The 72089-nt window shown below is 44.7% G+C and overlaps 4 protein-coding genes across 5 annotated transcripts; 3 read left to right on the top strand and 1 right to left on the bottom strand.

Moving 5' to 3' along the window:
* Positions 1 to 26161: 26161 nt before the first annotated feature.
* On the top strand, positions 26162 to 32166 carry LOC136508483 (CSC1-like protein RXW8). 2 transcript variants are annotated; one of them, XM_066503164.1, is made up of 12 exons: positions 26162 to 26320; positions 26477 to 26552; positions 28127 to 28491; positions 28624 to 28770; positions 29018 to 29081; positions 29170 to 29379; positions 29646 to 29837; positions 29923 to 30218; positions 30367 to 30646; positions 30805 to 31080; positions 31159 to 31392; positions 31532 to 32166. In XM_066503164.1, exons 3-12 carry the CDS (start codon positions 28211 to 28213, stop codon positions 31850 to 31852), a joined length of 2301 nt encoding a protein of 766 aa, XP_066359261.1. In that variant the 5' UTR covers positions 26162 to 26320; positions 26477 to 26552; positions 28127 to 28210; the 3' UTR covers positions 31853 to 32166. The 2 variants fall into 2 exon arrangements, with proteins under 2 accessions (XP_066359261.1, XP_066359262.1); XM_066503165.1 differs by lacking the exons at positions 26162 to 26320; positions 26477 to 26552 and adding an exon at positions 26628 to 27401.
* A 15937-nt stretch (positions 32167 to 48103) lies between these two features.
* LOC136507826 (transcription factor MYB16-like) lies at positions 48104 to 48890 on the bottom strand. The gene has a single exon (XM_066502428.1). The coding sequence runs from the start codon at positions 48881 to 48883 to the stop codon at positions 48104 to 48106; it is 780 nt and encodes a 259-aa protein (XP_066358525.1). The 5' UTR covers positions 48884 to 48890.
* Positions 48891 to 60008: 11118 nt separating this feature from the next.
* Positions 60009 to 61092, top strand: LOC136509364 (protein PRY1-like). Its single transcript, XM_066504183.1, has one exon. The coding sequence runs from the start codon at positions 60014 to 60016 to the stop codon at positions 60917 to 60919; it is 906 nt and encodes a 301-aa protein (XP_066360280.1). The 5' UTR covers positions 60009 to 60013; the 3' UTR covers positions 60920 to 61092.
* A 7187-nt stretch (positions 61093 to 68279) lies between these two features.
* On the top strand, positions 68280 to 68903 carry LOC136507887 (EPIDERMAL PATTERNING FACTOR-like protein 2). The gene is made up of 2 exons (XM_066502481.1): positions 68280 to 68405; positions 68484 to 68903. The coding sequence occupies exons 1-2, from the start codon at positions 68301 to 68303 to the stop codon at positions 68808 to 68810; spliced, it is 432 nt and encodes a 143-aa protein (XP_066358578.1). The 5' UTR covers positions 68280 to 68300; the 3' UTR covers positions 68811 to 68903.
* The last annotated feature ends 3186 nt before the right edge of the window (positions 68904 to 72089 follow it).

The following is a 72089-nucleotide window of genomic DNA, read 5'->3' as shown; positions in this document are numbered from 1 at the left end:
TATCAAGAATAGACTAACCAATTTGGAATCATATTTTCTGATACATATAGAATTTACTACACATTTCACAAGATATCAGCAATATCAAGAATTAAATAAAGCTCTACATTAAAGTATCTCAAAAATGGCATGCAATATTTTTATCATGTAGATCTGGTGACAAGGAACACAACAAAATTTGTTTCAACAAATTTGGAGCCAATTTGAGCAAGTTATAAATTTCCAAAGCATTTAACAGAAATCTGAAAAATCATTTCCTAAATCCTTTTTAAAACCAGCCGATAAAAACGCTGGGTGCACCCAGATCTGAACACGCGCGGACACACACAGGGACTGACAACGGGCCCGGGGGTCAGCGGGACCCCACCCGTCAGCCGAACAAAAACAGAGAAGATCACCGGCGGCGAGAGTTCGCCGACGGTGAGGTCTTCGACCCGGTGAAGGTGACCAGCATGCTCCCCACCCTCGCGCGAACCCAAGGGTGCCCGCGACGTGGGCCAAGGAGCTCGGGAAGCCGGCCGCGGCCGTGCATGGCGGAGCGGCGGCGCGGGTCGTCGCCGGTGTAACGTCTCCGGCCATGGTATGGCGAGAGGAGGTGCTCGGGAGACTCAACGACGTAGTGCGGTGCTCGTGCGCGAGAAAGAAAGGCGGGAAAGGAAGCGGAGCGGAGGAGTCCAAGGGAGCGGAGCTCACCGGTGAGCTCAGCCGTGCTCTGGCGAGCAATAGCGGCCGGATCGAGCCTTACCACATCGAATCAACGCGAGGACAAGCTGCGCGAGGCCAGGGCGAAGGCGTGGCGAAGATGGAGTAAGCTCCGGTGGCCAGGCGTGGCCGAAACGGCTATGCCGACGATGGCGCGCTGTAGAGCGAGCGCTGCTGCTTGCGTTGGCGGAGGAGGGAGTGAAGTGGAAGGGCGAGTGCGGAATGGCAGAGTGGGAAGGAGCGCGGCTCGGCTGCGGCTAAGGCAGGCAGGGCCGGTCGAGACGCGGCAGGCCGGTGGCGCCGCGCGGCGTGCTCGCCGGCGCATGGCCACCACGCGGCGTGCGCGCTCTGGCGCTGGTCAGGACGCGGCGCGCGCTGGCGAACGGGCGAGGCACGGGGCAGGCCGGGCCGGCTCGGTGAGCTGGGCCGAAAGCGAGGCGGCGGCCCAACAAGGTAAAAATGAGATTTTTTTTCAAATTATTTTCAATTCCTTTTGCATTCAAACGAATTTTTGAACTAATTCAAAGCAGTTTCAAACTTTGGCCCAAAAATAAAAGTTGCTCAAAAATTTATTCTCTACAACTTTGCTTTTATGACCAAAGTCAAACTCCAAATATATTTTGAATTACAAAATAAAATCAATACTAATTCAAAACCCTAATTTTGAAGAATAATTTTTAAAAGCAAATTTGGCAAAAATTGAAATATAAACTTTGCTCCAAATTGTATCCTAAATATTTATAAGCTATCTTAGTGATCAAAACAAGAAATCATGGCATCCAAACATGAGCATGGCATTTCACATTGTTTGAAACATAAATGAATTTCAATCAATTTAAGCACCACATGAAATGATACTTCATTTCTTTCGAAATGAAATGCATGAATGATGCTTATGCATGAGGTGATGATGATTATGCTCATGGGATGAAATGGTAATGCATACTTAACACCGAGGTGTTACAGCCCTCCCCACTTATAAGAATCTCGTCCCGAGATTTTGAGTTATGAACCATTTGTTATAAAAATCCTTATAAGCATTTTGAAGATACTCTCCTGTTTCCCACGTCGCATCACCATCATCGTGGTGACTCCACTATATCTTATATGTTCTCACCACTTTGTTCCGAGTGACTCGGTCCTTAGTGTCCAAAACTCGAACCGGTTGCTCATGGTATTCCAAGTCTAATTTGAGCTGAATGCTCTGAGGTTCTATTCTCTCTTCCGGAACATGCAAGCACTTCTTCAACTGTGATACATGGAAGACTGGGAAGATCGAACCCATCGCTTCTGGTAACTGTAACTTATAAGCCATGGGACCCTTCTTCTCTATGATCTTGTATGGTCCTACAAATCTAGGAGCAAGTTTTCTCTTTACTCCAAACCGTTGTACTTTCTTCATTAGAGTAACCTTCAGATAAACGTAGTCACCTACCTCAAACTCAAGCGGTCTCCTTCTCTTATCGGCATAACTCTTTTGGCGTGACTGTGCCGCTTTCATGTTTTGTTGGATAATATGGACCTTTTTCTCAGCCTCGTCAACAAAATTGATTTTGTAAAACCTTCTTTCTCCAGGCTCAACCCAATTCAATGGTGTCCTACATTTCTTGCCATACAATGCTTCAAATGGAGCCATCTTGATACTCTCTTAGTAACTGTTGTTGTAAGCGAACTCTGCCAAAGGTAACCATGATTCCCATGAACCTTTAGATGATAACACACAGGCTCTAAGCATATCTTCTAGGACAGCATTAACTCGCTCTATCTACCCATCAGTCTATGGGTGGTAAGCTATACTCCGAATCAAGCTAGTACCCAAACCCTTATGAAGATGCTCCCAAAAATGAGCGGTAAACTGTGGCCCACGGTCGGACACGATAGTCTTTGGTATACCATGTAATCGGACAATCTCTGCAATGTACTTCTCAGCATACTGAGGTGGTCGAAATGTTGTTTTGACTGGTAAAAAGTGAGCCGATTTGGTAAGGCGTTCTACAATTACCCAAATCGAATCATTCCCCTTTGGTGTGGTGGGGAAACCGGTGATAAAATCCATACTTATATCATCCCATTTTCAATTTGGTACTGATAAAGGTTGCAACATTCCTGCGGGTCTCATGTGAAGAGCTTTCACTCTACAACACATGTCGCAACGAGCAACATACGCTGCAATCTCCTTCATCTTTGTCCACCAATAACGAGGTCTCAATTCTTGGTACATTTTGTTACTTCCAGGATGGATAGACAGCTTAGAGTGATGAGCTTCATCCATCAATTTGTTCTTGAGCTCTCGATCCTTAGGTACAACTAGACGGTCATTAAACCATAACACTCCTTGTTCATCCACTCTAAAGTGCTTGGACGGTTCTTTCTTTATTTTCTCCTTGATATGGAATATTCCCTTATCTATTTTCTAACCCTCAATGATCTTGCTTTCTAAGGTACAACTAATCTAGATACTATGCAACACAGCAGGATGCAACAAATTGAACCCATCTTCACACAATGGTCGCACAACAAGAGAATGCGACTTCCTACTTAAGGCATCTACCACTACATTTGTCTTTCCCGGATGATAGTGCACATTTAGATTATAATCCTTTATTAGCTCTAACCATCTTCTTTATCGCATATTTAACTCAGACTGAGTAAATATGTACTTGAGACTCTTATGATCTGTAAAGATATTGCACACATTCCTAAGCAAGTAGTGTCTCCAAATCTTTAGAGCATGCACAATAGCCGCAAGCTCTAAATCGTGCGTAGGATAGTTAACCTCATGCTTCCTCAACTGACGTGAGGCATAAGCAATGACCCTTCCATCTTGCATCAGAACACGTCCTAAGCCATTCTTTGATGCATCACAAAACACATCAAACGGCTTCTCTATATCCGGTTGTGCCAGAACAGGAGCAGTGGTTAGCAAATTCCGCAAGGTGCAGAAAGCTGCCTCACACTCCTCTGTCCAAACAAACTTATGATCCTTTTGTAGCAAACTTGTCATTAGCTTGGCAATCTTTGAGAAGTCCGGTATAAAACGACGATAGTAACCGGCTAATCCAAGAAAACTCCGAACCTCATGAACTGTGCTTGGTGCCTTCCAATCCATAACCTCTTGTACTTTACTAGGATCCACTGAGATTCCATTCTCAGATAGCACATGACCGAGAAAAGGAACTGTCTTCAGCCAGAACTCGTATTTACTAAACTTAGCATACAGCTGGTGATCTCTGAGTCTAGTCAAGACAATTCTTAGATGCTCTTCATGATCCTGTTCGTTCTCTGAGTACACTAGAATGTCATCAATGAACACAATCATAAACTTATCCAACTCCAACATAAAGACCGAATTCATCAGATACATAAAGTATGCAGGAGCATTTGTCAAACCAAAGGACATGACAAGATACTCATACAAACCATATCTGGTGGAGAACGCGGTTTTGGGTATATCTTGTGGTCTAATCTTGATCTGATGGTACCCTGATCTCAAATCTATTTTGGAGAACACCTTGGCTTTGGACAATTGATCAAACAAGATATCAATCCGAGGTAGAGGATACTTGTTTTTAATTGTCACCGCATTCAGTGGTCGGTAGTCCACGCACATCCATAAGGAGTTATCCTTCTTCTTCTTCACAAACAGTGCGGGACATCCCCATTCCGATGAACTTGGGCGAATCAAACCCTTAGTCAACAAATCTTGGAGTTGTTTCTTCAACTCGGCTAATTCATTTGAAGGCATCCGATAAGGCCTTCTTGAGATCGGTGGTGTTCCAGGGATTAACTCAATGGCAAACTCAACATCTCTGTCCGGTGGAAGACCGGGTAACTCATCTGGAAACACGTCTGGAAACTCGCACACTACTGGAATCTTGGCTAGAAGAGTAGTTTGGACTGCACAAGTTGTACTGATCAGATCTATTCTCCGAGGTAAAGTTACTTGAAATGTACCTTCTCCAATAGGTTCCTTGAGAGAAATGCTTCTTCCTCCCACATCAATTACTACTCCCATCTTAGTCATCCAGTTCATTCCTATAATCACATCCAGAACTAGTCCTGGCATAACTATCAAGTTAAGCATATACTGCCTGTCTGCTATACACAGGGTTATTCCCCGGATTATCTGATTAGTTAACAGATCAGCCCCAGCTGAACTGATTCGATAAGCACATTCCAATTCAACTATCTTTTGTTCATACTTTCTTGCAAATGCTTGACTTATGAATGAATGCGATGACCCAGAATCAAACAAAACGACTGCAGGATGATTGTTGATAGAAAACATACCGGCTGTTATGGGCTCTCCTTCCGGGATGTCATCGATGGTGGTGTGGTGCACACGAGCTTGGTACTGAGTCTACTGCCTCTTGGGATATGGGCAAAACTTCGCAAAGTGCCCAGTTTGATTGCAGTTGAAACACGGTCCTCTTACTTGAGTAGCAGCTCCAGATGAACTGCCTTGTCCGGTCTTGGCTTGTGGCACTGCCATCTTAAATGGCTTTTGGTTCCTCTGAGGTTGCTAGGCATTCTGATTCCTCCGTTGGGGTGGCCTAAACCTTGCACCAGGGGTAGGCGAATGATACGCAGAACGGTTTGCCATCGGGGCCCTTGGCTGGGACGGACCTAACTCAAAAGCCCTCTTGCGAGTCTTGGATGTAGCATAAACATTGTTGTTCTTTTCTTGCTTTAAGCAGTCACTAACAAAGTCATTGAAACCAGTTCTTGTGTTAGTACCCACGTGCTTCATCATCTTAGGATTCAGACCTCTCTTGAAACTAGCGATCTTTTTGGCATCGGTATTCACCATGTCAGAGGCATAGCGACTTAGATTATTGAATGCATGTAGATACTGGGTCACAGTCTTGGTGCCTTGGTTCAGTGCTAGAAATTCTCCAAACTTCATTTCGGTCAAACCAGGGGGAATGTAAACTCCACGAAAGGCCTCAGTTAATTCCCTCCAAGTAATGTGGGCATTGGGAGGAAAAGTGGTGCGGTGGTGCTTCCACCACATTCCTGCAGGGCCTTGCAGCTGATGAGCTGCATACTCCGTCTTCAATACTTCTGTCATCCTTAGAACGCGAAACTTATCTTCCATGGTGTTTATCCACTCTTCTGCATCCAAGGGCTCTGCCGCTTCCTTGAAAATGGGTGGTCTGGTATCCATAAAGTCCTTAAAACTGCTATGCTAATTTGCTTCATGTCCACCTGGGTTTAACCCACGGCGGGTGTTGTCGGCAATATGGTGCAATGCAGCTTCCATGTTCTGCTGCATGCCCTCCATGTTGCGTTGACTTCCAAGGAACTGTGCGAAGAACTGTTCTGCGGTGTACGGTGGAGGAGGAGGCGGGGGTGGATCACGGTTCTCATTCCCAGCGGCACTGCCACCTACCTCAGTCGCATCATACACGGTACGACGAGTGTTCGGCATCTGCATATTTCAGCAACAATAATTATTAGGCGATGTTGTAGAAATTGCAGGTGAATAAAAAATTATGCCGTACTGAATTCACTGGAGAGAATAAATTCATACAATAAAATAGGGGCACAATAAGTCATTCCAATTAACACAACATTTGTAATTAGATTACTGAAGCGCACACATCGCGTTCAATACAACTAAATTGCCAGCATACATACACTGGACTTTTGACGTTCAGATATCGCCACATACACATCCAAGTTTTCCAACATTACATCAAGGTCTTAGTCTTTCTACTCATGAGTACATGCCAGACATGTCAACCATGCAAAAGGTCGTCGCAAATGAAACCCTAGTAGCTAGCGCAACAACTACTAGCCTACTCATCGTGGTCGCTGTCTAGGTCGGAGATGTCGACATCGTCACTATCGACATCATCGTCGTCGTCATTAGCTGGTGCCTCAGGCTCCTCGGGATCCTCGTCCTCATCTAGATCCATCTCTGCAGCTCTAGGCGAAACGTAAGGGTGGAGCTGGTTATTCAGCTGATGAACATCCTCATGTAGGTTGTCATTGTACTCTTCTGCATTGGCCAGCTGCTGCTCCAGCTCAACCTATCGAGCTCTCAGAACATCTTCTACGGACCAGGCTTCATTCCTCTGGTGGAGCACATGGATCAACATCCGCTCAGTGTTCCTGTTGGCGGTGGTCAGATGCTCGACCTGCTCTCTCAGTGCACGCACATCTCCCTCATAGGCTCCAGTCCTTTGGGTCGCCTGATCCCTCTGACGAGTCAACTATGCCATCTCTACACTGAGCCTCTCAATCTCGGCGTCGTGATCCCTCTGAAGCTGACGTCGGTCATCTCGGGCATGACCAAGAGCACCAGACACACATCTCAGGCTACCTTCTACTCCATTGAAAGCCTTCATCACTGCGAACATGGCGCTCATGGCTGGGTTATCACTGTTCTATCCTTCTGCTACACCAATCTCCAGAGATCTTCCTCTTGCTTGCTGCCATGAGTCAGTGGAGGGGTTGCCCCTCAGAAAGACTCCAACTAAAGCGGCTGCCAACTCCTAAGGAAAATGATCCATGATATCCCTCAGTATCCCAAAAGCTGCCATGTCAGCTGCTTCTTCAGCGGTCCTGCCAGTTGACTCATAACGCCAACCAGTCCACTCAGAACCGTCACCTCGGGGATGAACAACAGCCTCCACAGTAACCAAGAGACCTTCTCCCAACTGCTTATTTGTCTAGAAGTAGCGGGGCTCCATTCCATCAGGATAGCCTACATAGTTGAGCACTCTCCATAAGAGTGTAGGCATCCCAAACTCTCCAAGAAACGTGTGGCGCTGGCGGGTACATGGAGCAAGCTGATGGCGAGGAGCTCTGCCTCCGTTGGACTTGCGAGCGGTCTGCTTTGTGCGTGCCATCTGTAGCAAATTTTTTTTTATTACTCACGTGAGAACAAGTTTAAATTGTCATTTTTATCAAAAAGAGATAATCAACTTATAAGGGGAGGAACAATGCCATGAATGATATGTAACAACATGATGCATGCACATTCTGTACGTTCTCACAAACTTAGGAAAAAATAACAATTGCTAGCGGCAAAGACGGTGGCATACAACGGTCTCTGATAACGTAGCTAATACGTACTATACGATAACGCTGTTATGTACCTGCAAAAGATCCACTTCAGCCCAAACCCTAATAGTATGAAAAATATGCACGAAAGCAGTAAAGTAATCTACTCATTCTACACGCATCCCCAGATACACGTACAATGGTAGCAACTACCCGAACCATCGTCCTATCGACGGCATCGTCACCACAGGACGGAATTTCCCCACACATTGGATACCTTCATACAAACACACGTATGGCATGTAAATAATTCGGCATCATATAAGCACTTCCCTAGATCGGCAGTGTATCCGATCATGCTCTCACAACTCTCACTTACCGAGGCGTAGAGGCAATAGATCCATACATTACCACTCAAGTGAATGGCACTCATACAATAGCACGCTGTATGAGCAATGAAATAGAAATATGATGCAAAGACCCCCAAGTCAGTACTTAAATAAGCCACCTAGAGTCCTTAACTGGGCATAAAGGATATGACTACTAGCACACTCTTAAGTTTTTAATCGGAGGTTGAAACACCTATATACTATAGTTTGCAATTAGTTTTGTAACACAAAAACCCTTTTGTTTTAAATACATGCATGAACAGTAACCTGCTAAACCATGCTCTGATGCCAGCTGTAATAGAACCGACCAATTATACGAGATTAAGTAAGGAAATCTTCCACCGAAGCATATAATTTAGCAAACTTAAGCCCGTATAACCCGGTAGTCCGTGAAACCATGAAGGATTTCAAACCAATCGACATACAAACCAAGATCGTACAAGTTTAGCAAGTACCGTCACATGTTACATAAGGTTCGCAATGACAGTAGGATACATCAGAGTTTAGAATATAAAGTTATTACAAACCAGGTTCAATCTGAAATAGCGGAAGCAAATATTTTTCAAGTCACACACACACTTTTAGTTCCAATACAGTGCCAGTAGGTAGTCATCTCCAACAAAAGCATCAGATGAGAAATACGGAGTGACCATTGCCCTTGGTCCTAGTTGTCACCCATCATCGGGTACAGGCATTTAATGCAATAGCCGTAGTACATTTGACCATCTGCAACAACAATGGGAACAACGCCCTGAGTACGAGAAGGTACTCAGCTAGACTTACCCGTCTTAAACCAAAATAAAGCGACACCAAGGATTATGCAAGGCTTTCTTTAGTGGGCTAGCTGACTGGTTTGCGAAAAGCATAAGCTAGCATGAAGAAACCATTTTAAGTACTTTGCATCATCTTTATTATAACCTATCCATCTAGGTAAGCACCTGTACTATAGCAATCACTTGATTAACCAATAACATCCAGTTACCAATTTAGATTTAGCATATCCCATACCATCCAGATAACCATCATTGTTCCATAATAATTACTACGATGCCGTAGCTCGAGTCAAGTGCTCACTATCCAGGAGCGATGGCGATTCGAATCGATTCCTAACTAGCTGGTGATTTATTCCTCACACAAACCACGCTTCCCCCGTCAGGGTCGCTTAGATCACCAATGACACTTTCCAAGTAGCCACGGGATAACTGTCGGGACCGCACTACCCAGGGACCGCCCGACTGCCAGGACGCACCTTGGGCTCACTCTTCGCGTCCCCGTCATACCCCCTTCAGCACCAGTCTGCCAATCCGGGTTTATCCCGGCTTGAATAGTGTCACTAGCTTCATGGTCGAAAGGTACTTTATTCGGCCAGCTAAATGTGAGGCATGCGTTCAACATGACAAGAGGGACGAGCAACGATCGGTCCTTAATCGACACAGACGGAAACTAACAGCACCCCAGAACCCTGTCTGGTTGTCTCCAACTTTTTTCGTCCGGTCTCCAATTATCCATCACACATGGTTAATTCCAGGATATCATTCTTTCCATAGCTAAATTCTTCCAGTAACCACCTATAATGTAGGTGATTGGATTATCACCGATCACTACTGGTCTAAGCAAGGCTAAGCCATTATTCGATCCTGACCTAACAGGGTAACAAGGTAGTAAGGTAGGCAAGGATAGTAATAAATGCATCAACGGTTTCAATCAACTCCTACCACTTAATGCAACAATATATAAACTCATATATATAGAAAGAATTGCTTTTATAAAGTAGGAGACTTAGAATGCTCTAGGGCTTGCCTCGTTCAAACGAACTAGGTTGATGATCCATGCACTCGAGCAAGTCCTCTCCTGACTCCTCTTCCTCTAGCACCTCCTGTGCCTAGACTTCTTGTGGATTTGTCCCGGTCTGCTCTTCCTGAACTACTGCTAGCAACTCCTCCTGCGATCCGGTATGATGCAGATGTATGAGTGCTAATGCATAGGTGCATCGAAGAGATGACATGTAATGATCATGATATATGAAATATAGATGAACATGTTCAACTTTATTGGGCATAGTAGAAGTAAAGCCCTTCTACAAGGTAGCCAACATCATCCAAGAACATGTACTACTATACTACTACTACAACCACGGTACTAACACACCAAGTCACCACAACAAATCTAAGATGCTTCAAAGATACACCAAAGCAAACATCATTGACTAATCATGCGTTAAAGAAGATTTGTTTATTTCATGTTAAACTAGGGCTACAACAGCAACATATATTTCTGGTGCTCATAAAAATCTAAGAAAATTACAGTAGCATAGTACTACTCTAAGTAGACTACCATAACATTTTCATTGCATTTAGATAAGTATAACAACCTACACAAAAATGACAAGCTATGGTGGATAATTGAGCATGAAAATACTTTGTACTACGAAAAGTGTCAAACAAAAGATTTGGTATTTTTCCCATGATCTACAGAGCATACAATTACTGTACAAAAAGTTTCATCTACATGTATTATTCATATTTTTAGCCCTAGCAATTTTACAAGAAATCAGCAATTAATACAAATAACCTACCTAGCCATATTTTTCCACATAACCTGCTTGACATATATTTTTCACAGAAAGTACATCTCAAGAATAGACTAACCAATATTGAATCATATTTTTCTGATACATATAGAATTTACTACACATTTCACAAGATATCAGCAATTTCACGGTGAGGTCTTCGGCCCGGTGAATGTGACCAGCGTGCTCCCCACCCTCGCGCGAACCCAAGGGTGCCCGCGACGTGGGCCAAGGAGCTCGGGAAGCCGGCCGCGGCCGTGCATGGCAGAGCGGTGGCACGGGTCGTCGCCGGTGGAGCGTCTCCGGCCATGGTATGGCGAGAGGAGGTGCTCGAGAGACTCAACGACGCAGTGCGGTGCTCGTGCGCGAGAAAGAAAGGCGGGAAAGGAAGCGGAGCGGGGGAGTCCACGGGAGAGGAGCTCACCGGTGAGCTCGGCTGTGCTCCGGCGAGCAATAGAGGCCGGCTCGAGCCTTACCACGTCGAATCAATGCGAGGATAAGCTGCGCGAGGCCGGGGCGAAGGCGTGGCAAAGATGGAGCAAGCTCCGGTGGCCAGACGTGGCCGGAACGGCTATGCCGGCGATGGCGCGCGGCAGAGCGAGCGCTGCTGCTTGCGCTGGTGGAGGAGGGAGCAAAGTGGAAGGGCGAGTGCAGAATGACAGAGTGGGGAGGAGCATGGCTCGGCTGTGGCTAAGGCAGGCAGGGCCGGTCGGGACGCGACAGGCCGGTGGCGCCGCGCGGCGTGCTCGCCGGCGCATGGCCGCCACGCGGCGTGCGCGCTCTGGCGCTGGTCAGGATGCGGTGCGCGCTGCTGCTTGCGCTGGCGAAGGAGGGAGCGAAGTGGAAGGGCGAGTGTGAAATGGCAGAGTAGGGAGGAGCGTGGCTCGGCTACGGCTAAGGCAGGCAGGGCCGGTCGAGACGCGGCAGGCCGGTGGCACCGCGCGGCGTGCTCGCCGGCGCATGGCCACCACGCGGCGTGCGTGCTCTGGCACTGGTCGGGACGCGGCGCACGCTGGCGAATGGGCGAGGCACAGGGCAGGCCGGGCCGGCTCGGTGAGCTGGGCCGAAAGCGAGGCGGCGGCCCAACAAGGTAAAAATGAGATTTTTTTTCAAATTATTTTCAATTCCTTTTGCATTCAAACGAATTTTTGAACTAATTCAAAGCAGTTTCAAACTTTGGCCCAAAAATAAAAGTTACTCAAAAATTTATTCTCTACAACTTTGCTTTTATGACCAAAGTCAAACTCCAAATATATTTTGAATTACAAAATAAAATCAATACTAATTCAAAACCCTAATTTTGAAGAATAATTTTTAAAAGCAAATTTGGCAAAAATTGAAATATAAACTTTGCTCCAAATTGTATCCTAAATATTTATAAGCTATCTTAGTGATCAAAACAAGAAATCATGGCATCCAAACATGAGCATGGCGTTTCACATTGTTTGAAACATAAATGAATTTTAATCAATTTAAGCACCACATGAAATGATACTTCATTTCTTTTGAAATGAAATGCATGAATGATGCTTATGCATGAGGTGATGATGATTATGCTCATGGGATGAAATGGTAATGCATGCTTAACACTGAGGTGTTACATCACCAATCTCATTGGAAGACACTTCATCATCTTCATCATCACTTGAGTCACTTGATGAATCAACCGTCTCAACCTTGCTTGATCTTCATCTTGGCGGCTTGCTTGAGGTAAAGGCCTTGTTTGATTTGTTTGCCTTGAGAGCCACCTCCTTGACCTTTAAGTTCTCCATCTTTGCTTCTAGCTCTCCAAACTTATTCCTTTGTTGTATCTCCATCTCCATGAGCTCATGAGTGAGTATTCTTCCAAGGACATCACTAGGGGTGAACTCTTCAAACCTCTTCTTCTCTCTAATCAATGTCACAAGAGTTGGGTTTCTTGGTGCAAATGCTTCTAACATTACTTTTACAACATGATGATCATCCAAGTCATCCCCACCCAAGCCTTTAATTTTGCCAACTATCACCATCAATCTATCAAACATCTCTTGAGGGCCTTCTCCATCCTTGATGACAAACCTATTGAGTTGAGCCATCAATAGATCAATCTTGGACTTCTTTACCTTACTAACCCCTTCATGTGCAAGGTGAAGAGTATCCCAAATCTCCTTAGCAATCTCCAAACCAATCACTTTGTTGTACTCTTCCGGGCTTAATGCACTTAGAAGAGCACTAGTAGCTTGAGCATTATGATGTATCATGCGAATCTCTCTTAGTATGGGAATTTTGGGATCAACGTGATCTTCAAAACCTACACACACAATATTCCACATCTCCGGATGGAGTCCAATAAGATAAGCCTTCATCATATGCTTTCACTTGGCAAAGTTAGTCCCATCAAATTGGAGTAACTTGCCCACAGGTATGTTGATGTGAGTGTTAGTAGGCAAATTTACAGAATCATAATTAAAGGATACACTCGAATATGATCTCTTGGTGTTAGATTTGAGTGTCCTCTTTGGTAGCCTTTGAGCATAGTACTCATCATCATCATCTCCATTCTCCGACTCGCTGCTTGGTTGTGGGCTCGATTGCACCTTTCTTCTTACTTTGTGTTTCTTCTTCTCCTTGTTTTTATTCTTGTCCCTTTGCTTGTCTCCCTTGGAGAATCCCTTAGCACCAAGCTTGAGCTTTGGAAGTCACTTAAGCGCTGCTGTGGGATCATCCTCAGGAGCTTCGGGTTCCTCTTCACTAGGAACATCCTCAAAGCGGTCCTCTCCATCTTCCTCCGATACCCTTTTTCTAGGACTTGCCATTTCCTCACACGATTAAGTGCTATTATGAGGAAACCTGCTTCGATTCCAATTGAAAGGATCTACCAAGTGGCCTAGAGGGGGTGAATATGCCTTTTTTTTAATTTAAACAACTTCACAAAATAATCAGAACGTGGAACCTCTGGGCTGGAGCGTGGAGGTTCTGGGGGCGCAAAGGTTTCGGGGCTAAGCGTGGAACCTCCGGGGATCAGAGTATGAAATCGATCTACTGCAGAATTTAACGAATGAAAAACAGATCAAATGTAATACCAGTCTTCCTAGAGAGTATGTTGAGCTATCCAAACAGTTGGTTGCACCTAGAGGATGAGAGATTCATAGATCGGATGCAAACTTCGTTGGGAGTGTGTAAGGTTGAGATGGCGGACTAGAGGGGGGATGAATAGTCTTTTCTAAAATTAATCGTGTCGGCTAACCAAAACAAGTGCGGAATTAAAACTATCGGTCTAGCCAAGACTACACCCCTTTATTTATGTTCTCTAGCACCTTCCAAAGATACTAATTAAGCAACAAAGGTGTCGGGCTAGCTAGAGCTCACCTAACCAATTCTAGAAGCAAGGTCACACAACCCTATGCCACTAATACTTCAAGCAACAAGGGAGCTCCTACACAAGCTAGTAAGCAAAAGCACAAAGCCACCTAAGCTCACTAGCAATGCTCAATAACAAGGCAACCAATGCCAAATTAGAGAGCGCAATTACTTAGCTACACAAACTAAGTAATATGACTAACAAGGTTACACAAACGAAATTAGCCAAGCAAGGGAGCTACTTCTATGCTATACAAGCAAGAGGTAACTAGTAAGCTACACAAGCTAACTAATTACAATAGCAACTACACAAGTACAATGTATATGAAATATAAATACAAGCTTGTGAAAGGGGATTGCAAACCAATGGGAAGAACAAGGTTGACACGGTGATTTTTCTCCCGAGGTTCACGTGTTTGCCAACACGCTAGTCCCCGTTGTGTCGACCACTCACTTGGTGGTTCAGCGACTAATTGGCATCACCCGCCAAGCCCGCACGTCGGGCACCGCAAGAACCTACCCCAAAAGTGAGGGTAGCTCAATGACACGCTCAACTACAGTTGCTCTTCGCGGCTCCTACGGGGCGAGCACAATGCCCCTCACAAAGCTCTTCTTCGGAGCACCACACAAGCTTCTTGCGGGCTTCAATGGAGACCACCACCAAGCCGTCTAGGAGGTAGCAACCTCCAAGAGTAACAAGCACCACCGGCTTGCAACTCAATCACATAGTGCCACTCAATGCAACCTCATGATGCAATCGCACTAGAATCATTCTCTCACATAATCGAATGATCACTATCAAGTATATATGAGCACTACTAGGGATGTGTACATCAATGATGCTCTTCTTTCGTCACTGAAGACTCCAAAATCGTCACATATATTATTTTATGATGAATTTGTGATGATATGGTATTCGTCATTGAATGCGCGTCATATTTTACCTACCGTGATGAAACGTCTATTTTCGTCATAGATGTGCATTTGTTCTATGACGAAATGGCCGTCGTCATAGAAGTGTATTCTTTCTATGACGATCTATTTTCGTCATTGATATAGCCCCTTTTTCGTCATGACTTGCCGTCTGTTAGGTGGCCAGACGACGTCTGCCACGCTGGCAGCTGACGTGTCTTGTCCACGTGGCGTGTCCACATTGCAAGTGATGTGTCCGACCACGTGGCAGCTGACGTGGCTAGTGATGTGGATGGTCCACATGTCCAATTTTTATTGGGCCACAAGGCTTGCTGTGATAGGTTCTCATTTTCGTCACTGAAGTAAATAGAAATTCGTCACTGAATCAATTTCCAAATTGTCACAGAAAGGTCAGATAATTCATCACAAGTGCACATGCTGATTTCATTACAGAATGAAAATAATACTGGAATAACCAAAAGCTTCCATAAATTAACAGGTCCAGTATTCCAATGACCAACAACTTAATCAACAATTCTAAACTCGGTTCACATAACTCACTAGATATCACATTTGAACTACTAGTTTCATCTCAGTTCACATTAACATCACAGGAAATAATAAAAAGTTGCCAACCACCAGCAACATAAGTTACTACATAAATAAAATCACTAGCAGACCCCTTGCTTAATGAACCAGCAGCTACGAGCAGCGCTCATGTCGAAGAAGCATTGTTGATGGCCAAGATACGCTTGAGCAGCGTATTGTTCTCCTCCATTGCCTTGTTGCTTATCTCTGTCAGCTTCTTGTACTCCTCCATCTCCTTTTGTGTCCTCGCCAGCTTTTCCTCAGCTTCTTCACTTCTCTTCCTGAGTTCATCGATTTCACCTTGTACAGCAGCCGTAGCTTCAGCTGCTAGTTGCTCCTGAAGCTCGCTTTCATTTTACAATGATGATTTGGAGGATGGCACTAGTTTGATGCCAACACTCTTCAGGAAAAGGTTTGAGCTATTCTAGGAGAGCACCTGGGACACAACCTGCACACTGGACACTATTGTCTCACCTTCAGCAACAGGTTCTGTCCTCAAAGCTTCCATATTTGACTGAAACAGCAATGACCCATCATTAGTTGATACTTATTGCATTAATTTGAGGAGGAAATATCACACAAGATGTATTTTAAAAAATAAAAACCTATGCTGCATTGATAGAAACTAATGCCAAATAGGTATGCAATCATGAGTTATTTATTTGTTGTCAAGTAACTGAATACAAGTAGAAGTCAACAACATAGGATTATTATTTAGCAAGTATGTCTAGCTATATTGGATTATGACCAGTTTTGAGCAAAAGACAGAATACAAAATGTTTGAAACAAGACATATTATCCAATTAATGAATAGTTGTTGGCACAGCGAAACAGATGTCGTGACTTACAACTGCTTCTCTTGCTAGTTCAGTTAGACCATGTTTGGAGCTGGTATGGCAGGTCTTGAAGGCCTCCACCGCATCAAGTTCTTCATTTTGTTCTGTGCTTGGTTCTGCATTGTTTTTCTTCTTCTTCTGTTTCATATATAACCAATTACAGCAAAGTTTTCTCAGATGAAATGCAAAATAAGTTGTTTAGTGCAAATATGTACATGGTACTCTTTACTTACATATGCATGTAAGTGTGCCACATAGCTGTGAGAACCCATAGCTTGATGATACTTGACTTTACGGCGATTCTGCTTGTTCTTTTCACTTGATTCCTACAAGATAATGAACATGTCAGATAAGATCATAGGTTTAAAATGAGAAGATCATTTGGAAACTGATTGAGAAAGAATATATGACAAGATACCTATTCATCGGTTCATGCGGCGGAGGAGCGCCTCACCCTCAAAGATACGGCGTGGGTTCTTCTCATCCAGGGTGAGCAGCTCCCTGGCTGCATTTCTGATACGGGGCAGAACAGAGGATTAAGTGTGCAGGTTCACATTGATCGAATAGAAAACAACAATCAAATAGAAAGGGAACGGACCCATTCTCAATTTTTCGACAGGGTCTCCATGTCCATGCTGCTGCTCAAGCCATGCTTGCTTCCTCCACTGCACATATGAGCATGAATAAGTAGAATTGTCAATTCTCTTGGCAATAGCAAGAAAACGGATTGTTATCCGACTAAACAAATTTCTTTAGATACTAGGTCCACGTTCTCTAAGTCTTATTATAATAGCACAAGAACACATAAGGACATGTGCATAAGGAACAAACTAGCTGATGTACTGAAAAACAAGTAAACATGCAGGATAGTGTGACATGCAGAATCACAGATATGTGTACAATGCTTCAGAACATCAAAACTGATCAAAACTACATAACTAGTGCTTGAGCTATGGCTTAGTTAAATATTTAATACATTAGTAAAATATATAGGTATTACTAGTAGCAGATTTACTTTTTATTTATAAACTATTATAGACACATGCGTACAATGATTCTGTATCACAAATATTTAAATTTCCACAAGATTGGTGAGATGCAACAAAAATGAAATTTATCCAATATGAGAAATATTGGCTGCGACCAAGAATTATTTCCATCATGTTTATCTAATGCAGTCAGAAATTATGCGCAATTGGCCGATGAGCAATCTAACGTTTTGCACCCACTTTTTCCAACACAATATAATTCAAGTATTCAATAAATCGGATAGCAAATAGCAACTAAATGTAGGGACTACACATGTTTTCTGTACCTTTTTACAACATATGTCCTGATGTGCCTGTGCTTGCCGTCACCCAGTGTAGCGCCACTCTGTCAGTCTGGCTCTGCATCAGAACAAAGCATGTTTTTAATATTATCGAATCTAAAGCAAAGTAACCTGAAGCAGGGCGTCACCACAAGTAACCTGGGTGCAGAGATAGGCAACGCATGTAAGAAATCCTCGAGCCCAAGCACAGCAGCGTATAGCCCTATAGAGGAACCAACAAAAAGGAGCAGCTAGCGTGAGATGGACCAGGGTAGGCGGGCAAAGGCAAGCAGCACACTTTGTGGTGGCTGGGCAAGGGGCATCAGCCAGCTTTGGAATGAGCAGCGGCCTACCTCACCGCCGAGAGACGCATCGACGTCAGGAGGAAGGTCGGCGGCGCCACAACTCGAGTCGCATCGCATGGACAAGCATTAGCAGGGTTGCGCCGCCGCCAGATCTGTCGTGCCCCCGACCGGAATAGATACTCCACTACCTGAATCTCTGTACTTGTCGGTGAGAATCGCAGTGCTCTGGCCGGATCTGGCCCTAGCTGACTGGAAGACAGAGGGGGCAACGGTGGGACGGCAAGAGCTTGGCTAGGGTGGGGTGCTACCGCCTGCCTCCTCCATGCGCCATGCCCCAGCCTCGACCTGCTCCAATGGGGTGGGAGTGGAGCGCACTGGCCGGGATTAGGTGTGGTGTGTTGCGCCAGGCAACCACGACCGTGATGGTCAGGTGGGGTGAGGGAGGCGGCGGCTGATGGTTTGGTGTAGTCGAGCAGCGACGTGTCGCCGGGGGCTGAAACCCTAGTCGCTCCTATTCGCCTCCGGGGCCGACGCAGTGGAAGGAGGGGAGGGGAGGGGAATGACCCTCAATCTTTTATTTTCACTGTAGGGGCGGCTGAGGTTATAAGCCGCCCTACAGTTGAATTTTTTTTCAAAATTCTAAATCAAAATGAATTATTCATATGTAAATAATAAATAATACAGTACAAAAATTTATAATATTTTTATAGATATATTTACAAATACAATAACTAAAACAACTACAGTTTAAAATTACAAAATTGAACCTTTAAAAATGAGAAAAAAAATTAAATTTTAAAAAATTAAAATCAAAATTACTAAAATAATTTTGAGACACCAAATAATCTTAAATGAAAATTTGATAAACATCAAAGTTGTAGAGGTCATTAAGATCTACAACTTTTATTTTGGTCATCTTGTCATTTGACAAAATTTGAACCTTTCAAATTTGAAATTTTAAAAAATGACAAGTTCGAACCAAAATTTGAGACCCAAAATAATTTCAACATAAAAAGTGATGAATACTAAAGTTGTTCAACTCATTATTATCTACAACTTTTATTTTAGTCATCTTGTCATTTGACAAAAATTGAACCTTTCAAATTTGAAATTTTGAAAAACGACAAGTTCGAACCAAAATTTGAGACCCAAATTGATTTCAACATAAAAAGTGATGAATACCAAAGTTGTTCAACTCATGAATATCTACAACTTTTATTTTGGTCATTTCTTCATTTGACAAAATTTGAACATTTCAAATTTGAACTTTTGAACAATGACAAGTTGGAACCAAAATTTGAGATCCAAATTGATTTCAACATAAAAAGTGATGAATACCAAAGTTGTTCAACTCATGAATATCTACAACTTTTATTTTGGTCATTTCTTCATTTGACAAATTCTTAGCACACATTGTTCACTAATCTTACACATGTCTCATATAGTTTATAAAACCTTATGAGAGATGTGTCACATTTGTGAACAATGTCATTACCACTTTATCATATGAAGAAATGACAAATACAAAAGTTGTAGATCTTGATGAGCTATTCAACTTTGGTATTTATCACTTTTTCAGCTGAAATCATTTGGGGAACCAAAATCTTGTCTGAAAGTTGCATTTTTTTTAAATTCAAAGAATTGCTCAAACTTTTCATATGTATATATTGACAAAACAAACAAAATAAATTGATAGAGAATGATTTTAGAAAATTTTAGAAAAAAAAATCATCAGATTTGGAGTTAGTATGAGGAAGAAAAACTAGTTACAAAGTTGACCCACACATTAAAAAAAGAAATCACACTATTCACTAAAATCATGTAAGGATCATCTAGAATAGTGTGATTTCTCTTTTTAATTTGTGGGTAAACTTTGTAACTAGTTGTTCTCCCTCATACTAACTCCAAATGTAATGGTTTTTTTTCTAAAAATTTATAAAATCATGCTTCAGCATTTAAGTTTGATCAAACTTGGATGTGACAATGTTTTACACATTTTAAAATTTGAAATTTAAATTTTGACAAGTTCAAAACAAATTTTCAAACCCTAAATGATTTCATATGCAAAAGTGATGAATACAAAAGTTGTTCAACTCATCAAGATCTACAACTTTTATTTTGATCATCTTGTCATTTGACAAAATTTGAACCTTTCAAATTTGAAATTTTAAAAAATGACAAGTTCGAACCAAAATTTGAGAACCAAAATGATTTCAACATAAAAAGTGATGAATACCAAAGTTGTTCAACTCATTAATATCTACAACTTTTATTTTAGTCATCTTGTCATTTGACAAAATTTGAACCTTTTAAGTTGGAATTTTTGAAAAACAACAAGTTCGAACTAAAATTTGAGACCCAAAATGATTTCAACATAAAAAGTGATGAATACCAAAGTTGTTCAACTAATTAATATCTACAATTTTTATTTTAGTCATCTTGTCATTTGACAAAATTTGAACATTTCAAATTTGAAATTTTGAAAAACGACAAGTTCGAACCAAAATTTGAGACCCAAATTGATTTCAACATAAAAAGCGATGAATACCAAAGTTGTTCAACTCATGAATATATACAACTTTTATTTTGTTCATTTCTTCATTTGACAAATTCTTAGCACACATTATTCACTAATCTTACACATGTCTCATATAGTTTATAAAACCTTGTGAGAGATGTGTCACATTTGTGAACAATGTCGTTACCACTTTATCATATGAAGAAATGACCAATACAAAAGTTGTAGATCTTGATGAGTTATTCAACTTTGGTATTTATCACTTTTTCAGCTGAAATTATTTGGGGAACCAAAATCTTGTCTGAAGTTGCATTTTTTTTAAATTCAAAATTTAAATTGCTCAAACTTTTCATATGTATATATTGACAAAACCAACAAAATAAATTGATAGAGAATGATTTTAGAAAATTTTAGGAAAAAATCATCAATTATCATGTTATATGTTTACAAATAGAAAAACATGCATGCCTTTATCACAAAACGGCGAGTGCTCCAGTGGTAACGCACCAACATGTCTAGCAGCATGTCACGGGTTTGAATCTCCCTGCGTGCGCTATTTTTTGGCAAAAAAAAGGGAGGCGGAAGGATGCAGGTCCACCTGGACCATGTGGGCCACGCTGCCCCACTTGTTCGCTGCCACGTCCTCAGGCTGAGACCCGCTAGTGGGACCGCATCGCCACGTCTTCGAGGTAGGGACCCAATGGTGGGACCACATCGCCACGTCCTCGAGGTGGGACCTGCTGGTGGGACCACGGCGCCATGTCCTCGAGGTGGTACACGAGCCAAACGATCTATGACGATTTAGTTTTGTTGTTTTATGACGATTCTTTTGTTTTCGTCATTATTCTTCGTGCCAAAGCTCCGTCACTTGTTACTTATGACGAAGCTAGAAATTTTGTCATAGAAAGCGCTTGTTCTGTGATGAAATTTGTAAGCGTCACGACTGAATCATCATTGATGAACACATTTCTAGTAGTGGAGATGGAGGGCTTCCAAGCACTCACAAGCATGGACACAAAGTCCCCTGAGGTGCTCAGCACCAGCCATGGCCGAGGCCACCTTCTATTTATAGCCCCACGGGCTAAACTAGCCATTACCCCTTCACTAGGCAAAACTCAGGACTACCGGACGCTCCGGTCGTATCGATCGGACGTAAGACCTCAGCGTCCGGTCAATGGATGCTCGCCACGTGTCGCCTCCATTCAACCTCAGTCACTTGATCTCGACGGTCAAGTGATGACCGGACGCAGCTGCACAAACTGATCGGACGCAGCAACCCCAGCGTCCGGTCGTTTCCAGTAAGGTACCAGTCACGACCGGATATGTCCGGTCGGTCATGATCGGATGCAGCATCAGGGTCTAGTCCTTCTCCAACTTTTCTGTGTCACCTACGTCACCGTACGTCCACCTGACCGGACGCACCTTGCCAGCGTCCGGTCACTTTCAGCGCCAGCGTCCGGTCGAAGACCGATGCCTGCGTGCGCTCTGCTGCCACTGACCGGACGTAGGACTCTAGCGTCCGGTCACCATGTGACTAGCGTCCGGTGCACTCTGTGAGACCCTATCTTTTCTGTATAGGGCGCCGGTGGCACCATTGGACTATCCGCACTCTACGGGCGGACACTCCGCCGGTAGAGTTCGAACCCATGCCTCCGTTCCTTCACCGAGTTGATCCACATCAACTCCAACTTCATCTCCTTTGTAAATGTGCCAACACCAAGTGTACACCACCATGTGTATGTGTGTTAGCATTTTCACAAACCTTTTTCAAAGGATTAGCCACTCAACTTGCCACGCCACTCAATCCTAGCAACGATGCAAAGTTAGATCACTCGAGTGACACTTAGATGACCGATATGCAAACAAGTTTGCCCCTCTTGATAGTACGACCATCTATCCTAAACTCGGTTATCAACTTCTCTACACACCTATGACCGGTGAAATGAAATGCCCTAGGTTATACCTTTGCCTTGTGCATTTCATTCCATCTCCTCCAATGTCGATGCAACACATGCACCAACATGATCAACAATGATATGATCCACTTCATATCATCACGTGATCATATTGGTTCATCGATCTTGACTTCACTTGCTTTTCACCGTTGCCTTTGTCCATCGACGCCAAGTCTTGCTCAAGCTTCACCACCACACGGTCCATCGCTCCAAAGCCTCTGACTTGCCCTTCATGTTTGCAACCGGTTCATCAAGTCAAGTCTTGTCTTGATCTTCTCTACCTTGATCACATGACTCAATGTCATGTCTCATGTGTAATGAGCTCCTTCATCATCACATGTGTGAGCTTTGCAACATCTCCAAGCCATTTTCACATTCATGGCATATGTTGCTCACACATATGTACCTGTGGACTAATCACTTGTGTATCTCATATAAACACAATTAGTCCACCTAGGTTGTCACTCAATTACCAAAACCACACAAGGACCTTTCAGAGTGGTTGCGCCGCGTCGAGCCAGACAAGGGGTGGGCTCGATTACCAGCGAAGCGGGAGTCGGTTGTCACGGCGATGTTTAAGGCTTCATGGACATTTTGGCTAGGCGTCGACATGACTGCAAGTTTCTAGATGGACCGGTGGCTAAGTGTTGGACCACTACACTCATTCGCGCTGGCCCTCTTCAATGCAACTTCAAGGACTGGCCACAGTCGCTTAGTCAAGGACGCGTTGCTCAATCGGAGGTGGGTTAGGGACATCACCGGGGTGACGACAACTCAGGTACTCTGAGCTTGGTTCAGAATACAGTCTTGGACCCCATGCAGTCCAATCGGTTCATCTGGAAGTGGTCGCCGGACGGGTAGTACTCGGTGTCCTCCACTTACCGTGCTTTCATCACGGGGTCGACTGAGTTGCTAGGAGCTAAGGAGTTGTGGAGTACCAGAGCGCCTCCGAAGGTGAAGCTCTTCTTTTGGCTGGCAATGCACAATAGGCTCTAGACCGCAGATCGGCGGAACGCCACGGCCTGCAGGACGATGACGGTTGTATACTCTGCAACCAGGCAACTGAAACGGCAGCCCACCTTCTGTCAGGCTATGTGGCGACTAAGGAGATTTGGTTCCGGGTTTCACAACCTGTTGGCCTTCATCAGCTCATGGTGGACTTGGTGGAGGGGGACCCAATCGAGTGGTGGCTGCGTCGAAGGCTCCTGCTTAGTTCGGAGCAGCGACGGGGCTTTTGACTTCTTGGTGCTTCTCGTCTCGTGGGAGGTCTGGAAAGGACAGAACGTGAGGATCTTCAGGAGTGAGGTCTCCACTCCAACAGTTGTCGCGCAGCGCATCCATGGCGATGGCAGACAGTGGATTGATGCGGGTTTCACCTCCTTAGCCTCTATCTGGGCGTTCCATGCCAGCGCAGGCATAGTCACACCAACGACCGCCGTATAGTCTCTTAGGGCACTTTTGTCGTGGGTTGTTAGCCTTGCTAATGACATCGCTTGCCACTCGCAAACGATTTGATGTAGCAGGCCTAACAACCAGTTATACCAAAACTCCTTTCGTCTTAATGAAACACGGGCTGTAAACCCCTTTCGCGGAAAAGATTTATAAATGTGGCCCACAGCAGCTGGGCCAGCCGGTTAGGTCGGCGTTGGTCGTTGCCGACCCGCCCACCCACACTGCGCAGCCTGGTGTGGGCTGTGGATGGATTCCATTCCATTTCAGCTTAGCTTGCGCACGAGGAACGCAGCCAGGGAGCAGAGACCAAAGCCCAGAGAGCCCATAGCGGCCTGCCTCGCCTGACCCAGCCTGCGAGATCTCACTGCATACTGTACACCACTTGCTGCTGCTGCTGCTGCTCCAGCATTCAGTTTACTGCACATCATCATCAACAACTCGGGAGTCTTCAGTGCGCGACCTGGATGTTGTTGTCCGGGCCTAAAGTTAGCTTATTGGGCTGGGTCGTGAGACCGTATAGTATCAGCTTGGTGCTGCAGCCCATCATCAGAAAACTAGAAACGAGCATCGCCAAACTATTTAATTTAATTAGCCTCGAGTGCTCAAAATCATCTAGAGCCATCGTCAGAACTAATGATCGATGCAGTTTCGTCAGACAAAAATAGAATGCTTCGTTTGCTGACGAGTAGTAGGTCTTGACGGTCAGACACACGCGTCAGTCACTAAGGGGCCTGTTCGGCTGATACACAAGGCCACTAAAGCTGTTTTGTTATGAAAAAAAATACTATAAATTATAGCTGATAAGCCGGCTGAGAAAGGCCTAGGTTAATTAGGTACGCTGCGCACTGATGATAGTATCACTGTTCAGCCTCGTTGCCAAATAATAAAGGCATGTGGTTTAGCCCGTGTTTAGTTCAAAAAAAAACTTCATAAAAAGTGCTACAGTAGTTATCACATCGAATTTTGCGATACGTGCATGGAGCATTAAATGTAGACGAAAAAAACTAATTGCACAGTTTGGTTGAAAATCACGAGACGAACGTTTTAAGCCTAATTAGTCCATGATTGAATACTAATTGTCAAATAAAAATGAAAAATACTACAGTAGCCAAATTCCAACTTTCCTCCGACTAAACACGCACTTAAGAAAAAACGAGTGGATGGATAGCAGTGGATGAAGAAGCAAGGAACGGAATGGTCGCTGTCTAGTTTTGTCATGGTCGGTGTGCCAATGCCATGCTTTTTCTTGCATCAATTGAATGGTGTCAAGTACGTACTCGCTAGTACGTAGGAAGCAGATAATCGCTGCCCGTAATTACGTTTCAACTAGTACTACTTTTTGTTTTGTTTTGTTTTTTACTCTCTCTATATGTCTTTGCTTGCTTTTTTCCCGGCTAGTAGGCTGATGAGGTGGTTGGCCCTGGTCGTGCCACGCTGCCGTCACCATTCTGCATATTCTTCGTGCTTGGCTTGACCAACACGACGCAGGAAGCCGTTGGACGGTTGGCAACCTACGTGTCGGCAGGGAGGACCACGGACGCTGCGTGTGGATCCTGGGAAGCCAAGCCGCGCCTGCTGTGCAGAGACAGCAGCCGGTAAAATAGTATACTTGCCACGTCGGATGTTATACTAGGTTTCATACGGGATGTTCAGATGCTAATAAAAAAAATAAATTACAGAATCGATCAGTAAACTAAGAGACGAAACCCAATTTAATTCATTTAATGAATCTCATCTTTTTTTTTGGCTATATACTATATCAGTTGTAATGTAATAGAAACAAAAGCACAGAATATAGAATTAGGAGGGTCGAAACAAACAAACGAAAACCAACATGTTCGCTAGATTATATTTGGCTTATAAGTTATGAGGTTAAGAACGAGCGAACAAACGAAGTGAGAATTAACTCCCCTCGCTGTCTCGTCTTCCCTGCTGGGCTAGGGCTCTGCATGGCACCAGGTACCGTTTAGTTCCACTTCATTTTGCAAAAAATTTCAAAATTTTTCATCACATCGAATATTTGGACGCATGTATGAAGCATTAAATATAAATAAAAAATAAAACTAATTACACAGTTTAGACAAAATTCAAGAGACGAATCTTTTAAGCCTAATTAAATTGTGATTGGACACTAATTACCAAATAACAATAAAAATACTACGGTACTATTTTCAAAAAAAAAATTCGCCAACTAAACAATTGGCCAAACCGAACCGAACCCAAAGGCCCAAGGCGAGCAGTAGCAGAGAGGATTCTCGTTCGTTCTCCAGGTTGGTCTGGATTCCTGTTCCCACTGCCTCCCTCCCCCGCTCCGTCCGTCCCTACCTTCCTCCTCTTTCGATTTCGATTGGGACTCTGCTCCGCTGCGTGCCTGCGTCCACCCATCTCCTCGCCATTGCCGCAGCACGCACTCCTGCTACGCTTCTCTCCTCGAGGTACAGCGCCTATTCTACTGCTGCTTCCGCCGTCCGCCTTTCCCGCTCCAAATTCTTCCTCTCTTTTTCTTCTTCTTCTTCTTCTTCTTATTTCTTCTTCTAATCTGGAGCATATATCAAATCATGCTCTCTCATCTCAATGCTCTTCTCTACTAGGGCTTCTCCGGGAAGTAAGAATCGCCGCGCCGGTTCCTGCAACGCCCCGCCCACCCACCCGCCCTTCCGCGCCGAGGTAACTGACGCCTTTTCCTTCCTTCCTCGTTTCCTGCTGCTGATACTAGTACTAGTCTACTCCGGCCGCCGCGACATTCGCTTCTCTCCTCGCCGAATCCACCCAGCATTCTGCCTGCTGTTGGACTAGTTCGCTAGTTTGTTCCCCTTCGATTCATGCCGCTTCTGCCTGCCCCCTCTTCCCTTCGCGCATTCGCTCGCCGCTTGCCCAAGACCGCAACTTTTTTGCTTCCCCCTAATCTTCTTCCTTCTTCTGCTCTATCTACCGATTGCTGTTTTTTCCCCTTCTTACCAATTTTTTTCTTTTATATATCTATTTATTTATTATTCGTTCATTCACAATAGGCACTCGAGTTTCCCCCCGTTTTTATACACCACCAAAAAAAATGTTGCGTAAATTGGTGCCAGCAATGATTCTGCGTCGCGTGGTTGCCCAGTGTTGCTCATGCTCGCACGCAAATATTGTTCCACCTATCAATCAATGGAATCCCAGCCGAATCGAATCTACTACTTGAGTAAAGTAATGGCCTTGCTCTGCCCTCATCCATTCTTCAGGCTTCACGTCTCCCTCTCTTCATGCCACTGCCAATCCACATGATAGAAAACAAAATGAAGTCCTCAATTTTTGGGTGCGCCACCGACCAACTCGCCTCAACTTCTTCCCCCAACAAGATTACAAGAGAGATTGTCAGCCCTTGTGTTGTGCCGTGCCGAGTATTTGTTTGTTAGCATCAACCTTGTTTCTCTGCTAGTAGTGCCTAAACGGGACTAACTAATCATTAGGTGCCACACAAGACACACAAGACACAACCAAGAGTTTGGAGTGCAACAGCGTTGCGCCCTTGCAAAGGTTGATCAGTTTAGCTTTGACCTGTAACCTGTTACCACTATTTATAGTCCTTCCGAATTCTGTAACTACACTGTCCAGTGTCCACCTGTTACCACTATGTATAGTCCTTCCAAATTTCTGCAACTGCAATTTGCTATGATGTTAAACATATAAATTATAAACACACAGGCAGCTAGACAGTTAAGGTGTGCTTGGGTTGCAACAGAACATCAAACATGTGTCCTGTCCATCTTACCCAAGTAACACCATGTGTGTATGAGTATTAGGCGTTGGTTTATCTGACACTGACAGTATTCTAGTACTGACCTATGCAGCTCTTCTGCCACCTTTTATATTTGTAAATAAACTAAGTGTGCTAATACCAAATTTTTTTTTGGATAAAAGATCGAGAGGGGGGGGGGGGGGGGGGGGGGGGGGGGGGGGGGGGGGGGCGGAGGAGGGGAGGGTAGTACAAGCGTCTCATTTTACAAGCTATGTTTTTTACATTGCGCTAGCTAAAATAGAACACCGTACATCGGCGATTGCTCTGTCTTTCTTCGGCAAGCGTACCCTCCATAGGTGCAGGCCGTCAGCGCTCCCTGCAGAGTAGTTCGGCCATTCCTGAAGATGGTATTGTTTCGTCTCTTCCAGATATGCCAGCAGCACAGCAACGCGAATGTCTGGAAGTGTTTCCCCGGGATATTTGTAAATAAACTAGGTGTGCTAATACCAACCTTTTCCTGCAGCAACTGAACCGTGGCTATCAAGGATGATGCCGCGTTTCAGATGACATAGGCTGTGTCAGTGTGTGACACGCTTGACACGCAGAGATGAAGATCAGCGCGCTTCTCACCTCCGCGGGCATCAACATTGGCCTATGTGTCCTCTTCCTGTCGCTCTACTCTGTTCTCAGAAAGCAGCCGGCCAATGTCAGGGTCTACTTTGGCCGCAGGATCGCTGAGGAGCATGATCGGCTCCGAGGGGCTTTTATCTTGGAGAGATTTGTTCCATCCACTGGATGGATAGTCAAAGCGCTGCAGTGTACTGAGGAAGAGATCCTGGCTGCTGCTGGGTTGGATGCTGTTGTTTTCAATAGAATTCTAGTATTCAGGTACGGTGTGCAAAACTTACTCCCTTTTCTCCTCCTTGTTTCATTTGTGTCCTGAAAATTTAATAATAGTGCATGTGTTTAACCTCAGCAACAAAATTGGCCGACTGATACATTTGTTTACATATTCAACAGCATGCGCATCTTCACCCTTGCCGCCCTTTTGTGTGTCTTTGGGATTCTTCCGCTCAATTATTTTGGACAGGATATACACCATGTTCGAATTCCTTCGGAATCACTAGATATATTTACAATTGGGAATGTAGAAGTGAAATCAAGATGGTAAGCCAAGCAACGTATTTTTTTAATCTATTATCATTTGCTGCCATCGACTGCTGAAATGTTGTCTTGTTGTGCTTTTGTATATTATATATATGCCGCGTTAATTGCTGGCATTTTGAAAATGTTATTTGCCTTTGACTGTAATCCAACGTGCTTCTTCACTCCTTTAGAACTTGAGGAATGAGCATTGTACAATAGAACAAAGTGCATGTTTTGATGTTCACTTTGTATTCTGGGTTCCTTGCAGGCTCTGGGTCCATTGTGTAACCCTGTACATAATTTCTGGAGTAGCTTGCATTCTGCTATACATTGTAAGTTCGCTTCCATTTTGAATTGCTGGAACATACATCTCCTTGTGTCCAGAATGTTTTTGATGATTCATTTTTTTTCCTAATTCAGGAGTACAAGCACATTGCCAGGTTGAGGCTCCTTCATCTTACAAGTGCAACACCAAAACCAAGCCATTTTACAGTTCTTGTTCGGGGAATACCAAAGGCAGATAAAGAATCATGCAGTGATGTTGTTGATGGTTTCTTCACAAAGTATCACTCATCTAGTTATCTCTTCCATCAAGTAGTTTTCAAAGTTGGGAAAGTTCAGAAGATAATGGTACTTAACACTCGAATGCATTTCACTTTTCCTAGTGACGAGCATTTACTATTATAACGCTGCTGCTTCTGTTCATTAGATTTTCGCACAGATGGATAATCATTTTTTTTTGTTTTTTTTTACATGAATCCGTGGAAATGTTCAATTCCTTGAGTTCAATGTTTCTCTTTCTTTTATGTAATTTGATTTTTTGGGCGAAAGTTGCGTGTATTTTTATTTCACTTTATTTATGCTTTTGGTGTAACTTTAATCTTTAACTCTGACAGACTGGTGCAAAGAAGGCATATAAGAAGTTCAAACATTTCACAGATGAAACAGTCGATCAGGGATGCAGAACAATTACCTACCGCTGTTGTCTGTGTGGAGCCTCTTCAAATTCTTTCAAGTTATTGAACACTGAATGTGAGCAGAACAGGGGGAAAGCTGACAATAAATCCATCTTGGACTTAGATGATGAGGTTAAGCTTGCATGCATTTGTTCTTTTGCTTAATATATCAGTTATTTGGAATAAATTAGTAATTATTATGTGGGATCGTATGCAGGAATGCACAGCTGCTTTTGTATTTTTCAAAACTCGGTATGCCGCACTTGTTGCATCAGAAATACTTCAAACATCTAACCCTATGAAGTGGGTTGCTAATCTAGCTCCAGAACCAGAAGACGTGTATTGGTCTAATCTTTGGCTACCCTATAAGCAGCTTTGGGCTCGCCGTATCGCTACACTCCTAGGCTCTATTTGTTTTATGTTCATATTTCTGATACCGGTGACATTTATACAAGGGCTATCTCAGCTAGAGCAGTTGCAGCAGAGGCTTCCTTTCCTAAGAGGAATATTGAAGTAAGTACAGGAATTTCAGTTGGGCTCTCCTAATGATAGTATCAAAATCATCTTGATAGAGTTTGACATATACTGTTATCTCATGTTGCTAGATGCTATTCATTTATCTGTCTCCACACTGCACCTATTGACTGTTATGTATGTGCAGGAAATACTACATGACTCAGCTAGTAACTGGATACCTTCCCAGTGTCATACTGCAAATCTTTCTGTACACTGTTGCTCCAATTATGATGCTATTTTCTACATTGGAGGGTCCCACATCACACAGTGAAAGGAAGAGAAGTGCTTGCTGTAAAGTGTTGATCTTCACAGTTTGGAACATATTCTTTGCTAATGTATTATCTGGTACTGTCATAAGTCAATTGAACGTGTTATCAAGCCCAAAGGACATACCTGTCCAGCTTGCTAAAGCTGTACCTGGACAGGTAAATCACATCTTTTTTTTTTGGTTCATGCCAAAGAAAGAACAAGACTTTGATTAAGATACATAAAAATTGTTGCATGTGGAAAGATACTATATTCATTCTGTATTTAATTTTCATCTAATTTGGTTTGCTTTTCTGTAAATCTAATTTTATTCCAGACCACCTTCTTCATCACCTATGTCCTGACCTCAGGATGGGCTAGTTTGTCATCTGAAGTTATGCAGCTCTTTGGTCTGATATGGAACTTTATAAGGAAATATGTTCTGAGAATGAGAGAAGATACAGAATTCGTTCCCTCGTTTCCCTACCACACAGAAGTACCAAAAGTTCTGTTGTTTGGACTATTGGGATTCACATTGTCTGTGCTGGCTCCTCTGATCTTACCTTTTCTGCTGGTGTACTTTTGCCTTGGTTATGTTGTCTATCGCAATCAGGTGAGAAGCTAGAGATTTTTTTTTATTTACCTCAAATTTATCTGTAGCATGCTAATGTACAAGTTGTGTTCTTTTCAGTTGCTCAATGTGTATCGAACAAGGTACGACACAGGTGGTTTGTATTGGCCAATTGCATGCAACACAGTCATATTCTCTCTTGTGCTCACCCAGATCATCTGCCTTGGTGTATTTGGACTTAAAGAATCGCCAGTAGCTGCAGGCTTCACCATACCTCTTATCATCCTTACTCTTTTATTTAACCAGTACTGCAGAAACCAACTTCTTCCATTATTCAAGACTTTTCCAGCACAGGTGATATTAGTTCCTTAAATTATGTTATGTCAAGATCTACATGGGTTTTATTAGAGCATAGAAAACAATTGAGGACTAGAGTTTTCGTGACGCCGATTTCCTATCTTTTGATGTTGACTGCTGCAATGTGATTGTGTAGGATTTAATCGACATGGACAGGGAAGATGAACGGTCAGGAAGAATAGATGAAATTCACCACGGACTTCATTCTGCTTATTGCCAGTTCCCTGACACTGTAGATGTACCCTTGGAAAAAATTGAAATTGTTGGCGGGGATGAGGAGCAAGGTTCTACCTCGGGTGAGTCCAGTGGCAAAGAAACCTGCGAGGATCCCAAGAGGGACCTGTCTCACCCAACACTAAAAGGACTCCCTGTTAACCGTCTCCGGCAAGCTGTGAGGTCGGTTACTTTCATGATCAGATTGCAGAAAAGAGGTTTATCAGAACAGAAAATCGGATAGTTGTTAGCTGTTAACCCCCTTTGCCTGTTGGCTATATAAATGTACAGAGACATACATGCATATACGACCCTTCCTTAAGAAAAGAAAAGGGCTAACGTAGAAATCTATATGAGAGCATCATCATGAGTGTTGAGGTGCAATTTTGTTGTTTTGAGTTGTCGCATAGATGAATTAGTGGTTCTGCATTTTAGTTATTATCTGGCAGATTCAGCTACTCAAACATTAGCCTTGCACATTGATGTAATGCTCATGGCTTTGTTGTAAGAGATTAATGTAGCCAAAGTGATCTAGATATATAACGTTCCTCCTCTCCATTGGTTTCTGTGATTGAGCCTGGCAACTTTAGCAGGTCTGTTAGCCTTCATGCACCAATCATATTGAGGTATTGAGGATTATACTAATTGGTCTTTCGAGCTGTCGTACTACCTGTAAGCATGTTAGACTGGGACTGTTGTCGAATCCATGTTGTCAAGGAGCGTGTGCCATCGTCTTGTACTTAGTGGTGGAGGTTCTTAACATGTAGCATTGAGCTGGTATGTGCGTATCTGCAGCTGTTCGGAATCATATTCCTGCACCAAACTTCGCAGCCACCATCGGCCTAGTCATCAAGATCTCTCAAGGGGATCATCATTTGTATTGTTCTTCATACAGATGCAGGGCTCACTGATTGCAGTGAATATTTGTTTTGTCTCTATTGGTGTCCCTGCCCTCTTTATTATTTACAGTATCTTGTAATCTTTTTCACTGTTCCTTCCTTGAAAGGAAATAATTCTTCTTGCTGCTGCCGGTGCATAGGACAATGGTCTGACATTCTGGGGAACTTACCCGCAGCAACTTTTTTTTTGCTGTCTCCCTCAGATCGATCATGGCTTTGATTTGAGAGAGTGATCTGCAGCACATAATATCTGGCTGACCAACTATTTACATGTTTCAAAGTCTAATGTTGGTGTTTTTTTCTTCATCTTTTTGCGCCCAATTCGTAAGTCAATTGTTGCATGGTATTTGTCTTGTATCTATTGCCTTCTCTTTCACAGGCTAAAAGGCTATGCTGGACCTAGCTTGGTTCGGCAGCAGCCGTTTGAAACTGACATGGACATGTTATTCTACACGAGCTCATGTTGGTGTTTTTTTTCTACAACGAGCTCATGTTGGTGTTTATAACCACATGGATGAGCTCCTGCCGTTGATAAGCTCTGACCATGAAATTCTACACGAGCTCATCCGATTCCAAGCTTGACCAAGAGTGGAGAAGCAGTTGCTGAAGTCAGTGATGACTTGTGCACTTCATATATGTATATTTTTGAAGTTTCCTGCCCGATTCTTCAGAGGTACGTCACCACTAGCTCAAGTTTCGAAGGTACGGCGTACCAGGTCATCGATGGCGACCCTTGGTGATGTTGCAAGTTCAGGCATGTGGCTCAATGGTTAGAGCCAGTGATCGAGCAGCTAGCTGGTCGGCAGGTCGGGAGGAGATACTCTTGTTGTTTAGAACCTGACGAGGGCGACTAACAGTATACACACGGCTGACGCACGTATACATGATGTATGAATGTAGCTCATCTTTCTTGTGATTTTCTATGCCGACAGCCTAAACTTGTGCCTTGCAGGGTCATATGCCATCTCTTAGCCCACCCATATAATAGTTGATTATTAGGACATATAACATATTTCATCATTAATATATGGTCCATTTTCTTCTCCCACAAAGTTCCTTAGATCGTGCATCAATGGCTATAAATTTACGTTTCACTGCGTTCTTTCTTCTCCACCCCAACATATATAAAATTCATTAAAAACCTTTATTATATTTTCTCTTAGTTGAGCATGTTTTTTTTAGTGTTTTAGGTGAGTATTTGTGGTTCTCTATGATAGTTGTGGTTTAGCATACGGTTTTTTTTTTTACCTCTATGCTCTACTGTCCTAGACTCATTAGCCACGTACTCGTATTAGTTGGACAAATAAAGTTGGGAAACAACGTATCAACGAAGGCCGAGTCGTAGTAACCAACAAGCTGTGTAAAAAGTGAGAACGTGTTGGGAGTTTTAACTCCTTTCTTAAAAACAAGGGTGACCACTCATGTCTTGTTTGATATGCACGTATTCATCTCAATTTATATGCGTTGGAGTGGTTTGACGTGAAATTTAGTTTAAATTCTATACCAAACCACTTCAACATAATTCATGGGCGTCCAAACAGGCCCTCAGTATGCTACTTGATAGCTGGGGTTTGAGAAAGGCTACCCTATCACTGCAAGCGGAGTATCTTGGCCCTATAGCTTCGAACCAAGTATCCGTTCATGTTTATTTGACAATCTATATCTTTATCTATAACTAACTTAAAATTCCTTTCTTTCATCTTTTCCTCTCTTACTCGTCCGTCTGTCTCACTCCTCTTGTCTTCCGTCCATTGGTCCATCAACGCTTTCTCTCACTCCTTCCGCTTTCCGTCCTTTGATCCATCATCGCTCTTTCACCTTTCTCGCTTTTAGTTTTGAGCTGCAAATCCTTCGTCGGCAGCTCGGCGCCACACCGCACTCATGTTATATATGGTCTAGCCGCTCATGCTTGTTAGTGTCATGCACATGCAGAAACTTGTCTTTCACTTTTTCAAACTCAAAATAGGTCACATAGCCATCTATTTTAGTCAATCTCCTATCAGTTTCCCATACCAGATTAATCCTTTATTTACTAGCATTTATTACGAGTATTTGAAATTTATTTAGTTTTGGGTCATGAAGCCCAATTAAATAAAAAATAAGTAACTCATTACTATTGGCATGAATGACGTACCACTAATTATACATCTAATTGCAACGTACCACCATATTTGCTAGTTAATTATAACGGAAGTGCTACGTCCGATCCAGGCGCTAGTGTCTGGATGCTTGCGCCAGCTATGCCTGCCCGCGCGCCCAACTGAAAGCTCTAGTTTGGTTTTGGTGAATTGATAAAACCCTAAGTGCTAACCTAGTTTATCAAGTGATCATGAGATAGGTAGCACACTCCAAGTGGTGAAGCAAATGAAGATCATAGCATGATGATGATGATGCCATGATGATGATCAAGTGCTTGGACTTGGAAAGAAGAAAGAGAAAAACAAAAAGCTCAAGGCAAAGGTATAAACCATAGGAGCTATTTTGTTTTGGTGATCAAGACACTTAGAGAGTGTGATTACATTTAGGTTTGATAGCCGTACTATTAAGAGGGGTGAAACTCGTATCGAAATACGGTTATCAAAGTGCCACTAGATGCTCTAACTCATTGCATATGCATTTAGGATCTAGTGGAATGCTAACACCCTTGAAAAAGTTTGTGAAAATATGCTAACACATGTGCACAAGGTGATACACTTGGTGGTTGGCACATTTGAGCAAGGGTGAAGAAGTTAGAGGTGAAAAAGAGTTAGTCTTGCTGGTCACTGAGTGATTGGACGCTGGTCTCAGAGGGACCGGCGCGTCCGGTCAAGTGTGGAAGCATAGACGCCAGCATCGGTCATCGACCGGGCGCTGGATCTTGGACTGACCAGACGCTGAGGTCCAGGGTCCGGTCCTGTTGTCGGACAGCGTAGAAGAAAGTCACTGTGTGACCGGACGCTGTCAGGGTCCGGTCAAGCATGACCGGACGCGTCCGGTCGAAGAAAATCGTTTCTGGAACCTTACTGAAAACGACCGGACGCTGGAGGCTGAGCGTCCGGTCAGTTTGTGCGTTGTGTTCGGTCAACTGATGACCATTGAAATTTGACGAACAATATTTGAAGTAGGGGACACGTGGCGTGAATCACGTGATCGGACGCTGAGGGCCAGCGTCCGGTCGATCCGACTGGAGCGTCCGATCACCCCGAGTTGTGCCCAGTGAAGGGGTACAACGGCTCTATTTCGTGGGGGCTTCTATTTAAGCCCAATAGCCGGCTCAAGCTCATATTCTTGGCCATTTACATTGACATATCAACCTTGTGAGCTTAGCCAAAGCCCTCCCACTCATCTCCATCATTGATTCATCATCTTTGTGAGATTGGAAGAGAATCCAAGTGCATTGCTTGAGTGATTGCATCTAGAGGCACTTGGTGTTCGTGTTTCGCTGCGGGATTCGCTTGTTACTCTTGGTGGTTGCCGCCACCTAGACGGCTTGGAGCAGCGAGGATCGTCGAGCGGAGGGTGGTGATTGTCTCCGGCTCTGATCGTGGTGATTGTGAGGGGTTCTTGACCTTTCCTCGGCAGAGAGCCAAAAGGTACTCTAGTGGATTGCTCGTGGCTTGTGTGATCCTCATCTTGTGTTGGTTGTGCGGCACCCTATTGAGGGTTTGGTGTGTGAAGCCAATTAGTGCGTGAACCTCCAAGTGAGTGAATCGCCACAACGAGGACTAGCTTGCCGGCAAGCAAGTGAACCTCGATAAAAATCATTGTGTTCATCATTGATTCCGAGGTGATTGGTCTTCATTGTTATTCATCCTTGTGATTGCTTGGTTCTTTCATCTACACGGTGGTATAACCTTCTTGATCACTCTCTTTACATTACCGCAAACTAGTTATCAAGCTCTTAGTGTAGCTAGTTGTGAGAGCTTGCTTACTTGGTTAGTGTGGCTCTTTAGTTAGCTTTTGAGAGCACACTAACATAGGATAGTGTCATAGCCATTGTGTGAATAGATACTATCTAAACTAGAATTGTGGTAGGTGGCTTGTATTTTGAGTAGGCTAGCACAACACTTGCTTCGCCTCATAATTGTCTAACCATTTTATTAAGTGTTGTTGTAGAAATTTTTATTAGGCTATTCACCCCCCTCTAGCCATTAGGACCTTTCAAGTGGTATCAGAGTCGAGGTCACCGTGATTTGAGGCTTAACAACCTTCGGTGTAAAAATGGCTTAAATCAACAACACCAAGAAGCCACCCCAATTTGATGGCTCAAATTATCCTTATTAGAATGCTAAGATGACAACATATATCAAGTCAATCAATAGGAAGATTTGGAAAGTGGTAGAAATAAAGATTGAGATAGAAGATGAAGAGGCTCCCACCGCCGTTGAAGAAATACTTCTCCAAAACAATGACATTGCTCTTAGTGCCATCCATGATGCTTTGGATGAGAGAACCTTTGAGCAAATCAAGAATATTGAGAGAGCTCATGAGGCATGGAAGAAGTTGGAAGAGTCATTTGAGGGCACTCAAGCCGTGAAGGGTGCAAAGGCATATATTCTCAAAGAAAAGTTTGCAAGCTTCAAGATGAAGGAAGATGAGAGTGTGCCGAACATGTTCCATCAGATGGAAGTGATTGTCAATGATCTCAAAGCACTTGGTGAGAAGATAGAGGACAAGGACTTCTCAAATAAGTTCTTGAGATGTTTACCCGCAAGATTTGGCATGTTGGTCACCTTGCTAGTAAGGACCGGTTTGAACACAATGACACCAAACCAAATCTTGGGAGATATTATGACCGATGATGCTTATAGAGATGAAGATGAGAAGGAAGAAAAGAAGGAGAAGAAATATGAGAAGAAGGATGACAAGAAGAAGAGCATGGCATTCAAGGCCACATTATCCAAGGGCAAAGCTAAGCAAAAAATATCAAGTGAAGATGATGATTCATGGGATGATGATGATGATGAGAAGATGGCTCTCTTTGTCAAGAGATTTGGCAAGTTCATGGTGAAGAAGGGCTACCGCGCTAGAAGAAAGAAGTCTTCATCTAAGAACAAAGAAGAGTCAAGAAGGTGCTTCAAGTGCAGAAGCAAAGATCATCTTGTTGCTCAATGTCCATATAATAGCGACAATGATGATAATAACAAGAAGAACAAGAAGAAAGACAAAAAAAAGAAAGAGAAGAAGGACAAGATGGCCTTCAAGAACAAGGGTGGTTCATATGTAGTCACTTGGGATAGTGATGCTTCCTCAAGTGATGATGATGATAGTGATGATAACAAGACCACTAAAAAGAAGGTTCTTGCAAGCATTGCAATCAATGAGAAGCCTTCTCTCTTCGAATCTTCATCATGCTTCATGGCTAAGGCCACTAAGGTACAATCTAGTGATGATGAAAGTGATGAAGAACATGATGATGAAAATGAACATGAACATAAAAATGATAGTGATAGTGATGATGATGAGCCTACCAAAGATGAATTGTTTGACATGCTAGAAGATGCCAAAGAACATTTTGACATTAAGAGAAGAGAATGCAAGAGCTTGAATAAGGAGGTAAAAGCCCTTAAGCAAGCCCTTGATGAGCTCAAAGCAACTCATGAGAGGCTAGAGGAAGCCCATGAGAAACTAGGCAAGGCTCACAAAAAGCTTGAAAAGGCTCACTCCTCTTTGCTTGATGAGAAAAATAAAAAGAAGCATGTTGAAACTTGCAATGTAGGTTTAACTTGTGATATAATTGATGAATCACTATCTATGCCTATCATTGTTCCTCCCACTAACCCTTCTTGTAGCACTTCCACTTCTACCTCATCTAGTAGTGATGGTCTCACTTGTGATGCCTCACTAGTGGTTGAGAATGAGAACCTCAAGAAGGAGGTCAATAAGCTCACTCACACCTTGGCTAAGGCCTATGGTGGTGAGGACCGCTTGCTTATGTGCTTGGGTAGCCAAAGAGCTTCTCTCTATAAAGAGGGTTTGGGCTATACCCCCAAGAAAGGCAAGGCGGCCTTTGCTCCTCACAAGACTAGCTTTGTGAAGAACAATGGTCGGTTTTGCACTAGTTGCAAGCAAGTGGGTCATAAAGAGCAAGAATGCAACAACAAGACCAAAAATACTAATGTATCCTCCATAAAGCTTGATTCATGCTATATGCTTACTAAGGGTATAAATGGTGTGAAGGCTAAGTTCATTGGTAAACCATGGATGGGCTCAAAGAAGAAAGTCATTTGGGTACCAAAGAGCTTAGTAACTAACCTTCAAGGACCCAAGCAAGTTTGGGTACCTAAAAAGAATTGATCTTCTTTTGTAGGCTAATTACAAAGTCGGAGGAAGGTATTGGGTTCTTGATAGTGGGTGCACTCAACACACGACCGGTGATGTAAGAATGTTCAACTCAATCAACATCAATGGCAATGATGGTTATGATAGTATTACATTTGGTGATAATGGCAAAGGCAAGGTCAAAAGATTTGGTAAGATTGTAATATCCAATGACATGAGCATATCCAATGTGTTGCTAGTAGAGAGCTTGAACTTTAATTTGCTATCTATAGCTCAATTATGTGATCTTGGATTCAAATGCATATTTGGGGTAGATGATATAGAGATCATAAGTGTAGATGGCTCTAATTTGATCTTCAAAGGCTTTAGATATGAGAATCTATACTTTGTTGATTTCAATGCTAGTGAAGCTAAATTATCTACATGCTTGTTCACTAAGTCTAGCATGGGTTGGTTATGGCATAGAAGGCTTGATCATGTTGGAATAAAACAATTGAATAGATTGGTTAAGCATGACTTAGTTAAAGGCTTGAAAGATGTTGTGTTTGAAAAGGATAAGCTTTGTAGCTCTTGTCAAGCCGGCAAACAAGTTGGAAACACCCATCCTAAGAAAAGCATGATGAGCACTAGTAAAGCATTTGAGTTATTGCACATAGATTTGTTTAGGCCAACACAATACACTAGTATTAGTGGAAACAAATATGGCTTTGTGATAGTGGATGACTACACTAGATACACATGTGTGTTCTTTCTAGTGGACAAAAGTGATGTATTTGCAAAATTCAAATCATTTGTCAAAGGCATTCATAATGAGTTTGAAACAACCATCAAGAGAGTTAGAAGTGACAATGGTAGTGAGTTCAAGAACACTAGAATTGATGAGTTATGTGATGAATTTGGAATTAGACATCAATTCTCGGCCAAGTACACACCTCAATCAAATGGCCTTATTGAGAGAAAGAATAGAACACTCATTGATATGCCAAGGTCTATGCTTAGTGAGTACAATGTGAGTCAATCCTTTTGGGCCGAAGCTATCAACACGACTTGCTATTGTAGCAACCACCTCTATTGTCACCCATTGAAAGAGAAGACACCATATGAGCTCTTGAATAGTAGAAAGCCCTACATTGTATATTTTCGGGTCTTTGGTTGCAAATGCTATATCTTGAAGAAAGGCACTAGATTGGGCAAGTTTGATAAGAAATGTGATGAAGGATTCCTACTTGGCTATTCCACTACAAGCAAAGCATATAGAGTTTGGAATTTGGATAGTGGTACTCTTGAGGAAGTTCATGATGTTGAATTTGATAAAACCAAAGGTTCACAAGTAGAGAATAAGAACTTGGAAGATGTTAGAGGCATTCATCTTTCAAATGCCATGAAGAACATGGATATTGGTGAATTGAGGCCTAGGCAAGTGAATGATGAAGAAGATGATCAAGTGCAAGTGATCTCTAACTCAAATGTGCAAGATGATACAAATCAAGTTAGTGCAAGTGGATCTCATGATAATGAACAAGATCAAGTGGCTAGTACATCATCTCAATCCAATGATCAAGCAAGTGCAAGCAATCAAGTTCCAATCCTCCAATCAACCAATGTTGTAAGGGATCATCCATTATACACTATCATTGGTGATATTTCTAGAGGTGTACAAACTAGATCAAGATTGGCTTTATTTTGTGAGCATTTCTCATTTGTGTCATCCATTGAACCAAAGAAGATAGATGAATCATTGAAGGATGTTGATTGGGTTAATGCTATGCATGAAGAATTGAATAACTTTACAAGAAATCAAGTATGGGAATTAGTGGAAAGACCAAAGGGACATAATGTGATTGGAACCAAATGGGTCTTTATAAACAAGCAAGATCAAGATGGGATAGTAGTAAGAAACAAAGCAAGATTAGTAGCACAAGGCTATACACAGGTTAAAGGTCTTGACTTTAGAGAAACATATGCCCTAGTTGCTAGATTATAAGCAAATAGAATCTTGCTAGCCTATGCTTGTGCCCACAATATCAAGCTCTATCAAATGGATGTTAAGAGTGCATTTCTAAATGGCTACATCAATGAAGAAGTATATGTTGAGCAACCTCCCAGTTTTGAAGATGACAAGAAGCCCAACCATGTATACAAGTTGAAGAAGGCTTTGTATGGATTGAAACAAGCACCTAGAGCATGGTATGAGAGATTGAGGGATTTCCTACTCTCTAAAGGGTTCACAATGGGTAAGGTTGACACCACTCTTTTCATCAAGAAGATTAGAAAAGACTTGTTTGTGTTGCAAATCTATGTTGATGACATCATATTTGGATCAACCAATCAAAATTTTTATGATGAGTTTGGAAAAATGATGGCTAATGAGTTTGAGATGTCCATGATTGGAGAGTTGAGTTACTTCCTTGGTCTTCAAATCAAGCAATTGAAAAATGGTACATTTATGAGTCAAGGCAAGTATATCAAGGACATGATCAAGAAGTTTGGCATGAGTGATAGCAAAGTCATTAGCACACCAATGGGAACAAATGGTAACTTGGATAGTGATGCAAGTGGCAATATGGTGGATCAAAAATTGTATCGGTCTATGATTGGAAGCCTACTCTATGTGACCGCATCAAGGCCGGATGTCATGTTTAGTGTATGCATATGTGCAAGATTTTAAGCCTCACCAAGTGAAAGTCATTTGAAGACTACAAAAAGGATATTAAGGTACTTGAAGCATACATCAAATGTTGGTTTATGGTATCCCAAAGGAGCAAAGTTTGAGCTAGTTGGTTACTCCGACTCGGATTATGCGGGATGCAAGTTTGAAAGGAAAAGCACCTCGGGCACATGTCAATTATTGGGAAGATCACTTGTTTCTTGGTCATCAAAGAAGCAAAATAGTATTGTATTATCAACCGCCAAAGTCGAATACATATCCACCGGTAGTTGTTGTGCATAAGTACTTTGGATGAAGGCCACTTTGAGTGACTTTGGAATCAAGTTTAAGAAAGTGCCATTGCTATGTGACAATAAGAGTGCAATCAAGTTGACCAACAATCCGGTTCAACATGCAAGAACAAAGCACATTGATGTCCGCCACCATTTCATAAGAGATCACCAACAAAAAAGGAGACATTTGCATTGAGAGTGTAGGCACCGAAGATCAACTTGCCGACATATTCACCAAGCCATTGGATGAGAAAAGGTTTTGCAAGCTAAGGAATGAGTTGAACATATTAGATTTCTCAAATATGTGTTGATGCACCCCCACTTATATGACATGCCTCTCCTTCGAGCAATCCAAGGTAAAAGTTGATTGGCATGACATACATCCTTGCTAAGGACATGTTTAGTGCATCTAGTCATCTCTCTATTTTATTAAGCTCATTCATGAAAATCAAATGAATTTGATGTTTATATGGTATCACTATTGCTTTTATGCTTGACTTGATCTAGTGGTAGCATATGACATGTTTATGGGCTTGTAAACCTAGTGTTTAATCTAGAAAATGAGCTCTAAGTGTTTAACTCAACATGATACAAGATAACCCTTACTTGGAGGTATGAAGAAGCTTATCCTTGGATCAAACCGAGTTAAATATCTTTGGCAAATGATCTAGACTGGACCAAATTTGGGAAAATGATCCTCATCCCATTGATTGACATTTATAATCTCTACCTATCTATATTTTAAACCTTTGTGGTCATTGATGACAAAGGGGAAGAAATAGTGCACAAAGATAGTGAAAAGACAACACAAAAGGGAGAGAAATTAAGATACAAGTGAGAAATTAAGATACAAGTGATAGGGGGAGAACTTGACATAAGGGGAGAAATATGACAAAGAAAGGGATCACTTAAAATTTTATGCACACAAGTAGGGGGAGCAAGCTCATGAACTTGCATGGTGCATTTGGATGTGCATTTCATATGTTTGCTTGCATGGCATAAGTTTTAAACTTCAACATCCATGCTTGTGTGATGTATGCTAGTTGTAAGATTGAATGATGAAATGAAATTACTAGATATCTTTCATTTCCAAGTATTGTTTCCAAGTGGTATAGAGCTAACCATGGTGCTAAGGATGGTATAATGGTGCACTCCGATTGATATCACGCTTCAAAGGTCCATCTTTTATACCTTAGCATTATTTGGTAGACATTGTCTCCTATATTTCCTATCTAAGCATATGTGCAAGCTACAATCTAAACTCTTAGCACATATGTAGGGGGAGCAATTGCTACCATTTGGGGTTCATAAAACTTGTCCATATCCTTTTACACATAGTAAATATGCTTGGGCAAACAACATGGATTCAATTGAATTTCAATTCTTATCTTTGTGAAAGGGTTCTCATCAATTACCAAAAAGGGGGAGATTGAAAGCTCTAGTTTGGTTTTGGTGAATTGATGAAACCCTAAGTGCTAACCTAGTTTATCAAGTGATCATGAGATATGTAGCACACTCCAAGTGGTGAAGCAAATGAAGATCATAGCATGATGATGATGATGCCATGATGATGATCAAGTGCTTGGACTTGGAAAGAAGAAAGAGAAAAACAAAAAGCTCAAGGCAAATGTATAAACCATAGGGAGCTATTTTGTTTTGGTGATCAAGACACTTAGAGAGTGTGATCACATTTAGGTTTGATAGCTGTACTATTAAGAGGGGTGAAACTCGTATCGAAATGCGGTTATCAAAGTGCCACTAGATGCTCTAACTCATTGCATATGCATTTAGGATCTAGTGGAATGCTAACACCCTTGAAAATGTTTGTGAAAATATGCTAACATATGTGCACAAGGTGATACACTTGGTGGTTGACACATTTGAGCAAGGGTGAAGAAGTTAGAGGTGAAAAGGAGTTAGTCTTGCTGGTCACTGAGTGATCGGACGCTGGTCTCAGAGGGACCAGCACGTCCGGTCAAGTGTGGCAGCATAGACGCCAGCATCGGTCATTGACCGGATGCTGGGTCTTGGACCGACCGGACGCTGAGGTCCAGGGTCCGATCTTGTTGTTGAACAGCATAGAAGAAAGTCAATGTGTGACCGGATGCTGTCAGGGTCCGGTCAAGCTTGACCGGACGCGTCCGGTCAAAGAAAATTGTTTCTAGAACCTTATTGGAAACGACCGGACGCTGGAGGCTGAGCGTCTGGTCAGTTTGTGCGCTGTGTTCGGTCAACTAATGACCATTGAAATTTGATGAATGGTATTTGAAGCAGGGGACACGTGGCGTGAATCACGTGACCGGACGCTGAGGTCCAGCGTCCGGTCGATCCGACCGGAGCGTCCGGTCATCCTGAGTTGTGCCAGTGAAGGGGTACAACGGCTCTATTTCGTGGGGGCTTCTATTTAAGCCCCATAGCCGGCTCAAGCTCATATTCTTGGCCATTTACATTGACATATCAACCTTGTGAGCTTAGCCAAAGCCCTCCCATTTATCTCCATCATTGATTCATCATCTTTGTGAGATTGGGAGAGAATCTAAGTGCATTGCTTGAGTGATTGCATCTAGAGGCACTTGGTGTTCGTGTTTCGCTGTGCGATTTATTTGTTACTCTTGGTGGTTGTCGCCACCTAGACGGCTTGGAGCAGCGAGGATCGTCAAGCGGAGGGTGGTGATTGTCTCCGGCTCCGATCGTGGTGATTGTGAGGGGTTCTTGACCTTTCCCCGGCGAAGAGCCAAAAGGTACTCTAGTGGATTGCTCGTGGCTTGTGTGATCCTCATCTTGTGTTGGTTGTGCGGCACCCTATTGAGGGTTTGGCGTGTGAAGCCAATTAGCGCGTGAACCTCCAAGTGAGTGAATCGCCACAACGAGGACTAGCTTGTCGGCAAGCAAGTGAATCTCAGTAAAAATCATTGTGTTCATCATTGATTTTGAGGTGATTGGTCTTCATTATTATTCATCCTTGTGATTGCTTGGTTCTTTCATCTATACGGTAGTATAACCTTCTTGATCACTCTCTTTACATTATCGCAAACTAGTTGTTAAGCTCTTTAGTGTAGCTAGTTGTGAGAGCTTGCTTGCTTGGTTAGTGTGGCTCTTTAGTTAGCCTTTGAGAGCACACTAACATAGGATAGTGTCATAGCCATTGTGTGAATAGATACTATCTAAACTAGAATTGTGGTAGGTGGCTTGCATTTTGAGTAGGCTAGCGCAACACTTGCTCCGCCTCATAATTTTCTAACCATTTTGTTAAATGTTGTTCTAGAAATTTTTATTAGGCTATTCACCCCCCATCTAGCCATTAGGACCTTTCACTGACCGCACGCCTACGTGCTTCACGTGGGGCCCACGTTGCTTCGTTTCCCGCGTATGACTCGATCTACACCCACGCTTGTTTCCCGCGCCTACCGGTTGCGCCCCTCCGCTCCCACACGCATGCACACAGGCCCAAGCAGCTGCAAGCAGATGGCTGTGGCAGGTGAGTCCCACTACAACATTTAAACACTAGATCTACTTTTGCAAAATCTAGATGAAACATTTGCACCATACGTCTAAAATAGATGAAACATTTATGACATATAGTTGAAACACCATTACAACATGTGCAACATCCCGATCTATTTTTGAAATATCCAGATGCAACACTTGCAACATACAAAAGAAGACAGATGAAACACTTGAGACATGCGTCTGAAACACTTGCAACATACGTGTACAAAAATAGATGAAACATTAGGAATAGACACTTGCAACATACGTATACAACTATTGCAACATATGCAACATCTCGATCTACTTTTGCAACATCCACATGAAACACTTGCAACATCTAGATAAAACATCTGAAACACTTGAAACATACTCTTGCAATATGCCTTTTTAGCGCGCAATGTCACCTTGCTGCTTGGACGAATCACGGAACTCGACGTCGCCGCAACGCATGGAGCTCACCGATACTCCCGTAGGCGAGGACCTGCTCGGTGGCCTGGGCCAACGCACCCTGAGCGCAGTGGAGGACGGGCATGGCCCGACAGGGGATGGCGGCGACGGCGTGACGGAGTGGCCTGGCAGGGTCGACGCCCGAGCGCTGTGCCTCAGAGGCGGTCGCGCGTCGTGCCTGGCTGGGCCAGCGACCGAGCACTCAAGGCGCCAGGCGAGCGGATAGGAGCAAGTGAGCGGATAGGAACGAATACGCGGACGAGCAGATTTTTTTATTTAGAAATGGAGGGCAGGGGGTCTTGGGCTGGCGTCGCGCGGCCCACCAACGGAACGTCCGGGCGACGCCACTAAACGGCGAACGTTCATTCAAAATGAACCCAACGATCAATTCTCCGACCATGCTAGCTGCCTTAATAGGAAATCATTCATTCCCACCTAACACCAGTCTAGGAGCGTGTTTAGTTGCCCAAATATGGGAATTTGGGCTACTGTAGCACTTTTCGTTTTTATTTTGCAAATAGTGTTCAATCGTGGACTAATTAGGCTTAAAACGTTCGTCTCGCAATTTCCAACCAAACTGTGCAATTAGTTTTTTTTTCGTCTACATTTAATACTCCATGCATGTATCGCAAGATTCGATGTGATAGGTACTGTAGCACTTTTTTGGATTTTGGGGTGGGAACTAAACACGCGCTAGGATAGTATACTATTCTCTTTCGGTTTCTCTTTTAGATTTCAGGCGGACGTTGCACGCGTTTTTTTCTCTATTCGCGCGCAACCGCACAACCGACGGAAGTTTCACTTGCGTTTTTTTTCTTCTGAGAACCGCACGCATAACTTAGAAAACTGAGTTACGCAGCATAGCTTTCAAGATTAACTTAACAGTTCTAAGTTATACATTTCTTTTTGCGCAAAATTTACATTTTTAAAACAGCTGCGAGAATAACATTCTCTTTAGATTTCATCAGCATTTTTTTCTTTTCAAAAACTAAATCATTCGGGAACATGGGAATAAGGTTAAAAAAAGGATTGGGAGCAAAATAAAAGTAACTTTTATAACCTATAATACACAACAAATTCCATAATATGATGCAAACTTGCAAACACCAGATAAATAATAACATTCATAATTTCTGCAACTATGATAGTCTCGGCATCTCTGTAGCTATAACATTGAGCATTTCTATGTCTTCAATTGGAACATCTGCAAAAATTATGAAGCACACTTATGTATAAAATGTTATATTGTCAAAGCTGTGAATATATGTTATGTGTATAACTTAGTATAAAAGTTACGTGAATATATTTGTACACAACTTATGTACAAAAGTTATGAAACACAACTTATGTTCATAAATTATTCTACAATTTATGTATGTAAGTTTATTCTATACAATTTGCCGACGCTGTCCAACAAAAGTTCTGATAAAAACTCGTGCTAATAAGTTCTACTATGCAAAATGTTATATTATAAAAGTTATGGTAAAAAGTTATTCATAAAAGTTATGTACGTAACTTAGTAATTTTCCGAAAAAAAGAAAGTTATGTGTATAACTTGCTTGTATAACTTAGATATATAACTTAATGAATGACTTAGATGTAAAGTTGGACGTATAAGTTATATTCATGAACTTAGATGTATAAATTAATATCATAATATATTAACAGAAATACGAAACTATGTACGAAATAACTTGTATAAAAAAATAAAAAGGTAAAAGAAAAAATTTGAAAATAAAATAAAAAAAAGATGGATACACATGCAGTTAGTAGTAGTCTAAAGAGACATGCAAACATGCATGTATGGTGTTTACCATTTCTTTTATGTACGGTCAAGAAATACCACGACGCATCCACCAGCCATGCAATGCAGCCACAGTAGCACGCCGTACGGTGGAGACGCGTGGACTGGTTTTTGGCCTTGTTCACCTGAACTTATTAGCTGTACCGTTTCAATAAAATAATAGTGTTTTTCTCTCATAATAAATTAATATCAACATCATCATCGGTCGGTAGTTCTCATATAGCGGGGAAATCAAGTAATAGCATTTTCACTAAGGAAGTGGGTCACCCATTGCAAAAAAAGTTAGGAGCACATATAGGCGAAAGTACTACTTGTTAATTCAACTATAACTGAGCGGAACCTTCCTTTTAGGCAAGGCACGGCAACAACGAAAAGAACATCGAGAGGGCTTTCTTATTCGCAATCTAAAACTATAATCATAAGAGAAACATGAGGGACAAACTCTCCCTTTGCTCTCTCTGGTAAACTGAAGAACGGGAATGGATCCTGTGCATACTGTACTTTGAGATTATTCTTAGTCAACCCGGTAGCTAGTTGGATAACAAACAAAAACACCAAAACCTCGTTGTCAAAACCACCAAATATGCAACCTGCAGTGTTCTCAAATTAAACCCCCACAATCTATCTTGTAATGGTATATAGTACGTTTACATCACCAGTACATGTTCGGCATGCTTCCTAGTTGCTGACAATGATACCAACTGGCCGTCTCAATCTCCGTGCTGCTCTGACGCATGTCAGAGAGGTCGCCGCCGGTCGTGCCCATCGAAGACCGGAACATCTCGTCGAGCTCTGTCGTCGCCGCAGGTCCACACGAGCCGCTTCTGGTTTCTGGAGGCTGCTGGCTCACGACGACGGCGTTCGTGCCTTCGGCGACCATGACCATGTCGTCGTCCGTGCCGTTGCCGCCTCCGCCGGCACCAATGCGCGTGTCATCAACGCCGCCGCCAGTACCGTATGGCAGTCCGGTGGTGATCCAAGGCGGCGGCACTGGTGCCGCACTAATAACGTCTGCGTTCCGCCCGGCGTCGTCGCGCGGTCGCCGTGGCGGCGGCATGCCGGCGAAGAGGAGTTGGAAGCGCTTCTTGAGGCGCGTGTTCCAGTAGTTCTTGATGCCGTTGTCGGTCCTCCCGGGGAGGTGCGCGGCGATGAGGGACCACCTGCTGCCGACGGCGGCGTAGAGCGCGCAGATGACGCGGTCCTCCTCGGGCGAGAAGCCGCCGTGCCGGACGCCCGGGCGGAGGTAGTTGAGCCACCGGAGGCGGCAGCTCTTGCCGCACCGGTGCAGCCCGGCCTTCCGCGGCAGCGCCATCCAGCCCCCGGCGGCGCTGCCGCCGTGTCGCTCGATGTAGGACCGCAGCCGCGCGTCCTCCTCCTCCGACCACGGCCCGCGCTTCACCGCCGCCTTGTCGCAGCAGGGCGATCGCCCCATTATACTATTCCCTGCTCCTGCAGCTGGCTAGTACAGAAAACTGAATGGGACTTGCAAGGGTGAGGATGTATAAAAACTACTAGAAATCTAGAATGGATGTGTGTGTATGCCTGCGGATGGAGTTTGACTGCACCATCGCTTTCGTGTGTGTGTGTGTATGCCGACTACTTCGCCGCGCCCTTTGTCAACTACATTCGCTTTCATGCAACGTGTGGAGAACTGGAAATGCAAAACCACTGTCTACATATATGCATGGACGAGTTTATCACGGTACCATACTCAACCCACACCATTATGCCTTGAGGCATGGATTTCTTTTGCAGATAAACTGTAAGCGTGTAATTAAATCTACCAAGACAAGCAAAAACGCATGTAGTTACAAAAGCCTCGGTAGCACCTGAGGTCCTGGGCTCGCCGGGAGCGAATATTTCAGGATTTAACGGCTTTGTGCTTTCGGTGGTAGACGGCATTACCTTCGACAGCGAGACACCACCTATGGTGACTTCGTCAATCTCGTCTCGTGGATTTGTTGGCCCGGTCTTCGAATGTGCTTATAGTGGTAGGGTTACGTGTGTGCGTGTGTTACGAGCGTCCGCGTTGTACCACGTAATCTCAAAAAAAAATCTACCAAGACAAACACACAAATTCTCGCAGTATATATTATGTTATGAACGAGATTATCCTTATTATGTTATGACGATGAAATTGAAACGAAGTACCTTAAGTTTTTTTAGATAAGGAACAGAGTCAATGGAAAGTAGATGAGGGAGTAGTACTTAGGAGTCGTTAACCGTGTGGTCGTTGTCTACAGAGCTTTTGTGCTTTTGTCTACTGTACCTTTGATGCTGGCTCAGCCGCAGCAAGCTCTACCGAGCATGACCTAAGTTTTGAATTGAAAAAGCTAGCCCATGTGGTCCCTTGTCTTGTTTGCTCAATACTCCGTGTAGCATTCTACTGCTCATGACTCGACCAAAAGAAAAAGGACTGCAGATTTGTACCGGTAATCAAGCTCTGATGCATCATTTCACGGCGACTTTTCGCGACGACATATATACCGGTTGTTGTTCGGCTCATGCTTTCTGCGACCGATAAGCAAGCCGAACCTGATTTGTTGTGAGATAAAAATACTGTTGTTTGGCAAACTATTATTCCCATTTTTCAGTGAGGTACGGTATGGATACATATGTGTGCGCGCGCGCGTGTGACATTCTAGTTCAAAGCAAAAATGGGTGGAACGTCCCGTTCCATGAAAGCATCGTGAGAAGTGAGAACCTGTCGTGGATTCATAAATATAAAACATGTCCACACACGCAATCACCCCAACATCTAACGTAACAGAGCTACGATCGATCTTCCTGAGTTTATGGAATTGTTTTTCTTTTAAACTACTCATTGATTAATGTTTTTATGAACACATGTCATATGAATCTACAGGTCCTCACAGTGTCTTCGTGGGTTATATTGCCACCCTTTTTCTCTAGAAAAATAGGCCAAATATTACAGATATATGCAACTTGAGTTGACCCACCTACCATTCTGTGTGTCGAAGACTTTATAGAGCAGTCATCTGTATATTTGCTTAAAGAAGAATAATCAACCAGTAATTGATTTGTGCATATATAATATATAGAGAGAGTAGCTAAGTGTAGCTAGGTAGGTATATATATGTTATATTATATGGTCAATCGTCGTAATTAATAATCTGTACAAATTTCTACGGACACTATAAGTCACAAACTTCTAATTGGAAGAACTGACCAAGCGTTTAGCTTAGACCAGTCTCTTTATAGATGACAGCTTGTTATTTTGGATTGAAAGAGACTTGTCATCATCATACTACTTCAGATCACATCACTTCGCCGCCGGCATTAGACTCGCCAGCATATCCAATGCCAATGCACAAGAAAACATCCCTATTGACTGTTGGCCTGTTCCAAGGGATTCTGTTTCCACATGGTCATGCATGTTTCCCCAATTGCCTCCATCAAGAGAGATCAAATGGTGAAAAAAATAGAAGGTACTAACATGAAAATATTAAAAGATATATGTGATGAGTCACTCATTTAAAACTTTAAAGTGAAATGTCAGAATCAGCGTGCAAATTGGGACTTGGGAGGATGGGCCGCACGGCCCGTTAGGGCGAAACCCTGACCTCAGCGCCGGCGGCCCCCTCCTCCTCCTCCTGTCCCCTCCCTTCTTCCACCACCGTCCTGCACCATATGTGCGAGGCTAGCCATGGCGACCCCGCTGCACCATCGCCGTTCAGGAGGGCGTCGTCCATGACGGCCGCCCCCTCCTCGTCGCTGCCGGCGCTGGCTGAGCCGGCGTTCGGCTCCCCATCCCCACCTCCTCCTCCCTCGCGCTACTCCCTTCCTCGGCCAGAGAACTCGGCGCAACCACCTGCCAGCGCGTGAGCGGAGCCGTGCTGCAGTCCGCCTCCTACGTGCCGGAGCAGCCCGGCGAGCCTGGGTCTCGTGGCGCACGGCCCGCCGCCGGGTCACCGCTCCTGGGGGCCTCAGGGGCATCGCCGCAGCCGGAGCCGATAGCTGCCATGGCAATGACGCCCTGCTCTCCCACCGAGGGTGCCCTTCACCAGCTGTGCGCGCCTCTGAAGTGCGCGGACGTCGACGCCCATGAAGCTCCGTCTCCGGGGCCAGATTTCGTGGCCGTGGCTGCCTCCCAGCCACGCGAGGGGGCCGGATCTGGCGTGACCAGCGACCGTGACGGCTGGTCCATTGCGCAGCCGCTGCCATAGGACAAGGGTCCCTTGCCCATGCTGGGGACAGCGGCTGCGGGCCCAGTTCTAGGGCAGTCGCCTTTCCTCTCCCGCTTTCACCCAAGGGGTTCAGCGGGGCGCTCCAAGGCTCTACGATGGGCAATCGACCTCCTCGATGATTCCGATGCGGATGCGTTGCTGATCTCCCCAACCCCCTACCTCGATGCGGTTCTTCGTGAGTCGCAGCCACCGAGGGCGTCGCCGCTGCCAGTGATGTCCCACCCCACGGCTGTTGGTGGCGTCGACCATGCCGGGGGGTGGCGCAGGCGCATCAACCATTGTTGGCCATTGCCGAGGCTCATCCATGGGCTTCCTGTCCGTGGCAAGGATGCGGACACCGGTAGCAGCCTGGTTGCACGGCGCGTGCCAGCCCACGTGAGGCTCGGACCACGCTCCGGCGGTAGTAGGCATATCTTCGCTACAGATGCTGATGGTGGGCGTGAGGTCCTATTGCGGGGAACGCCAAGCGGCTCTAATGGGGCATGCCCTGTGCGTCCTGCACGTTCGGAGGAACGTCCACCCTCCGCCCGCTTTCTGTCAGACCTACATGGAAAGTGCTTCAACTGTCTCTTGTCCTCGCCCCGGGTGGTGACCTGTAGGCTACCTCCGCATTGCCTACGCTGCAGGGGGTTCCGACACCTCGCGTGCGACTACAAGCGGCGGCGGCGGAAACCTCCTACAGCTGGCGACATAGGTGGCCGGCCACAACCACTTGCCTAGGACCATACCTCGGCCACCCAGTCACCCGCCCATGGCGGTCCAACAGAGTCGGGTGGAGCTGTGCCTGTGGTGACTGCTGCTGTGTCTGTAGGCCGTGGGTGGCGGCGGCAGACAATACACCACAAACGGCCAGTGGTTGACACCATCGACTCCTCTAGCGACGCTGTAGCCGATCGCGTCGAGACCATCGGCACCACTGGGGCGCTAGAAACCACTGCCGTAGCCGACTGTGCTACCTAGGAGGTTCACGGTGAGCCCACCAGTGAGGTATGGGGCTTTTCTGAGCTCGGTCTATTGCTCACACAATACGCGAAGGCCACGCACACCGCACACGATGTCTCAGAGGACCTAATGATGGAGGAGATTGTAGCCTCACTAGTGGTCTGTCGGATGGCCACCGGTGACCTACGCGGTATCCTTGCTCTGACGGCAACGGGCTTCGCTCCACGGCCGCCTGAACATGGTCAGGCTCAGGTCACGCCACTTCGGGTGGTGTAGACCACCCCATCAAGAGCTACCACCCCTACGGAGGACGAGGAGGGTGCTCCGCCTAGCTTTGGTCCGCCCGAGCCCACGGCGGATGCTGAAATGTTTAGTACGCCGCCTTGGAAGGACCGCACGATCGACATCAGTGAAAGCTCCACTGCACGCTGCCTCAAGAGCTTCACCAGGCGCGTGCTAAAAAAGGTTGACTCTCCGCTTATTCGTGAGCCTCCCAAGCAGCCTCTTGCTAAGCCGGTGCTGCTGTGGTGGAGCCGACGGTTGGCGGCTTAGAGCTTCTCTCGAGTACCTACTTTCAAGCGAGGTGAGGTGCTGATCATGCAACGTATGGGCTACACCAAGGGTCCATCAGTGCCATCCGCGTCGGAGCTAGAGGCCTTTGACAAGATCTTCAATGGCAACCTGACTGCGTCCAACGTCGAAGCGCTGGACGCACTCTTCCTGGATGGTGGAAAGGGCTCGTCAAGGCAGCCGCGAAGATGCAAGGCCACCTCCTAGGTCGCACCGCTGCGTCGATGTTGGTTGTTTCCATTTATGTAATATCGAAACTAGAGATCTTTTGCTAGGATGGTCCAGCTACGGCTGTTTTAGGTCGACCTCCTTCGGCGCTCGGTAGAAACGCGTTGTCTGTGTGTTTAAACTCTTCTTCTTAATACAATGATACGCAAATCTTTTGCGTATTCAAGAAAAAAAAGATATATATGATAGGTAGAACAGTCCAAAAGATGTGGGACCCATACCTATGTTTTTTTGTTTTTAAATAAAAAGTAACTAGGTAATTCAAGTCTATTGTATTTGTTCACATCTCGCGGCATCAAAAAAGCCATCATTGCCGAGCTCATCACTGAGTGCCCTTGAATCCGTAGCGACGCATGGAAGAATCCTCAGTTGTTGAATCCCAATGAGCACACACCTATGCCAACATGAATGCCTGTTTGGTTGGTGTCATAGTCTGTCACGCTTAATTAACCTTTGGCAAAGCATGGCCGGCACATAAAGTGTGGTGAGCAAAATCATACACTATCAGGTTGGTGCGCTTCGATCTCCTAGTGTAGTAAAGACTAGCGTACCAACTGTGCAAGGCACATGAAAATGGTCTTCTTAAATGCTAAAAGCCGCATGATTATTAAGTGCTAGAAGAATCCATCTTCACTAGGAGAAGTTATAGATTTCGGTTGGGGAAGCTACACTTGTGGCAAAGTTTGTAAAAAAGAGTCTATGACATGTAGGAGGGTGCTAATAAGAAAGTTGGCACGTCGTAGTTGTGGTAGTTAATCAAACGGTTGCCGGAAATACTATGACATGGCTAATCCATGTAAACAGGTTCAACATGAATGGCCTCTGATTGGTTGTATGAGTTTTTTCTTGAGGCTTTTACCTGTGTACCCTTAAAAAAGATGCCACACTCCTGCGTACCCCTCAAAAGTTGGTCGTCACCTACATGCCCTCACTCGAACTTTTCTTTTTCCTGACGCCATTCCGTCGGCATTTGCTCCAAACGGTGGGTAACGGCTCTGGAGAATGACTCAGTTGCCCTTAGGCTTGTATGGGCGTCTGAACTTTTTCGTTTCCCCTGTGCCATTGCCAGGCCAATTGGCTTTGGCACCAGAGACGCCGCTGTTGGCGCCAAAGGACAGGGATTTGGCGCCAAAGAGCCTGCCCTTCTCCTCCTATATATTGGCACCAAAGGCCAGGGAGTTGCCACTCTCTTGAGCCCTCTCTCTTTGACAGCCATGTCACAAGGTAGCAGCAGCTATGGTGGTGCGCCAAGGCGGTGTGTGCTTTGCCCGAACTGCAATGTGCTCGCCAATCGCTTCATCTCGACGACCAGGGCCAACCCCAACCGGGCCTTTCACAAGTGCCCTTATTTCGCGGTTTGTGCTTCTCTCTTTGGTCAACATTGTTTGTCTTTCCCTCTTTGCTCAGTCTCTATGTTGGATTTCAGATTGGAGGATGTCAGTACTATCAGTGGGAGGATGAGATGGGGGAGACAGCTACACCAATCCAAGCAGTTCCTCTGCAGGCAGTGGCAGCACCTGGTGGTTTTCCCACAGCTCCTCCTCTGGCCATCTTGCAGGAAGGTTCCCAGGCAGCTGTAGTTGAAGGCCATGCACCAATGGACAAGAGGGTGTAGCAGTAGCTTAGGAGGATTGAAAAACTTGTGTATTTGTGCTTGGTGCTTGCTTTGTATGCTATTTTCAAGAAGTAGGCTGCTGTTGTGTGTGTGTGTGAGTTTTCATGGATGTATGGATCAATCAATGCATGAATGAATAGATGAATGAATGAATGCTTCTCATGGTTCATAACAACATTAAGACAAAGAAACTAACAGTTCACTCATCCATCACATAACTGGTAGCATAAAGTGTTTCATCACCAACAGCATATGGTGTTTGATCACATCACTTACAGTTTACACATAGAAACTAAATTACTAGAGTTTGTTCACATCACTAACATGAACCATCAATTCAGATAAGGTTTTTCATGATAGCCCCAAAAGAACATCAAAGTACCAAAAGATCATGCGTCAGGGCCAAAAAAAGAACATCACAACACTAATAGAACATCACTAGAGTTTCTTACTGCAGCTTCTTTGGTGTCAACTTCTTCTTCACTGCTCCCTTATTTCTTCTTGGTGTGCATTGTGGATCCACAGGCTCAAGTGGGAGGTCATCAACTGGTTGGCTGGGCTGGGTGTCCACTGTAATGGAGTCTTCATTGAAAGGAACCAGATGCACAGATAAGAGTGGGACTGGATCATTTGAACTAGTTCCAGACCTGACAGTCAACAGTATGCATTAGATTTCCACCTGGTTGAAATGAAAAGGATGAGGTAAAGAACAGGTACCTTGTAGACACACTAGTAGGAGCTGAGGTTGAACTAGTGGTGGCTGGTGCTGCACCCTTGTGTTTTTGTGAGGAGGTTGAAGAAGAGGATGACTTCCTCTTCCTTTTGTTATGGATGGCATTTGCCACTGCCTCATTGAATGGGAACTACATCTGGAATGGCTGGGCCACCACAAGACTCCTCTCTGTGTTGCTTGCTGCGGCCTTCTTCAACCTCTTCTTTGGTGTGCCCCTACAAAGGAAAATAGATTAGCTTCTGTGTATGCAAAGCTATGTACATGCAAAGGTAGCTATATGCATAGGACAACATATTACCTTGCTGCCTCCATTGCAGCTATGTCTTCTGGGTTCCCATTCTTACAAGTGTACCAGTGATGGCCCAACTGATGACAGATGGGGCATTCATGTTTCTTTGACTTCCTCTGGCTGCTGCCTCCCTCAAGTGCAGATTTCATCCTATTCTTTCTCCTACCTCCACCTGTGGACTTTAGAAGAGGAGGGTTCAAGAAAAAGCCTGGTTCTGCCTCTGGCCACATGCTCTTATCAGGTATGCTAGGGATGGAGCCGTCATATGCAACTCTGAAATTGTTGACAGAGAAGTACTCATCCACATAGTCTTCAAGCTTTGCGCCAGGAATTGAGGTAATGTATGCAATGGCATGCTTGCATGGGATTCCTGACCCCTGCCAAACCCTACAAGAACAGGTCCTGTCTGCTAGGTTGACCACAAACCTGAACCCAGTTCCTTGCAGACCTTTAGCACATAGCTCTGCCACACCTTCAGGTGAGGCTGTGATGACATCTATGTCCAAGTTGTAAGTGTCTTCCCTAAGCCTCTGCATGATATGGGGCATAATTTTGCCATTGAGCTTAGCAGCTACCCTCTTCCTATGGTTCCACTTGATTAAAAGCATCTGCCTTATAGTGTCCAGCAAGTCATCCAGGTGCTTACACTTTTCAGGTTTGACCCAGTTGTTGAAGGACTCAGCCAAATTGTTTGTCACATAGTCAACCTTTGACAGTGTGGTGTACTGGCTCCTGGTCCAAAGCTTCTTGTGATTCTCTTGCAAGTACTTCATTGCTTCTGGTTTGGCTATAGCCATTGCTTCATAATGCTTCTTAAACATGTATGGCTCCATGAATATGAGGAAGCCCATAAGTGATCATCAAACACTCTACCACTATACCTCTTCTTGAAATTCTGTACTAAGTGATACATACATTCTCTATGTTCAGTTGTTGGAAAAACTTGACTGACTCCATTCATTACTGCCTGCCCACAGTCTGTATGGAATGTCATGCCTTCTAGAGTGCCTATTGCCTCCTTCAATCTCTCCATGAACCAGATCTAATTTTCATTGGTTTCAGAGTCAATCACACCAATAGCAACTGGATACATCCAGTTGTGGGCATCTACTGCACATGCAACACACAACTGTCCCCTAAATCTCCCTGTCAAAAAGGTACTATCTACTACAAGATATGGTCTACATCCCCTAAGAAATCCATCAACACATGCTTTCAGAGCAAAAAATAGCCTGTTAAACCTGACCTTATTATTGATGGTGTGATGATCAATGACAAGAACTGAACCAGGACTAGATTGTTCTAACTGGGCCTTAAACCTAAACAAATTGTGGAAACTCTTGCCCCAAGGCCCATAAAGTTGATCCATTGCAAGGTATTTACCTTTGTATACTTTCCTGTAGCTGATCTGAACCTTGTACAGATCCTTCAGCCACCTTTGCAGCTCTTTTGCATCAACATTTCCATCCTCTTTCAACCAATCAATTACCTTGCTGCACACCCAAAACTGACTAAGTCCAACACAGGATCCTTGTCTCCTAGTGCTCTGACAGCCATTTCCATGCTCATGTGGGTTCACCTTCACCTAGAAAAAAAGTTGAAAAGAAACACATGTTAGCAGCTAGGTACATGCAAGGAAAACAGGTAGCAGTCAATACCACAAATTGAACTAACACATCACCTAAATGCCATGTCCATCAGCTGAAGTTGAGGCATGCAGTCTCCACGGGCATCCCTCATTCCTCAGAGAACAGTGCACCGTATACCTCCCTGTATCACTCTTGTCAATTTCATAGTTGAACTCATGTTTAACAGCATGACTAGCTAAAGCAATCTTAAAAGAAGCCATATCTGGGTAGATAGTTCCCACTGTCATAGGAGGGTCATCTTTGTCATATTCAACATCAGGAAATTGAAATTGCTTAGGCTCCCTATCAGCAACTTCCTCATCAGAGGATTCATCTATTTCTACTTCCTCATCTTCCTCGTCACTGGTTTCATCATCAGAACCTAACTCAGCACACTCCTCATCCCTATCAGCAACTTCCTCATCAAAGGATTCATCTATTTCTTCTTCCCTTTCTTTACTCCCCCCTTGGCTCTGAGAACTGGTAGGAGGAGGTGGAGGGTGGTTGGGACCAAGATCAATATACAAGCCTTCATCATCAATCCCCATATGCTCATTCATTGGATTTGGGTTAGCCAGGAACTCAGGTTGGCTTGGTTTGGGTGGCTTAGACATGGATGTTTGCCTTGGTTTGGGTGACTGAGACTTGGATGGCTGCCTTGCTTTGGGTGGCTGAGACATAGATGGCTGGCTTGGTTCTGCTATGCTTGGAGAAACAATTGAAGGAGTGAATGGGGGCTCAACAGATTTCCTTGGGCTACCAGACTCCCAATCAGGAAGCACAGGCTGAGTACCAAGACTATGATATGCAACAGTCAACAAGCATGTTCTGGTTGCCCTATTTTTTCAAACATTGCTAGCATCTCTTGGTCATTGCGCACAGGTATGTGAACTTTACTATGCATGCACCAGTAAAACAATGTGGCTACATCACCATAGCTAGGAGGATACTTGTCAACCAAATCTTCCATAAGCACAGTTAACAAAGTTCTGTCTGCATCCACCACTTCATTCACAGAAAACCATTTTGCACGACAATTGGGACCAACAATCCGCATTTCTAGGTTGTAACTACTGTTTGGGTCCATCCTATAGATGAACAAGGAGCACGTAATCAATAAACCCTAAACACGATTCGGTAGCGCAATACACTAATGCAATCAACATCAATACAAGGAGGGGCGAAGTCAAGGAGGGAGGAGGAGCGGTACTCACCCTTCCCAGAACCAATCCGGCCTCTCGCCGGGTCCGTTCCACGGCATGCCTGCTCCGCCCAACCGTCTTGCTCCACGGGGCTAGGATTTCGAGGGCGGACCGCCAACACCGACTGCCGCCGTCTCCAGATCCGCCGCCGCTAGGGTTCGCCGCCACGTCCTCCCGCGCTCGGGTGAGAGAGTGAGGAACGAGAATGGGGAGAGACTGAGAGAGAGGCTCGGGTGAGACTGAAGGAGATGCGGCCCAATATGTCAGTGACCCAGAGGGCAAGGAGGATATTTTTCTAGCCCGGTCCCACATGTCAGAGCCGCCAAACGGCCAAAACCTAACAGAATGCCGACGGAATGGCGTGAGGGAAAAGAAAAGTTCGAGCGAGGGCATGTAGGTGACGACCAACTTTTGAGGGGTACGCAGGAGTGTGGCATCTGTTTTAAGGGTACACAAGTAAAAGCCTCTTTTTTCTTGGGTTGAACGCGAAGCATTGACATGGCCTACAAAAACCATATTCTATACATGCAACGCTGCATGACGATCGACCCTAGCTAATGTGTTGAAAACAAGTTTAAGTATTCATCAAGTTGAAAGTTCACTCATGCAAGCACATTTGCCGCCTGCTGCGCTCGATGGAGTCTTTCTTGGACCGATTTAACAGGAGGAAGAGACTTGTTGGGGCTCCCTATGCTATACGGCAGCCTGATCTGAAGCAGGCAGCAGCTTCCTGAGCTGACCAAGTTTGGTACCTGTGATGTTATGAATTATTACTTCTGAATACTGATGACAGACAAACCAGATGTTGTTGTCGTACCTGGCTAATAATGCACTAGTTTATTTATTTTCAGGATGCTGGAAATTAACATGGGCCATTTTGATATACTGCTACATTTGAGGCCCAATAATCCAAGGCAGGACCGAGGCCGAGAAGACGTTTGGGCCCAGTCGAGCGAGGACCCTACCGTCTGTTCCGGCGCGCGGTTGACGGCATGGGTCGCGTGGCCGTCCGTCGAAGAATAGCAGCACTCGTCGGTTACCTCCGCACCACCTGTCCGGCTGTCACTGCCATGCATGCCAAGAATAGCAGCGATGCCCTGCTACAAAGAGCATCTGGAGCAGAGGCGAATGCATATCGGCCGGCAAGATGCGACGCCACGCCACGACGATGATAGCCGCCGTGCTCTGCCTGCTCCTCTTCTCCGGCCGCCTCGCCGCGGCGGAGAAGTCCTTCGGCGGAGGTGGCGGTGGAGGCTACGGCGGGTTGGAGGCCGGTGGTGGCCAGCAGCCGCAGCCGGAGGCCACGGCCACGCCGCAGCCGGAGGTGGGTGGAGGCGCCGGTGGCTACTCCACCCGGAGCGAGGCGACGCCATACACGCCTGCCGCTGAGGAGACGACGACGACCCCGGCGGCGGCTTCGTCAGGCGGAGAGGCTGCTGCTGCTGCTTCCGGCGGCGAAGCATCCGCGGGTGGAGGCGGCTACTCCACCCCGAGCGAGGCGGCGCCATCCACGCCTGCCGCTGAGGAGACGACCCCGGCGGCTTCGTCCGGCGGCGGGGGTGGTTACGGTGCACCCGCCGGCAAGGCTGGCGGCGGGCTGGACCCCGACGGCGACCCGGAGGTGGGTCTGAACGAGAAGGCGATCAACGAGATCGTGGACGAGCACAACCTGTTCCGCGCCAAGGAGAACGCAGGTTTGCCGCCGCTGGTGTGGAACGCGACGCTGGCCAAGTTCTCGCAGCAGTACGCGGAGACGCTAAAGGGCAACTGCCAGCAGATCCACTCGTCGTCGCCGTACGGGGAGAACCTCATGGAGGGCACGCCGGGGCTCACCTGGAAGATCACCGTCGACGGCTGGAGCGAGGAGAAGAAGAACTACCACTACGACACCGACGCCTGCGACGCCGGCAAGATGTGCGGCCACTACAAGGCCGTCGTCTGGAAGACCACCACCAGCGTCGGATGCGGACGCATCAAGTGCAACAGCGGCGACACCATCATCATGTGCAGCTACTGGCCGCCGGGGAACTACGACGGCGTCAAGCCATACTGATCTAATAATCTAAAACTCCATTACTAGCTGCACACATATATCCATTATTATCCATGCATGCATGCAACATCAGTAATCTGCTTTTGTTTTAACTAATAATTTTCACCTCGCTCCCACAAATATATTTGTCTCTCTCACTCACTTGCGCTACAAATTGATCATTCATTTCTAAAGTTTCTTGTTCGCTATGATTTTCCTGAGTTCAACCTGAAAATGAGGTGTCTGTCAGTCTGTGGCGTCACCGCCGTCTTACCACTCTGTTGAGTCTGTTCTCGCCACCATCTTTCTGCACACCAAGGATCGCACCGGCTCATGGATGTTAAAATATACCAATGACCATTGCAATTCTCTGCTAAAAATATATCAATCCACTGCATTGCACCGCTTCTTCCTTATGCGCAACTAAAAATACAGAACAGACCAGTTTACATAACCATCAACATTGTGATCAATAAGATACCTGAACTGTTAAAAGGGGTATTATATTATACAAGTATAATGCCCGTGCTAACGCTACGGTGTTATTTAGTAATGCAAATCAAACAACAAAAACTGGGACCGATCGGTGCTGCTTGCTCGCCCGGACCACTTGAGCTTGGAGGTTGGAGCGAGCCGACCGCCCGAGAAGGAGTAGCAGCCGCCGCCACCGCTCAGATGTACGCGTGCCGCCGCCCGAGCTAGATGGAGCAGAGCAGCAGCAGCCGCGGCCCCGATGCGCACGTGACGCCGACGCCACCCTTGATGCGCAAGTCTCCGTCGCCGCGCTGATGCACGTGCCACAGACGGACTTCACCAAGATGCGAGCCGCTGCCGCTGTTCCCGCCCAGATGCAGATAAGTGAAAACCTCCCTCCTGCAGCCGTTCGGGGATGCTAAAGCCAGCCGGCCGCGTGCCAGGAAGCGAGAGACGCGGAGGGGAGCCAGGGGCAGGGGAGGTGAAGGGGGCGCACCGCGCTGGTGTACCCGGTCGCTTCATCGACCTAAGCCACCCGCTTCGTCGGCGCGTCCCCGCCCGCTAGATCGTGCGGACGCGTAGGAGGCGGAGGGAGGGGAAGCGGATGTGCTGCTGCCTGCGGGGGCCGAAGTGGAGGTGGGGAGTGGAAGCGGATGTGCTGCTGCCTGCGGGGGGCCAAAGTGGAGGTACGATATCAAGGGTCACCTCCGCCTCCGGATAGGTTGAGAACAAGTTTGTTGAGAACTTACAGCATGTACGGCTCCACTTCGGATAGGTTGGTCAACACATACAACATGATAGTGCGCCACTCTTCATGTTTCAAGGTCTTGTTGGTCGCACCACTTGCACTTCCGAGTTGCCCTCGGAAAAGGCTAAGGCTCGATTCATCTTCGCCGGCATTGTAACGAGAGGGTGGATTATGCACGCTAGGAAGGTTGTTAGCATAGTATTTTGTTGTGAAGTTTGACACCTCCTCCAGAATGTATGCATCTGCAATGGATGCTTCAATTTTGCATTTATTTTTACATTTAGTTTGAAGAACCTTTTGACATCTCTCAATTGAAAAGCACCAACAGCCCTGCACAGCCCCCCCCCATTCGTGCTTCATACGGGAGGTGCAGAATCATATGCTGCATCGGATTGAAGAAGCCGGGCAGAAAAATCTTCTCCAACTTACAGAGCAACACAGGCGTCATTCTTTCTATTTCTGCAACCACGGTACGAGATAACTCCTTGGCACAAAGCCGGCATCCCCATCATATTCCTCGATGTGTTGTCTGACGACCTCGTCTCTCCCACGATCGGCTTCACCATGGTAGATCCACCTAGTATAGTCTACCGTAAATCCATTCTTGCAAAGATGTTTACCCATGACCAGCTTGGTTTGCCGACGCGTGTTTGCACATTTGCTGTAGGGACACCAAGTGACACTAGCTCCTTTAACCCTTGCAAATGCCCGTTCCAAGAAAGCATCGGTCTTGTCAATCCATTTTTCGGTCAACGAAGTCTGACTAAAGCGGCCTGTGTACATCCACTCACGGTCATCCATCCTCTAGCATATCAGCGAGTAATATAAAAAATCACGTTGCATCTACACATTCCTATACTATCTAATAGGTGAAGATAGGTCCTAATCCCACCCGATGATGTATAGATGGGGTTAGTTTCTGTCTCTACTCCTATCCGAGACAGAATTTTGGCAGCACCTCCCCGCTGTTCTCCAAATACACGTCCTAGAAGGGAGATTCTGTATCCGGAGAACAACAGGGAGATGCTGTTGAAACTCTATCACGGATCGGAGTAGAGCATGGAAACTAACCGCATCTACACATCCTCGGGCTGTCCAAAAAACGTGGACAATTCGAAACAGATACGGTTATAGATATGCAAAGATCTACATATTTCCAACCGTATCTCTTTTGAACGGGAGACGCCTAGCTAGGTTACATGATATACGAACATGATATGGAAAGAAGGGTCTTGTATGCCTCACCTTGTTGTCCTGCAAAGTGATGAGTCGAGGACGTTGCAATAGCCTCCCCTGCAATAAAAGGAACATAGTAGTGTCAAATCTAAATTTCAGCAGCACCTCCCCTGCACGGGGAGGCTTCCAAAACCTGCAACAAATACAACGACATGATGGCCGACAACCACATCCACACCAAACAAACAGCACGATGGCCGACAACCACATGCACATCTTATACCTTGCAAAAACACGGCAACTCGAATTTGTGGGGTGGCAGGAGGGCAAGGTGGAACCAGGCGGCAGGGCGGGGCAGGGAGCGGCGGCAAAAACCTACAAGTTGAGACACGCATATAGTCAATGCATGTTTAGATTGCTAACATTTGCATGTGCACTATCTGTTACAGCTACAAGGTAGGTTGTGGCTCAATTTTATAATAATAAGCATTTGATCATGATATAGCTAATAAATCAGTATTATGGTGACATATAGGCACTTGAAACACCTAACTATATTTATCTGCTAGAGGCATCCTCACTTAATAGTAGAAGTGCTTAGACTGAGCAGGAGCTTAGTAGCTACTTATCACATGTTCGCTCTTTAACAATTTTTCTGTACATGCTATGTATTGTTGTTCGTGGCAGTGTAACCAAAGCAAGAATATAAGATAGTTATAAGTCCAAGAACAAGAGACAGGGAGACATGATGCCAAAAATGAAGACAACTTTTACTGGGCTGCATTTCGAGTTGCTATGCCGTCTGGACAAGATCTATCCAAACTACACAAGCTTGATTGGCCAAACAGTATTCCTCAACAATGTTTTGAGACACTAGTGGCACTAGTCTTCTGAAGATGAAGAAGGACCAGATGCTGCTTCTGACGATGATGAAGAATCTGAGGAAGAGGATGAGGAACTACCTAGGTGGCGACCAACGAGCACTGGTCACTTTTCAAAACATATCTAACCTCTGTAAAATGGTGGGTACTGAAGTACTAGGTTTAATCTAAAGCAAGCTTTACTCAAACTTAGCTATTGGAAAATTTTGTCAAGATATATTAGTCCAATAAAAAGATAAACAACAAAACTTAAAACATTTACAAAGTTTAAATCAGTGTAAAAGAGAATAGTGGTACTAGAAGCAAATACATAATGTAATTTTCTAAACTGTGGTAGCATACTATCAAAAAGGAAAATGGAACCAAAGACAAACAAGCAATCAAGAAACATCTCAACAAACAAACATAAATCAATATTAGATATGAAAATCAATATCAGATATCAGAATCACATGAAATCAAGAAACACTTCTCATGCATATAATCTTTCATAAGCTTGTGTCCAGCTTCTTCAAAATCAACACTGGACATAATAGTCAAATATATTGTTCTTCTAAGATTCACAAGATTTGTCTCTGTTCTATCCCTAATCTCCAAATAGTTATGGAAGCGAAGGAATGCAGTTATCAATCCAAAGCTAGACTAAATATTGTTAAATCCTTGGGTGCCTACAATTATACGGAGCATTTAGAAAATCTTACCAGGGTGGGCGGCGCCGGTGGCGGGACGCGCCGGGGGCGGGGCGGGGCGAGGCGCCGAGGGCGGGCAGCGCTGGGGGCTGGACGCGCCGGGGCGGGCGGGGCAGCGATGCCACGTCGGTGGCGGGGCGCGGTGGGGTGGGGAGGCGGCGGGGGCTGGCAGCGTGCGGTGCGGCATGTGTGTGAAGGGCAAGGCGCGGCGGGGCGCGGTGGGGCGGGGGTTGGCGGCGTGCGGTGCGGCGTGTTGTGTGCGCGAGGGTGAGGGCCGGGGGTGCTAACCGGTACTGTGCAGTGGGGCCGGTCGATGAAGTTGCCGAGTGTCCCATATATGACACTCGACAACTATTCTTTTCGCCGAGTGTCAGGTACAAAACACTCGGCAAAATAAATCGATATTTCATGCTCCACTGTCCTCCTTCTTCATAGCGTGTTCTACTAAATTTGTTACGATGTAATTTAAAAATACCTTGTCAAATTCACTCAACAATGCATATTTGATTTTTCTACGAATATTAATCCATTATTTCATGCAGTTATAGCTCAAATTCAATATATATCAATTAAAATTCTATAATTGCAGTTAATAAATTAAAATTATCAAACGGATCTGAAAAATTACCAAAATTTGACGTGAACTGATCTATGTTGTCTATTACCTATACAAAAAGTTTTGAAGTCAAACCCCAATTCGACCGTCACTTTGACTCCAAATCTTACCGGATCCTTCTCAACGCTACGATTCTTCTACGAGATGCTTTGGTTTGTAAAGGTCGTACGTGACAAATTGTGCGAAACCTTCTCAAAAAAAATTTCACAGCCTCCACGTATGATATCAGGAGATTTTGACAAATCTCGTCATTTTCAGACTTCGTTTGCTTTTTTTAGAATTTAAAAACCATTCAGCCACACGTTCGTGGTCGTGTTTCATGAATAAAATGTTCGAAAATTCTTTTCATTTTCCGAGTAAGGCCCCAAAATGGACTCAATAACATGAATATGATTTCTCCACTCAATTTATTCCATTATTTGTATCACTTGCAGTTCAAATTTGACTTAAACCAAAAAATTCCTCTAAATGCAATAAATTACTTAAATATAGCAAACAGATCGAGAAATATACAAAATTTTAACATGTAGTACCACATGTTGTATGTGGAGAGTAGAAAAAAATTGAAGAGCAGGAGAGGAAAAAATTTATTATTTTGCCGAGTGCCATTAAAAAACACTCGACAACAACATTACTTTGCCGAGTGTAAACAAAAAACACTCAGCAAAAATATCAGTTTGCCAAGTGTCAAGCAAAAACACACGGCATACCTTGTCTTTGCTGAGTGTCTCTAACGGACACTCGGCAAAGTTCTAACGGCAGGGCGGCGCACCCAACGGTCGTCAGATGGTGGCCGCACGCCCACCGCACGTGACTCCATTTTGCTGAGTGTCCGTGTTTGCCGAGAGTTTTGTTGTATTTTGCCAAGTGTTTTATATTAGGCACTCGGCAAAGTTGGCTTTTGCCGAGTGTTTCATTAAATACACTCGGTAACTTGGATGTTTGCCGAGTGCCCGATGGAATGCACTCGGCAAACCCTCAGGCACTCGGCAATTCTACTGTTTTCGGTAGTGTCTCCACGGTCTTATCCGCTCGTCGCACCATCCGCTCATTCCCACACCACCTCGCTCCCTCCCGCAACGCGCACCTGCTCATGACCCAAGGCTCCGTCACGCCGCGCACCCCATCCAACGTCGTTGCTTCCCATCCACTTGCTCGCGCCCCGTGGCTCGTGCGCGTCTCGTCGTGCGTGCTGTCGCTCCCTCCATGGCTAGCGCGACAGCGCCCTCACCCACCCCGACGTCCTCCTCCGCCACCACGGCATCCTCCTCCCCCCAACCCTGACGGCTCCTTCCCCCACCCCGACGTCCTCCTCACTCACTCCGACGACACCCCTCCCCCCACACCGGCGTCCTCCCCCATCAGGACAGAGTACATTCAAACGAACAAATGCAAGGTAAAGCGAGTGATGAAGAGCGTAGTGTGGCTGGGGTTAAGGCCAGGCTCGGTATTGAGGCTAAGCATTCGTCGAGGATTGGCAAGGTGGCGCCCAACGGGCGAAGCAACAAGTAGAGCGCTGCGGGCAGGTGTCATGAATGCCCATGCTAGGGCAGGGCCAGGGCCCCATGCCACGTGACCGTTGCGAGTCGCCGACAAGTCGCCAGGGAGCAAAGCAGATAGAGTGAGGACCGAGGAGGAAGAAGATAGCGTACGTCCTGTTCGTTTGGGCTTGTTTGGCTTATAAGCCATGACTAAAAGTACTATAGGCTGGTTTGGTGTGAGAGAAAAATACTATTCGTTGGCTGATAAGTCATGGCTTATAAGCCAAATACGACCAAGCGAACTGGCTGGTAAAGGGCGTGATAGACATTTCATACTCTACTTTCTCTCTCCTGATGTTGGATAAATAATTATCTCAATGATGTCCGCGATAAAGGTACACCCTTTTATAATGGACTGGAAATTTTTAGATTAGCAGTGTGTACCAACAAATAAGGCCCTGTTTAGATCCCACCAAAAATCCAAAATTTTTTAAGATTTTCCGTCATATCAAATCTTGCGGCACGTGTATGGAGCATTAAATGTAGGTAAAAAGAATAACTAATTGCACAGTTTGCCCGTAATTGGCGAGACGAATCTTTTAAGCCTAAATAGTTCATAATTGAACAATTTTTGCCAAATACAAACGAAAATGCTACAGTAACTCAAAGCCAAAAAATTTCGCATCTAAACGGGGCTTAAGCTAAAGAACGGTGTCCCTAACCAAAATGTGCCTTAAACAATCTGTGTTGGCCCTTGACTGACTACTGACTACTAGCACTGGCCACTGCAGGACAAAATGTGGCCTTGTGCGTAGGCCTGCTTGTGCGTAGCTGCAGTGAAGTAGCAGCGCAGGGTAAAAAGAGATGAGCCTAGGCCTTGTTTAGATCGAAGAAAATTTCAAGCTGATGAATAGTAGCACTTTCGTCTTATTTGGTAAATATTGTTCAATCGTGGATCAACTAAGTTCAAAAGATTCATCTCATGATTTTCAACTAAACTATGTAATTAGTTATTTTTTTTACCTACATTTAATGCTCCATGCAAGTGGCTAAAAATTGATGTGATGGAGAGAGAGTGAAAAAACTTGAATTTTGGGTAATCTAAACAAGGCCCTAGCCTGCACTGCAGCTGTCCGTTTCGTTTCATGAGAGGATCCATTCAATCAATCAATCCCTTTATATGCAGATGTCTGATTTGCTTTGCAGCAGGTTGAGCAGAGCTCTCTCACGGTCGCGCTCGCTCCCTCTTCGCCTGCCTCCGCCTGGACCTGCAGCTGCCTACCACACCAGTACACCACACCCACCCTTTCTTCCATTTCTCCGTCCGTCGGATCCGGATGGGCCACCGCCATCTCTTCGTCCTCTCGCTGGGGCTGGCGCTTCTCCTCATCGCCACCGCGCACGCCGGAGGCCATGCTCGAGGCGCCGGTGCCATCACCCAGGTACCCCTTCACTGACTACTGACTACTACTGTTCGCACTCCATGGTTAGGCTTCAAGATCCTAGCGCTGTGACAGCAGGGCATGGACGATGGTGTCGGGAGCATGATGAGGAGCATGGTCGGGTCGAGGCCGCCGAGCTGCGCGGGGAGGTGCTGGTGGTGCGGGGGCCGCCGCTGCGAGGCCGTGCAGGTGCCCATCACGCCGCAGGAGCAGGACAAGAGTCGCCGCCATGGGAGTGGAGGCGGCGGCGGCGGCTGGAGATCAACAAGAGATGGCAGCAGTGGAGCATCGTCGTCGTCGGCTCAGCAGCAGCACCAGCAGCGGCGGCGGCCGTCGACGTCGTCCTACGACGACCACTCCAACTACAAGCCGCTCAGCTGGAGATGCAAGTGCGGCGGGGGCTAGCTGATATGGCTGCAGCTGAAGCCTGCATGCGTCCATGCATGGATCGATCAGGGCGCGTCTTTCTTATCTTGCAATGTGATGATGATGCATGATCTTGCGTTGTCGATCGATCCAGTTGCTTGCAATGTGGATATAGAAGAAGTAGCTTGCTATGTCTTTGTGGCTCTGTCCGATCCATTGCTTGTGTTTAGCGACTTGTTAGTGAGTTTAATGCGGAGATGTGCTACTTAACCAATAAACTAGTGTTTTACTCAAGGATACGGATGGATTTGCATTTTGTTATTTTATATTACCATTATTAATCTTGGGAGTTTTGCTAGCTCGGGCTTTCCTTCTCGCTAAGTTAAAGCACGTCATGCAGCTGCATGTACTCAACACTAACATTTATAATACATAATAATAAATATCATTAGATTTATAAAAAAATATTTTTACACTAAACCTATTGAGAGACAAAAATGTTTATGAACTTATTAACTTACTTCTTCGGTCTCATAAAAAGTGCAATTCTCGCTTTTCTAGAAGTCAAACATCATTAACTTTGACCAATATATATAAGAAAATATTATTATTTATGATATATAATTAGTATCACTAGATGAATCGCTAGATATATTTTCCTAATAAACTTATTCGAAGATATAAATATTGCTAATATTTTTTTATAAATCTGATTAAACTTAAGGAAGTTTAACAAGCACAAATCCTATAGCGACACTACTTTTAGGACGAAAGGAGTATGTAAGAAAATTTGACTTATTCCGCATCTGCATTCCATCCTTTTGTAACGGGGGAGTATATATTGCTAAAAAAAGGAGTCATAGGCTTTTAACTTACTTAAAACTTGCGCTATCCCTCAAATAGAGTATGGCCATGCTTGCATCAGCTAAACTTTTTATAAACTATACAATGAAGTGAGATGCGTGTTTATTTTGGGACGAAGGAGCGTGTAACGTACTATCTCTGTCCAAAAAAGAATTCAATTCTGGAACAATATCGTGTTTTAGCCTATCGAGTTTGACCAATTATGAATATATAATAATAAATATTCATAGTATCAAATTAATACCATTGGATTAATTACAAAATGTGTTTTCATAATAAGTTATTTTTAAGCCATAAATGTGGATACCATTCACTAGGAACTTAGTTAAACATGAATCACTTCTCATGGCACGCAACCCAGAGTTGCGTCGCCGTAGTATGTCTTAAAAGGGTTTTGAATGAATAAATAAGAATTAATAGGGTTATTTAACTCGGTGTCATGCTGTTTAGGGCCTGTTCACTTGGAGGAATTTGGATGGTTTGGAGGAATGCTGAAGGAATTTGTGAGAGAAAAACACTGTTCTAGATGAAAAAAGAAACGGATCAAGCCAAATTTAAGGGCACGAGGGCGGGAGATAAGATTCAGATCTCGGGGGATCGGGGGCTAGAGAGAGATAATGCTTGTTTAGTTCTCAAAAACTTTCCCAAAAAATACAATAGTAGTCATCACATCAAATTTTACGATACGTGTATGGTGCATTAAAATATAGACGAAAAAAAACTAATTGCACAGTTTGGTTGAAAATTACGAGACGAACTTTTTAAGCCTAATTAGTCCATAATTGAATAATAATTATCAAATAAAAACGAAAGTGCTACAATAGCCAATTTCCCAAAATTCACGAAGTAATGCAATGCAATGCAAGAGCAGGAGTACGGCATGCAACGTCGTGTCTAACCTAATGAAGGCCGCACCCGCACCCCCATGACCCATGCATGCATGTTATTATTAACTCCAGAGCAATGCGAAGCATGCCTTCCTTCGGCCCGGTTTGATTTCTTAGGCATTTATAAAATTTCTATCACATCAAATGTTTGCATGAAGTATTAAATATAAATTAATTATAAAACTAATTACATAATTTATAACTAATTTGTGAGACGAATCTTTTAAGTCTAATTAGTTTATGATTTGACAACATGGTGCTACAATAAACATGTGCTAATGACAGATTAATTAGGTTTAAAAAATTATCTTGCAAATTAGCCTGTATTTATATAATTGATTTTATAATTAATTTATATTTATTATTCTTTATTAGTATTTAAATATTCGATGTGACATAAATGGTAGGAGCCCGAAGAACCAAACACCTCTTCGTCTTCCTCCTGCCTGCGAGGCTGCAGCAAAAGGCCAAAACGTACTCGGACGACGCCGGCGAGAGCTGGACTGGACTGGACTGGACTGGAGAGCTCACTCACAGACCCACAGTGCAAAAGGATGCTGCAACCGGGAAGCCGGATGAGCTATTGGCCTACTGCATGCTGCTACTGTACTAGGGAATTGCACCACCACCTCTCCAATCTCCATGCAATATATACCTGCAAATGTGAATAGTTTTCACTAGAAATTTAATCAAATATAAACTACTTTTACTGACTCGTAAATTGTAATTATATTTTTTTCTGGACGGAGGATTACCCCGTAGTATCGAAGCAGTATAGGGTAAAAAAAAAGAAAAATACTATATCCCTGCGTACGGAGCCATGCACCGCGTTCCTACTACTCGTACGCTGCTGCACCTGCACTCAACGTCTGTCGAAACTCGAAATGTGCTCGATCGCCTGCATGGCTGGGTCTGGGTGCAGCCTGCAGTGCTATTGCAATTTGCAATCAGCCCGATTCGTGAAGAAGTACTGCTAGCTGATTTGTACGAGAGAAAAATACTATTTTAACTAAAAATTTACAATCATTTACGACGAGCCGAATACCCTCCGAAGTCTGAAGTCCCGAAGCCAGTGGCGGAGAAGCTGAGAGAGAGACGGCGGCAGAGAGGACAGATGGATCCGCCCGTTAGAATTGGCGAGCAAACACAACACGGAGCAGCTCAAGCTGGACGGAGCCATGTGTTGGCGTACAGTATCTACTTACAGTGCAGTAGCTGGCTAGCAGAGTAGCAGCACAGTGTACGTCCTGCCGTGCCGCTGCCAGCCTGCGCCCTGCTGTCGACCTGTCTAATCCTATCAATGCAGACAAAGAGAGCACCCTAGCCTAGCCTAGCCTAGCGCCTAGCTAGGCTGCAGCCCGCGCTGCTTCTGGCTGTGGCTGGTCACCTCACTCAGGTGCCTGCACTATCTCCATGCACGCAGCAGATGGAGTCCAGAGCTGCGTCCGTGCCATCTCCATCCCATGCATGCTTGCTTGTTTTGACGTGCGTCCGTGCCATCCCAAAACTCCACTCACTCGCCAGCCCATCAGCATCTTTACGTACTACTACTTGTTGTCTAGGAAAT

Source organism: Miscanthus floridulus, chromosome 15, assembly GCF_019320115.1.
Source record: "Miscanthus floridulus cultivar M001 chromosome 15, ASM1932011v1, whole genome shotgun sequence".
Lineage (NCBI taxonomy): Eukaryota > Viridiplantae > Streptophyta > Magnoliopsida > Poales > Poaceae > Miscanthus > Miscanthus floridulus.
This window is presented reverse-complemented; position numbering and strand designations above follow the sequence as displayed.

What these genes read in the sequence shown, in the direction of transcription:
- LOC136508483 (XM_066503164.1), top strand. Translation starts at nt 28,211, where the DNA reads ATGAAGATCAGCGCGCTTCTCACCTCCGCGGGCATCAACATTGGCCTA. An exon ending in AATAGAATTCTAGTATTCAG is followed by an intron (nt 28,492 to 28,623) that starts GTACGGTGTGCA and finishes CATATTCAACAG; the next exon opens with CATGCGCATCTTCACCCTTG. An exon ending in CTAAAGCTGTACCTGGACAG is followed by an intron (nt 30,647 to 30,804) that starts GTAAATCACATC and finishes ATTTTATTCCAG; the next exon opens with ACCACCTTCTTCATCACCTA.
- LOC136507826 (XM_066502428.1), bottom strand. Translation starts at nt 48,883, where the DNA reads ATGGGGCGATCGCCCTGCTGCGACAAGGCGGCGGTGAAGCGCGGGCCG.
- LOC136509364 (XM_066504183.1), top strand. Translation starts at nt 60,014, where the DNA reads ATGCGACGCCACGCCACGACGATGATAGCCGCCGTGCTCTGCCTGCTC.
- LOC136507887 (XM_066502481.1), top strand. Translation starts at nt 68,301, where the DNA reads ATGGGCCACCGCCATCTCTTCGTCCTCTCGCTGGGGCTGGCGCTTCTC. An exon ending in GCGCCGGTGCCATCACCCAG is followed by an intron (nt 68,406 to 68,483) that starts GTACCCCTTCAC and finishes CTGTGACAGCAG; the next exon opens with GGCATGGACGATGGTGTCGG.